Consider the following 72,089-nt stretch of genomic DNA (forward strand, 5'->3'; position numbering starts at 1 on the left):
CCAAACAGCAGCAACACGACCTGCACGAACTTCACGATGGACTCGCAGGTTGTCGGGGTTGGGGTCTTTCTTAGCGTTTTTATTTTGGTGGCAATTGTGGGGAACATCTTTGTAATCCTCTCTGTGGTGTGCAATAAACATTTGCAGACTGTGACCAACTTTTTCATCGTCAACTTAGCCATGGCAGATTTGTTACTGAGCATTATTGTGCTGCCCTTTTCTGCGTCTTTGGAGGTCCTGGGATGCTGGGTGTTTGGACGGGTGTTTTGTAACATCTGGGCAGCTGTGGATGTGCTGTGCTGCACTGCATCCATCCTCAGCTTGTGCATCATTTCCATCGACCGGTACATAGGTGTGAAATACTGCCTTAAGTACCCCAGCATTATGACAGAGAGGAGGGCAGGAGTCATTTTAGTTATAGTGTGGTTATCCTCCATGGTCATCTCTGTTGGACCGCTGCTGGGATGGAAGGAACCGCCGCCTTTGGACGAGAGCATCTGCAGAATCACAGAGGAGCCGGGCTACGCTCTCTTCTCCTCACTCTTTTCTTTCTACCTCCCGCTCTTGGTCATTCTGATCATGTATTTCAGGGTCTATGTGGTGGCCCGCAGGACTACAAAGAGCCTGGAAGCAGGCGTCAAACGAGAGAGAAGTAAGTCGATGGAAGTGGTGCTCAGGATACACTGTCGCAGCGTGCTGGAAGATGCGCGTCCTGCCAGCGCAAAGAGCAGCAAAACCCACCCGTTCCGAAGTTCTCTGTCAGTGCGTTTGATGAAGTTCTCCAGGGAGAAAAAGGCTGCTAAAACCCTTGCGATTGTTGTTGGAATGTTCATCGTGTGCTGGCTTCCCTTTTTCTTCTTTCTGCCTCTGGGTATGTCTCAATACTTAATACTTTATGTCACATTTATGTAGACCATAAGATGCGCTGCAGTGCGCCTTGTGGATGGCCTGGTGTCCCTTCAGTCTAAACTGATATTAAATTGTTTAACATCTTAAATATGGATTCCCATGCAAACGTATTAGACGGTGATAATGTGCAATTTAAGGGCTAAAGTCTCGAAAGAGACATTTCGTCAAAGTATTCTATTTTTGTTCTATAAATATCTCTTTTTGATTCGAGTTTTACTCTGACTCATGGAATCAAATATAACCTGAATAATCAATGCGCTTGCGTCACTGAGAATTGATGAGAACTCATTTGGCCTGTAGCTCACTGGTGAAAATGGTTGTAGTGGCTATGAGACAAACAGACGTGGGTTTGTTTAATCAATGGACACATTTTGATGGCAAAACTGCAATCTGTCAAAATACTTGTTATATTTATATTCAGATAATAACATACTAGTTTATAGATTAAAACAACTGCCAACTCAGCAGCCACTACAACAGCTACACTGGAAAAATAAGGCAATGCATATGAAATATTATATTCCAAAACACTGTGTATGTCAAAAAGCAAGAAGTAGTGTATTTACAAAAAATAAGATATTTTTCTGCAAAGATGTTAACCTCAAAAAACAACTATTTTGTCACAAAGGGTTGTATCATGACTTACTGTTGTAGTGAAATCATGTCTCAGAATAGTGATAGAGGTGATAGAATAGAACAGCCCAAACAGATTAATTATTATTCTTAGTTCTAATTCTAAGTAATGAATAGTCTAATAATCACAGCCATCACCGCTTCCACAGTGTCTCATGCATCAGCCTCCAGCAGACAACCTGTTGCAGTACAAAAGTGATTTGAAGTGTTACATCATGGTATAAAATAATGATAAGTGCACTGTATTTGCTTGTTTTAGGTGAGCAAATAGACTCGCTTTTTCATTGCATTCATCGTCTGTACATTTTTAGAAGTGAGGAGATACTGTTAAATGAAACAGCGCATTATCCATTTACTCTGCACTAGAGCATGGAGTGATAAAAAATGATTGAGATAGATAGGAGACGAATGTCACTGTAAATGTTGAGCTTATTGCAGAGCAGAATGATTGGACATAATATCCTGTATGATGAGATATGCAAGATGATATCAGACACCGTGAAGGAGAGAGTCATTCTTTAATCAGTACAGATAACAGGACCGCAAAGACTCTTCTGTGGGGAGGGCTCTTGTGACTCATTATGGCTTTACATAGATTAAACATAATGATGAATAAATGCACACCGTGCAGACACACACACACACACACACACACACACACACACACACACACACACACACACACACTAATGTGGGGTTCATGAATTTTTATTTTGCATATGATTCATAAAATGGAGTGCAAAAGTTATTAAGAACAAAAGGCCAATATTTTATCAGGAGTAGCACTCCCAGTACTCTCATTGTTGTTGCCTCTCCAAACTTTAAGAACAGAATATTAGAATAAACCCACCAGGTAGATAAAGCATGCATAATATGAAATGGATGACAGGATGGCAGTGTCCATTCAAACGAGTGGGAGAAGGGCAAATCATAGCATATGATAATTAAAAAGCTATGAAATAATGTTGGGTAACAAATAAATAAAGTGACACCACATGCATTTAGAGTAACCAGGAAAAACACAACAGCTGAGAGTGCTTTCCAATTTGAGTATTGTTAGGGTCAAGGACAGTCCAGCAACAACAGGGATGCACATTCACAGTTGAAGCTCTGTTTGCGTATTGATTAATTCAAAACAATTTGGATTTTGCCCTTTGTATTGATTGCAAAGTTATAAAGAGACCAAATCCTGTCCTAAAATTTTCTAAATAAGCTGTACCTTTAACACTAGTGCCGCATGGTTTGATACACACGCCTCCAGCATAACTCTCAGTAAATTGTGCCAAGTTCCTACTCCCCAGTGTTATTGTATAGACATGGAGGAAGCCTGTGTGATAACAATGCCTGCTAAGACATCAGCACACTCAGAAAGAGGCAGGAAGGTAGCAGTCCCTGACCATTGATTTCTGACCATTGTTTGACCAGCCCAGTGTGACCCACTGCACCTATTCTTCCCCACAGTTCTCTGGCCTAATTACCACAATAATTAACTGACATTAAAGAGTTGGTGTTTTTCCAGCTTTCTTCTCACTCAAGTCACAACAACATGTCCAAAAAAATCAGGAGGTGGAAAGGAAAGGGTGAGGCAGAGATGGCTCCAGTCCACACGCTCCAGGCCATGCCCTCTTTAAAAAAAACAACACAGTAAATGTTCCTTCTTTTCTTGATATATTTGTGAATCACAAAGAAATGGTGCCCCTTGGATAATTTCAAAAGAGAGTATTTAACTAAGGCTTTTGTGCCCGGAGATTATCACCCAGAATCAGGATTCAGTGTTAAAATCTCATTATCCATTATCAAGGGAATGCATTCACAAGTAAGCCCAACTTGGGTGTCTAAAGAGAAGTTTACTAACTCAAAAATGAGGGCAACAGAGAACATGAGGCAGCTGAAATCTATAGGATCTGATTGAAAATAATTATAACAGACAAGAATGAGTCCCAAAAACACTGTTGTTAATACAAATTAAAACACACCACCAAGCAATGGAATAGTAAGACATTCTCCAGAGTTGAATGATTATTAAAAAAATATATATATATATATTACACTTAATATGAATCTACATCTTAAGCATTTGATTACAACCCCAGGAGGCAATCTGAAACCTTTGCAGAGTTTTAAGTTGATTATAACAAACAACATCTGCTGATAAAGTTTTAATACATTTAATTTGGGACTATTTCAATAGATTCCTGTAACTTTGAGCACGGCAAATTTGTTTTTGGTGCTTTTTCCCATGTTACTGTGACTGCAGCCATCTCAGTAGTGGTATTCAAAAGAGAGGGGAAAGAAGAGCTTTGCCAAAGGAAATAATTAGCTTAGGAAAATACGCCTGATGTTATCATTAGAAGTTTCTTTCGAATTCTTGGTAGAGTGTAGGCCATAAAGTAGTATGATGAAGGCTGTCAGACCATTTCAGAGACTGTTATTTTTTATTACTACTTGTCAGATGAGTTTGAGCTTGGGGTAGTGTTCTCATAGGTTTTTTTTGTTTTGTTTTTATGCATTAAGCAAAAGTAGAAAAAACAATTCTTTGTAATTTGTGTAGAAAAATACCACAGTGTTCAGTTGGAAGCAGCTGATATAAAATAAGTACTTACGGACATTTTAATGGACACATGAATGTGATGGGCTTGTTAAGCCTCATAAAACTGTGTTTGAGTCTGATTAGGTGTCATCAGTGTTTTATGGGGCAAGGCGGTAGACTGTAGCTGTGGAAAAGCCCATCTGTCAACCAGATCCTACAGCTTTAAGTACCTACTTAGAAAGCATCTGCCCTGCTGAAGTGTCCTTCTTCAAATCTCTACAAGCTTCAGGCATGCCGTTCTGTAGCTGACCCTGCATTTTGACCTCCCTGGGGCAAGTAAGCAAAAAGAGAATGTCCCTGCAGGGATCACATTATTGTTGTTTCAGAGTCACTCGGGAGGGGTTTGGCTGCTCCGTCGCAATGACCTTTTGACCAGCATGCAGTGCTCACAGGATTCCTAGGGCCGCTTGTCTGTAGTTGTGGGCCACTGTCTAAGAGTAATTCTCAGATCAGTGTATGGGTCGATGTTGATGCAGTGTGCACAGACACCATTAATGAGAGATCTTTTGCTAAAAGCCAGGCTTGTGTTTTAGCACGTTTTATTCCAATCAAACCCCTCCTATGTAAGGCTTTCAGGCTCATTAGTGTAGCCAGATTGATCCAAAACTCTAGTGAGAGTGTCCTAATGCCACTGACCAATACTAGTGCATCAGACTCGCAGCTACTGTTGCCAGCAACCAACAGAAAAAAAGCCTTTCAGATTTGCTGTTTGTATGCAGATTTTAATTAAATCTGTCTCCCAGCATGGTGGTGGATATAGCTGCCATAACTCCATGGAACAAGAGAGCCTGGATAAATCAAAAAGCGCAATCATACATAGAGTGTAAGAGCAGCTTTTCCCCAGGGAATAGCTCAACGATGTCCTAATTGGTTTGTTTTACAGTTTTTGTTGCTGACATAATTCCAGTCGTTCCAAATGGTGACATTAAGATATGGTAAGGAATAATCAAGTTTCTGACCTGAGTGTTTTAAAGCAACACTGAAATTGCAAGGGCAACTTTTCAGCAATGCAGAAAGTGTTTCCAAAACTGTAGAATTTGAGAATAGCTACCTTTTCACTCTGATACCTACACTAGCATAACAGAATGGCATAAACAAAGGAAATACTGAAAATTTAGTCAGTGTTATTTCTGTCATGGTTGACTGCTCTGCCATGACAGATGGGGTTGTGGTGACCTGAGATGATATGTGTTCTGCAACCTATTCAATTTGATTTATTAAAAAAAAAAAAAAAAGATACTCTCCTTCATCATGTAACATGAGGCTTTCCTCCTCAAAGAAATGTCCAATATCCCATTACACGCAGTTAAGGAATTGCAGGACTGCTTTCCAAGACAAATTGAAGCCACTCTGATAGGAAAAGGGGGCCATGCTCCATATTAGGCATTTGATATGCATAAATTGCTTGTTATTTTGACCTCCCCCTGTATGTTGCCATTAGTTTCAAGGCTGTTCCATTTGCCACATCAAATAACGTTACAGATTTTATGACTGCAGTTCAGGCACCAGCAGTCTGGCCTCTTTGTTTGTGAGCTGCCTCATGTTGCTTTCAAAACTCACAAATAAAAAGTGGTTATTGTCAAATCTCTTTTACAGTTGAAACACACTGCAAGTTCAATTTAATATGACCCAGTTTTAATTGTGAATTGGTTGGTTAAAACTTGGAGTGCTTCTCCATGTGGTGTGGTTTGTTATTGACATATGTGCAGTAAATGAACCAGCAGTATGTATCAATATGCATAAGTGTGCACCATGCTAAATTATTACATTGGGAATTTATGTTACTGTATGGTAACACCACATTAAGTTTGTTTATTCATATTCATATAGCTATATAATATTCAAAGTTGTAAAGGTAATAATACTTGTACTGTTACTGCTATCATTGGTAGTAGTTGTTGTATGCCCTTTGTATTCTAGTTTTGCTAGAATTGCAATAACCATAGCTGGGTATGACAATACTATAACCTTTGGTCGAGCAAAACAGCGACAGATGTTTATGCTTGCATTAATCAAACTGTAGCACCTTCCTTTGTAGCCTTAAGGTTTTTTTTTTTTTTTTTAAATTTCATAATATAATATTTTTTACAGCCTTAAGTCAAGGATGAGATTTTAAAAAAAGCAAATCATCAAGTGCTGACCTTCACATGGAGCATCAGACGTCAGAGAAATAATTCCCCTAAGCCCTGAAACTGTTAACTGACAAGAAACCTGTCTGCTCACACAAAAGATCATTTTGTCAGAGAGACTGGACAAGTCTCTGGGCTGCGTGACTGGCTTTTACATGTAAACTGCTACATATTCAAATCTGTAATTTGGTGTTGCACACACTGTATGTATTGGACTGGGTCATGTGAACCTGTCAATAGCCTTATAACTTTGTACTGTCTAATGTGGTCTAACCAGTTCTTCAGAAAAGGCTTAAAATGGCAAACATCAATACAGGAAAGAAATAAAAATGTAATCTAAAAAATGCAGAGAAGAGCACAGAAGTAAAAATATTGGGTGTTATCATTATATTATGGTAGTGTGTCAGAGTGGTGAATTGGTCTACTTGATAATGTGTATTAAATGAATAGGTTCCCACATACCAGAGCTCATCATCAGTCAGTCACCTGATCAGTCACATTAAGGGGATGTCACTTCAACTGATTCACAGATACAGAAACTATGGCACCTCCTTTGATTTAGAGAAAGCAGGTGGAGGATGTGATAAATATTCTTAGGCATACTGCAAAAAAAAAAAAAAAAAAAAAAAAAAATGCTCGGTTAATCATAGGGAAAGGCCTGTTTCATGATAGTCAGAAATTTTCATGTCAGAGTTATTGTTTTTGAGTACTTTGCACCAGCGTCCTTTTAACATTCCTTTTTAAGTGCCCCAGTTGTTGCTAGTGTGCGTTAAGGTGGAATCAAAGCATTAATTTTAAAGTCATGCACAAGCCAGTCTATATACTTAGACAGTTGTACTGTCCTAGTAACACAACTCCCATTGTATAACAGAATTGTCTGAAAGGACTTTTGGGTCCAATTCAGACACTTACTTAATCACTGTGCAGTGTTTGTGTCAACGTGCAGTACTGTGCTGAGTACAACCCTGCAGGGACAAGGACAAATGTAAAGCAACAGGGAAAGGCAACTTATCATGAACAGTCAAACAATATGTCATGCTGACATGGCCATAACCTACACCCCCATCCCACCCTGCAAAGTTTTAATGCAAGTAGTAATGCCACTGGAACATACCATGTGGAATACAAAGCAACGACAAACTCATATTCTGATATAAAACCTGTTTTTAATGTTAACATAATCATCCTGTGAGTTTTACATGCAAGATTGCAGAGTAGGCTTTATCACCTTAAATTAATTTTGTTTTTGTACAGTAAATGGTCCAGTTCATTTTCGCAGTGCTCCATCATCCTATACAATACTTAAATGACATTTAAAGGTTGTCCATGACAGGGTTTTCCGCCACATCAAGGTTTTGAATAAATTTGTGCATGAAGCAAAGACTCACCCCAAGTCCTCAGGGTACATAAACTGTTTCAAGTCTGAATAGGAGGAACTCTTAAGTGGATTGAGGTCGGCATGTTGATGTGGGCCTCAATCCATTTAAAACTCGTGAAACTTTACACAGACTGCATTTGGTTAGATTTGATTTGATTTGATTTTGAGAGGTTGGTTAATTTATGGTGTGAACACTTTTTTCAAAGAGGGTCAATAAAGTATTGATTGATCTAATTCTCTTATGAATAGGATAGGCCTCCCATACATTTCCCTTAAGACTTGCACAGTATGTGTGGGATAATGTATGCTTCTTGCTGCTGCACAATATACTGTAGTTTATGCTGCAGAGGGAGAGATTTGCAATACGCAACAAACTGTTATGTGGTTTGGAGTTTTATTTTATAGCATCCCTCATGTCTAGGCATGAATAATGAGAACAAGAAAGCGCTGCATTGTTTGAAGTTGTGGTCTTGCCAAAGTAAGACGAAATGTCGAAGAACTTTGTCATCATGATGAGTCTGGGTTTCCTGTACGGCCAGAAATAGCAGTAATGGTGTCATCAGGCACTGGGCAGGGGTCTTCTGTAAAAGGTATTTTCCTTTCTAGCCTCTAAACATCCTGCCTGGGGGGACTGGTATCATATAATCACATAGCAATTTCAGATCCAAAGGAGCTTGCTTTCATCTGAGAGATGTGATTACACACAATTACTTTGCCACAAACCAAGACATGACCACTGCCACTGCCATGCTGGGGCTAACTGTGAGCCTGAGGATTACTAGCACAGGTTTTATTTAGTGAGTTATTTTTTTAATTTAAACACAGTGAATAAAGTATCACTGCAGTAGGAGAGTTTATGCTGACCCACTCTAAATTAAAATTCTAGGTGCACTGCTATCAGCACCTCAAAAGTCCAGGAGTTTATTCTCTTTCTTCCTCTCATAAGATGTATCTTCCAGCACGGAAAATAATACCATGCTTTGTGTAGTCAGCAGCCAGGTTAACGTGACATGTATAAATCAGTGGATCTTGGCAAGTGGTCTGTTGAGCAGTGGTGTGCTTTGGAGTGAGGTCAGATGTGCCTTGACAGTTTGATCAAATGTAAATGGTTAAAATACCTGACACATGCCTCTGGTTGGAGCATATTAATGCCTGGTCTGTTAATCAAAGTGCATGCAATGTAAGCACTTCCCTCTGTCACTTTTTAAAAACACACCTACTGCTGTGCTGATATATTTCTTCATGATACATCTCTACCATTGAATTTCCATTTCAAGTGCAAAGGGTTGATAGTTGTGAATACTCTGTGTACATTAAAGCACTATTTGTACCATATAAATAAAACTGACAGCAGAAAAGCAGAGGCTTTAAAGACACCATTCTCCTCTTCCTACAGCTTTAATAAACAAGGAGTCCACCACTTCAAAAATGACTCTTTGCAAAACTAAAAAAGTTCCCTCCTAAAAAAAAATTAATTTCATGCGGTTTTGCTCAGTCACAACTACACTTTATTTAAAGTGTTTGTCGTTCTTGGTTTAGTCAAAGGAAACTCTGGGAAGTTATATCAGAGTTTGGATTCTTAGTGGGACATTGAAGCGATTATAATTATATTCAGGTTTAAAGCTTACTCACATATCTCACGTATGGCTCTATCTCCTTCTAGGATCCTTCTTCCCAGCACTGAAGCCATCTGAGAGTGTGTTCAAGGTGGTATTTTGGCTCGGCTACTTTAATAGCTGCATCAACCCCATGATATACCCTTGTTCCAGCAAGGAGTTCCAGAGAGCTTTCACTCGTCTCCTTAGATGCAAGTGCCACCAACGGCAGAGGGTCTTGCGCCGCTTCTATGACCAGAGATGGAGGACAGCTGTCAAGGGTATGACAAGGGACCACAGGGGGGACTACAGGCCCGGCTTTTCCATGCACGAAACCTGTGGGAACTCTTTGTTATACAAAGGGAAAGGGCGCTCACTTAGCTTCAAGGGATGGAGCTTGTTTCCACCACTGCAAAAGTCCTCCTTCCAACTCAAAGAGAAGGTGAACAATCTGTCAAACAAAATCAAGGGAGGGACAGGGAAGGCCACCACACCTGCAGTGGGCCGGACTGACATTGATACAGTTTCTATGGGGATTTACAATGACTGTGAGCAGAGCAGTTATCAGTTCTTTGACTTGACAGAATGCTATGGCCTGAAAGAGACTGACATTTAGATGGCAACTGGTGAATATATGAATTTGTTTTTTGTTTTTTGTTTTTTCGTTTATGTGGCCATGATGGGCCAACATAGAGGCAAGACTGTGACCGGGCATAATTTTGTGTTAAAAAAAAAAAAAAGATTTTAGAATGACAGCAGTTTTGATCAAAGCTGTGGTCTGGAAATGAGGGCTTTGATCCAAGCACAAACTTGTCTAAGAGGTTATCTCAATCCCTTCCGACCGTCATGTTTATTTAGATGAAACTTGTTTTGGAACGCTTAGGGCCATTTTTCGGACCTAGAAGTACTTCTTGGACTCTGTTTTAAAGCTGTCAATTGGAAGCACTGTGCATGGGAAAGTCTTTGGCCCACCGTTGACAGGTATATACAGTACACAAACATTTGGCAAGATAATACCAGCCGTCTGTGCCATTATTACTTTTTGAGCTCACTGCTTTCTTTTAGCATTATCATTCAATCTCTGTCAGGTAAACATTCAGCCAAATGACACTTTCTGATCATAATGAACAGATGGGAAATGTTTTGTTTGATATTCATTTGGTTTTGAACAAAAATCATATAACTGTAACACATTTAAATGATGTGTTAAATGTTTTGAAAATGTAGTAGAGGGAATTTAGAGTGGGTTATAAAGTGCAACTGGTGCTGTCACCAGATTGTGTGAATTATGATGAAATGGAATTGTTGGACTGAATGTTAAAACTGCTCTGCAATTTGTTGTGGTTGGACTAGGCATTGTGGAAATGATGATACAGTGCGGTATTTATTATAACTGTCCAATTTATAAGAGGAGGACAAAAAAGATGGGTTTTCCCTTGACAGGATCATTTACAAGGAAAAGAACTATTAACATGCTTGGTCTACCTGCCTGTAATTTACATTGCCAACTGAGTGCTCATGCCTAAATGAATATGCTTTGTTTGTTTGTATTTGCTGATGTTATGATGTTTGTCAGATGTAAAGCAAAATTAAAAGGACAGAAAACATACCTCTATGTTGATTCCTGACACCAAACATAGTACCTGCCATATCCAGTAGATGTCACTGTTGATTTTGGCTGTTTGATTTCTTGTTATTCCTGAATATTAACTAAGGGTAACCTTGTGGGGTGTTTTAAAAAGTAAAGTAAGTCTCGGTGCTCATGCTGAACATAGATCAATTTCTATATGAGGCAACCATGGTGAATGGGTGTGAAAATTACAACAGTACCGACTATATATCTATATATATATATATATATATACATATATATATATATATATATATATCTATATATATATATATATATATATATATATATATATACTTGTGAAGTGCTGATATTTGGGGAATTCAAAGAAAACATTTTGCACGCAGACCTTCTCTTTCTCTCCCTCTGTCTCTCTCTCTCTCTGTCCCACACATACACACAGTGGTAAGAACAGAAGTGTTGATGGAGTGAGAGAGGGAGGGAGGGAGGGAGGAAGGAAGAGAGAGAGAGAGGAAGAAGTGAGTGAGAGAGTTAACCTCACTCTATAGACATTCACAGCCTCCAGTTTCCAGTACAACACAAATGGCAAGAAATAAGATGAAGACTGGATCGCTAAATAAAATAACGAGCAATGTACCAAACCAGTAAGCTGTCTGCTACCTCCCATCACCTGCCTACTCAAATTCAAAATGCTACTCCTCATTGGATAATGGCACGCAAAATCCATTTTAATCCAAGCTAACTGGGCTGTAAAGCACCTCAAATACATCCTGTAATGAGTCTGATCTCACAATACATTTCGTACTTAAATCTCTTCTTGCCCTAAAGCCAATCAGCCAAACCAATCCACCATCCACATTTTTTTCTTTTTTTTTTCTTTGTGTGTGTGTGTGTGTGTGTGTGTGTCGATGTACACTATAGATCAGAGGCTCACCTAACAGACAGCACAGGGTGGCTGATGGTACCTGTCTCTCAGTTCTCATGAGGCAAATGGTAGCAGATTATTAGCAAACATTTTCAGCCCTCTGCCAGGAAGACAAATTCTAATCTACTCTCACTTGGCACAAGATGAGTGCAATCACTGCCCTCCAGTTTTCCTCTCCTCTGCCACAGAGGAACAGCTGTACAAAATTGAGATGAAAGGCACTTCTAACCCCTACCTGGCCTCACCTTAAGGCAGAGAAAGCAGAGTTTGTGCCACCTGGTCAAACATGCTTTATAAAAACTCTGAATCTGAGTTTTGGATCTAAACCTGATAACCAGTGCCTGAGGTATGAAATGCTTCAGTGCTGAAGCTAATTGCTGCCTCCCATGCAAGATGTGCTCATGAAAAGGAATAACTGTGTATCCAAACAATAAGCCACACATAACTAAAGAGGTAAAGGACTGAGAAAACAAGAAAAAAAAAGCAGCTCTCAGATGTCCAGATGACCATATGAAGCTGAAAGCATTACAGAAGGAAATCAATTAGCTGCTAAAGGAAACTAGGAGGAGACAAAAGACATTACAGAACAAAATTTTACCAAATAGAACACAGAAAAGTTGTGAGACTCAAGGCTGTGTTTGCACAACAGTTGAAAGTGACCCAATTCTGATTTTTTTAAATGTTTTTTTTTCTGCCTTGCCTGTTCACATTCATCTTCATATGTGACCTGTATCAGTCATCAGAGTGAACAGTTCTGCACCATGAGCCCACAACAGAAAATGTCATTGGCACAACAGTCCATCAGCAACATTAATGAAATAGTGATCCACACACTGTTTTTAAATTGTTTTCTGTATTAATACTGTGGTGGCAGTCCATCAGCTGTTTGGGCTGAGGGTTGGAAGGCAAAAAAGGGCTTTGACTGAAGCCTCTTGCTATATATCTGTTAAATTTGTTACCTCCTGTCTCTGTGTTGTTGCTGTGATCCTCCATATTTGTTTTGTCCACCACTGCTGACAATAAATGAATAATGACACTGATGTGAGCGTGCTCAGTGGGAGAAAAAAAATAATTTTGATCTGAGCATTCATGTAGCCATCACATCAGCAGGAATTAGATATGTGTTTGATTTAGGACAACATATGAAAGTGGCCCAATCATAATTGAAAATGTCAGACTGACTGTTGCTTTTTTGCTGTTCACAGATTTGTGTAACATTTGAGGAAAAAGTCAGATATATGTCACACATCACTACAGATGACTCCCAGGAAGCCAATGATCTGAATGATTTTTATCATAGGTTTGAAACCTAGGACTTCTCTCTGAAGTACACTCCATCTCAACCTGGTGCCGTCCCTTGGCACCAGGCTAGCGATACTGGCACACAAGGTCCAATCTCTCTTCCATCAGGTATGCACTACAAATATCTTGTGCAGAAAAAGTGACCCCGGCAAAGTGCTCTATTCTCCAGCAATAAAGTGTCATCACACCCGTAAACAAAAAGCTCTGTCCTGTTGAAAACAATGATTTCAGACAGATAGCTTTAACTTCAGTTGTGATGATGTATATGGAGTCTACACTTGAATCAGCTGCCAACCATCTGTTAGACCCTTCCCAGTTTGTTTACAGACAGGAACTGCAGCCTTCCCAGACCAAAACAAATCCGGATGTATTTGAGGTGCTTTACAGCTTACACAAAAATGTGTAAGCTCACCAGTCCTTTTAACACTTTTTTTTTTTTTTTTTTAACTTTTTGTACACACATTTCTGCCATCTCCAGCCTATTGCATGAAGACAGTGATAGATCATCCTATCATTCTCAGATTTTTTTTTTTTTTTTGTGCAGTGGTGTTTCATATATCATCTGGTTTTAAATGTGAAGAAACCTGAAGAAATTATATTTGTCCCCCTATTAGTAGGTAACCACAGCCTGGTTATAATCAATAGTTAGTCATTACTCAGGTCTGTTCTTAGTAATACTTTGGAGTTCACACTGACAGCACCTTTATCTGGCACACCCATGTCGGTAGTACTTCAGATGACAGCAAAGGCTCTATTTCCTCAGATGTCCTATAGTCTATGGAGGCAGCCAAAAAAAAAAAAAAAGATGTACACACCTTGCGGTCCTGGTCCTTAATAAAATATGGAATACAGGCATGGTATGGGAATCTCTCTGTGCAAGTGAAATCAAAGCTGGCCAGAACTGCCATGAATGTTATGGGGAAGAATGACCATCAGTCCATTCAGTCTGTCTATGAGCTGTCCGTGTTCATAGACAGACTCGAGGCTCGTTTGGTTGGTTTTAATAAATATAGTATATTGCAGTATGTTGTTATGGTAAATACATTTTTTTAGATTTATGAATATCTGGGTGATGTTATGTCCAATGCGTATTCCTACCTGCAGCGCTGAACCCATGGCAAATTTGCCCCACTGCCATCTTTTCAAATAAACCCTCAACTGTCTCTAATTCTCCTTTCTATTTTTTTTTTTTTAATTTCATTATTATTTTTGCATGTAGTCCACATCCCCTCAAGTAAAAAATCTGTTTTTACTCAGCAACTTGTTTGGCTGCATTTTTCCTGTAACTGTGTGTGTGTTTATGTGAGACACAATACGGACTGTGGCAATAATTTCCCCCTTGGGGACAGTAAAATAACTAAATTAAGTATCTCTGTAACTAACGCAAGGCCGACCCAATCTCAGCTCAGAGTCCAATTAACTTTAGCTAATTGGATTGGACAAACAGCTAACTACATATAAAATGTTGCTATTTTTTACAGCCTTCTCAGCCTGGCTATTTACTTAAGAAAAAAAAGAAAGAAAACACTTTATAGAGTAAAGGTAGATGCCAGATTTAGGAAAAGACACCAGATTGAAGAAAAGGTATAGCCTCTTAAGGTGTACAACTGCTTAAAATATTGAAAGAACATTTTATTCTCTTGTGATCTTCTAACTTGGTTATCAGAATTAACACAAAGAACCAGATTTTGCTTTGGCTGTGTTGCATTGCCAACACTGCTTGTCATTGTTAGAAAACCCTTCATTCAGATTTTATCACAGTGGTGGCAAAAGAAATAACAAGCATAAAATACATGCTGGATAGCATTCAATGGACCTGTTGTCAGAAACACTTGAAGACTTTTTGTTTATGGCCCCAGGTGCCCCATCACATACCCTTGTGCCTGAATTCTTCATTAAACTGTACAACGTCATCTGAAGAACCGCCTGAAAAAATAGCTGTGTTGTGTCACTGAGTGCATCTTTAAATTTACCAACTGCAGAAAACAACATTCTCTCAATATTGTTTCAAATGTTATATGTTGAAATTGGTGCAGGAACAAATGGGGCACATTCACATTCAAGGAGCCCCAGTCTAGTGTATATTTCCCTATGGATTCACAGCTTTATGTCAAAGGCCATAGTTATTGTATTGTCTTTTGAATGTGACTTTTGTGATGTGCCAGAACTCATCTGTATCTGCATATGTGTGCCCAGACTTGGCACTTCAATGTGACCGGCCTGATCAGATAGTAATCGAATATATTCCCCTGTGGATATATTCCACTATATGTATTTATAAATTGTCCAGATAATGCCCACATGCTGTGCACACCTCCAAAAGATCTGATCTCAGAGCACACTTGACATTTAATGCGTCCTGGCATGATCGGATGACAAAAGACGCATTGAAAAGACAAGTTTAACCACGGCCTTAGTCTGGACGTCCTTGCTACATCCTTGTGAAAGCTGTGAAATCTAAATCTAATTGTAAATCTCATCATCCATGACAAGACCAGAGAATGTGGGTAGGAAACACACTAGAGACTTGCTCTTGCTTCTTTCAATAAGTTCATTCAGCACCAAAAAACCCAAAACAAAACAAAACCAAAAAAAAAAAAAAAAAAAAAAAACAGAATACGAATTTCACATAGCTTTCCAGAGGAATCCAATCCTCATCATTTGCAAGTTCAAATGTGCAAATAACCATAACAATGCATGGGGTTCAGAAGTGTTGTTTATTTATACCAGATACTCCACTGTTTCCATTACGGCTGCTGAGATTTTGAGCTTGGAAAACAGCCGAGCTGGTCCAACCACTTTGATTTGTTCAGGGGTAAATCCCATTCCTCCCCACTCCCCAACACACACACACACACACTGCCAGGCTGATGCAGGCTTGGGGCAGTGAGTCGGCAATTAGAAAGCTAAAAAAACAAAACAAAACACACATTTCAGGCTGATGAAAGCCCACAGTTGGTCACTCAGTCTACATTAACATTGTCATAGCAAACTAACTGCATGTATGGAACTAATGACCAGATTTTACATTTGCCGTAAGCAATATATGCTGTGTGTAGCTAAGTTACTAAGTCACTTGACCATGACCCAAACAAACAAAGACTGAGTAATGCAGTGACACAAACAGTTTTATAGCTGAGTCTACCATTTCACCGCATTTCCAAACTGAAGCTCAGTGACAAACTAATCCAAATAATCCAACATGAGCCTTATGAGAGTTAAACCCTCCATTTCTGTCATAAAATAGTTTTTTCTTCACTTTCAGTTTTCAATCAGCAGCTTACAGTGAACACTGGCTCGGTAGAACATACACTATACTGCGTGTGTGTGTGTGTGAATAATTTGTGTGGTTACACAGTTTGTGCTGGTGATACCACCTACTGGTCAAAATCACATACTTCACCTTTCTCAAATAGGTGGAGTCAGTCAGTCATTCAGTCAGTAACAGCAAAAGATCTCAGGCTCTGTTTTAACAGTGCAAGTGCATTTAGGGTGTGTCCAAGTCCATTTTTATTATTTTAAAGGCAGAAAAAAAGGTTGTTGCTCCAGACACATGGTACATGGTTCATGGTTCTGTTAGTTAATCATGGGTGTATTTTTGGGTGTAAAATGCAATACACCAATCAGAATGCCTTCTCCAATTCCCTTTAAAAGCCAAATGTGCTTGCACCTTGGTGGCTTGCTATTATAAAGGTGCATTTTCAAGGTAAAAAGGAATGCTTCCCTAGAGAAGAGACAGATCTGCTTGTGCATGAAGTGAAAGTGCATGAGCAAGCCATCATGGGCAACAACAGGATTTTATCAACGCTCCTTGAGGTGAAGCTGGCATCTCTGCATTCGTAACAGAGTGGACACGTGTTGCGCACCTGACCATGTAGGCACGCCTTACTATCTTGATAATGCCCCCTGAAAATAACAGTAAAAACTGGACCACTGACCTCAGACTGTTTTTTCACACAGTCACACAATTACTTTCAACTGCCTCAAGTTAGCAGTGTGCCAACAATGTGCCTGAATGCACATGATTTGAAGACCAATACGCCCATGGACGCACAGATGTTTGCAAATGCATTTGATATTTATGCAACGTGGTTGATGGACAGGAAAATGACATCTATGCTGGTTGGAAACTAGCAAAGACACTTTGTACCAGGTGTAGGGTAAGGCCCCCGAGACTGGAATCCATATTTGTGCTGGGAACCTCACAGGTTGACTGTGTGTGTAACCCTCCATACATGCAGCTATTCCACCAGACCACTGAAATGAATTAGAAAGGCAAAGTGTCTGAAGTGAAAGATAGAGAAATTGGAATGCTTTTGTGTAAATTTAAAATCTTTTATTATTACTTCACCTTTAATGTCTGTGTGTCTAAATCTAATTTAATGTTAATACAAAACATTTTCAATAACAGTAAACAGTAGTAAGGGGCAGTCAACACAGCAATAATCAAAGGCATACTTTGTGTTTGTGTTACATTAGTTTTCTATGGGTTACTCATTTTCACACACCATTCTAAGTTTAGGCTACTTTTGGGGTTTCAGAATCAAACACAGTGAATGTTTTTGTATTTTATTAATACAAAATAGCAAGTGCTTTTCAAATATGACATGGTAAAATTAGAAATTAAATTTTACATTGCTCTCTTTGCAATCTTTTTCTCTCTCTGAGTCTCTGAATCACAATATCCTGGGATCCAATCTCATTTTTTGTTATTCTTAGTGTGGCTGGACTGGTATGTGCCTCTCCTGAGTCTAGTCTGTTCTGTCTCAGACAACAGACTTTTCAGAGCCACCATTTAATCAAAACATAACCACATTTCATATTCCTATTTTTGCCCCACAAGTGGGCCAGATGCAGGAAGTGATGTACAAACAAATATCTTCTTATTTTTGTTTGTATCCACAATATGTTGTGATTTTGTTAGTATCCACTGATTTCTGAGATTCACCAATGTCATCTTATTTTTGCTTTTCTCTTAAAAAAGAAAAAAAGTGTCTGAGAGTATTCTTACCAAGTTAAGAAAAAGCTTTCTCACGGTCACAGTCCACAAATCAGTTTCCCAACACATGGAAACATACATTTGAAAACTGAAGAACTTAAAAATCTGCATAATATGAATATCAATGCATAATCACTATTTCAATATAATCCATATTTGAATTCAGACATTTGAGAGTTTTCTGAAATAAGAGCAAAAAAAAAAACCTTTAGGATATGACAGGTATTAATATAGTCATATGCATAATTGAATTTTAGAGTTTATTCAGTAGACCTGCATCTCTGGTCTGCCTTTTAATACTGAACCGTTTTCATTTTATTTCAGTAACTGTACATCCCTCTGCTGAGATAACTTTCAAAGTACAGTAACTCTGTTTTTGTTTTTTTTGCCTACTGTTAAGAATGTTTGGTGTGACTGTTGACTTCCCTTATTTTTCTCTTAACAAAACCACAGTTAATAATGAGGGAAGGATTTTGTGGGGATACACAGAAATGAAAATTTGCCTGTGGTCATCTCTTGTTTTTGGTGTGATCAACACAAGGGATTCCATGCAAAAAAGAAAAGGAAAAAAAAATCATTATCACACCAGAAACAATCAAATGAAGAACATGTAAAAACAGAATCTAAAGTACAGAAAAATATTCTAAAAATTGAAATGGTAATTTTATAGATTACTCAGTTCTGACTGTTTCTGTTTGTTAAGTCTTTTGAATACTGAAATTTGAATTGTACTCCTGTGAAACTCAGCCTTAATTCTGAACACTCAAAAAAAAAAAAGCAAAAAAAAAAAAAAAAAACAATTGCTTGGGTATTTATGATAATGGATTAAAATATGATGGACAACAGATATGATCATCATTCTTATTTGTTTGTTTGTTTGTGTGTTTGTTTACCTACACTGACAGTTTTACATTTATTTATTTGTTTATTATTTTTTGCAGTTCTCTCCCAAAGGTCTCTACTCTTAAATAAATGTCTATGATATAACCAATATGATTCTTTGTACATGTTGTCAAATACCTTTATTACAAAGATACATTTCTACTGACTACTCTTCCCATTTCCACAGGAGGCATACAACTAGAAATGTGGTTGCCACATAATAAGAGTTATTTTATTGTGGCTCTGGACGTTCATTACCCTCTTTCCTAGAGTGCGATAGGTCCATCCCAGGGGAAGACCCAGGCAAACATATCTGACAGCCCATGATCATAAGGAATGCCCTACGGAAGGAACGGTTGAAGAAGCCGTACAGGAAAGGGTTTAGAGATGAGTTGATATACCCTAGCCACAGAAACACATCCCATACTACCACTGCAGTGCTGTATTCAATGAACGGGTCAACAATGTTGACTGTAAAGAAGGGCATCCAGAAGATCAGGAAAACTCCCATGATGATGCCCAAGGTTTTTGCTGCCTTTTTCTCTCTCCGCATTGTATTCCGGTGTCTCTGCTTCTTGCTAGAGTCCTTGCTCACCCCAGCCGCCATCTGACTTTCCATGGCGCTGATCTGCCTGGCCTGCCGTTTGGCTGCTTTGTAGATCTTCCAGTAGGCCACCAGCATAGTAGCCATGGGCAAGTAAAAGGCCACCAGGGAAGCCATGACAGCATAAATGCGGTTCACGAGGAAAACACATACATCTTCAGGGAGTGGGATGTTCACACCAGCCATGTGGAGGCCGAGCATGATGGGGCCGAAGGAGATGAGCATGGGGACAGCCCAGCACACAACAATCAGGAGCGCCACCCGACTCCGGGACATCTTTACAGAGTAGACTAGTGGGTTGCAGACAGCATAGTAGCGGTCAAAGGCAATGCAGCTAAGATGGAATATGGAGGCGGTGCAGAGCATGACATCTAGGCTGGAGTGGAGCTGGCAGAACAGGACGCCATAGTACCAGCAGCCCTCCACAGTCCGAATCATACTGTAGGGCATCACTACAAGGCCCACGAGGCAGTCAGCCACTGCCAGGGACATGACAAAGCAGTTGGTAGGTGACTGCAACTGCTTGAAGTAGGCAATGGACAGGACCACCAGGAAGTTGCCCACCACTGTGCAGATAATGCCTACAGTGAGGAAGGCGTACAGGAACATTCGAGAGGCCTGGCTCCTCAACATAATGCAGGACTGAGGTTCAGTCTGGAGAGAGGTGTTAGCGTCCTCATGCAAGCTGCTGTTATCCATGGTCTGATCACAATCTGTCAAAACACACAGATAAACACCTTTAATGAATGTTTTGGCCCACTTTGCCTTTGGCTGATGTAGAATTTCGAGGCAGTTTACTTGTAATCGTGTGAAATAACATGAAAAAGGTAAACAAACTGCTGATGATTCTGGTCGTTTCAGACCCAGTTACTCCTCCATGGTAATTTCTCATTAGTTTATTTATAAACTTTTTGCTTTTGTTTGATAATATAAATCACTGTTATGAGATCACCCAGAGAGACCACAGGCCTAGTAAGCTGCCACTGGTGCTGCCGTCTTATCTAGGCTGCCATCTCTCTGCTTGGTATGCTGAGCAAAACCAGATGCACTCTTCATCCATGCGGTCCTCACTTGTTTGAGGTGAATGACATATGATTACTTTTTGATTGTGTAGACTGAACTAAGATGAAAAACAACTGAAGTGTCAAATAATGCCTAGGGTGTTGGAGCTTGGAGGCAGACGTTTTGGAAGACTGTCAAGGATAACAGAACAAGCATTTATATAGCCACAATGGGTTCTATCTCCCAGTACACCTTGAGCAAATTCTTCCCCTGAGTCAGCTGTCATTAGATCTGTTGGAGTGGAACTTGAGGTGAAAGACATTCACTATCCTACAAAGATGCAGTATAGAGGATTTGTATCACCCTATATGGTTCTTTAAAATTGTTTGCTGAGAAAATCGGGAGCTCATTAAATCTCACCTATGTGTTTTTTGTCTACTGGGAACAATTACACAACAGTTAAAGTTAGTAACTGTAATTCATGTGGCAACGCTCGCTATATTGCACAGTGGAACCACAGAACATGACTCATATGAAGAGAAGCAGTGCCACTGGTGTAAAACCTGAAGCAGTGGAAACAGTTCCAGCTGACTTAGAATGGGTTTTTAATGAACACCAAGGGGACTATGCAGTTGTGATGGGAAGTGCTGCTGAGTGAAAACGTCACTGTGTGCCTGCCATGGATGCAAGTTCTTGTGAACCATAGCAGCTTATCATCATGGCTGTCATAATCAATGTTGTCAAGAAAAAAATCAAGAGGGGAAATTCATTTGAACTCATTCCTGGATAACCGTGAAACCTACCATGCCCACTGAGTCTTCAGACCAGTGCTTTTCTCAAGGTGATCATCAAGGGTTTTGGCATTTTAATCATTTCGATTATCTGTGAAAGCAGTTGTCCAGTTTCATGATAGGAGGTGTCCTGGGAAAACATTACCTTGGTCTAATGACAGTTGACCTAATTCTATCAGACATACTTTTCAGCATTAACACTGCCATCTACAAGCGAGGACACAATGTGAACCCTACTTGTATTGGCGCAGCAATGAGATGAAATCTTATCAAAATTCTGGATTTGACAATAAGAATGACCAGAGGCAATAACTCAGGGCATTATAATGACAGCAACAGATCAATTTGGACTGGCACATGCCCTATGTTTACATTATAGAGAAGCTCTGTTTCATTTGGTAAATTTAAGTATGAAAAATCAAAACATCAGACTTCTCTGAGAAGAGGAAAAAAATACCAGAAAACATCACCAACTATGGTTATCTCAGAAGTGTGTGAGTATGATACATTTAGAATTCAACAACCATAAATGGATCCTCTTCAGACGAATGCATCTCTACTGAGGAGTTTCTGTTAGCCTGCTCTTCTCAGGACATGGTGGCCTTGGTAGGCAGTGGAGGATAAACAGTCAAATGTCATGATCTGATCAGAAATGCCAGTGCATCATCGTTACAGAAATATTTGTGTGCACTGTGAATGCGTTCCAACACCACAAACAGGCCAGTGTCTGCCCCCAGGCTCCTGTCCTGACCTGCCTTATTGAACACTGCAGTATAGTGGACACCACAGTCAGTTCCATTAAGAGCTGTGTGCCTGTCTATTTGCCTGCCTGCTTGTTTTTCTGCAAAAACAGTTTTTGCTGCAGAAGTGCAGACATACACCTACTATCAGTATTCCATTATTTAAGGTCGCAATGATCTCTCTTTCCTCACTCTCTTTTACAAGTGCATGTGTCTTTATCTTTATGTTTTGGGTGTAACTTCTTTCCTTTTCCTCAAAAGTCTTCATGTTCAATCGCTTATTTAAACATTTTGGTGATCAGAGGCACATAGCACTCAACAGATTACTGCATAATTCTCATTAAATGTATGACAACTACAGCAACAGCAAAACATTCATCGCTCAGTCCAACAGAGTGCAAAAAAATTTTGGGTCATTTCCTTTATGCTGAATAGCTTGCTATTTAATAACTACTAATTCCAACAAAATCCTTTCCTTTGCATCCTTCTAATCTTTGTGATAATGTTCTGCAACATCTGCAAGACTTGTATGAGTGTCTTCATCTGTTAAATGTGTACAAACCCTTTTCTCTGCCATCATCCAAAATAATCAGCTCATTAGAGTCAATCTGGTTAATCATACTGTCTATAATCGGCAAGTATGCTTTTACTTCCCATTTCAGAAAGGACAGAAGTGTGCTTTGAGCAAATAATGTAGAAATATATTTAGCATTATGAGACATTTACTGCTCTTCTGCTCTGCAATTTTAATAGCATAACAGCTTTTTATCAATGCCTTCTTGTCAAGCTTATAAACTGTGAATTTGTGTAAATTAAACTTAATTCATGTTATTATAGTTGATGCGAGGTGACACGAGTCTTACTGCAAATGTTCACAGACAAGGCCTATTTATTAGACTTGCAAAAGATTATAATAATGCATGGTGGTTACATTTTTGTGGTAATATTAACAGTAAAAAACAGACTCTAAATATGTGAACTTGGCTTGCATATTGATAGGTACAGTAAAATATCAAATGATAATACTCCATTATTTAAAATTTATAATACATGGAAAATGCAAGGAAAGAGTAATTTTTTCATTTCCATGCATGGGCTTGCCACTCTTAAACAGTTCAATTTAATGTATCATCAAAATATTGTGTAGAATCCATATTGCCACATTTGTCCATCTGCTAGTTCACTCAAATTAATTAATTAAAAAAAAAAATAAAATAAGTGCACCTCTGTTCTAAACATAATTCCAAGTTTACTTTTGACTACATAAACAAATGCATTTTACATTCCACTATAAACCATTAAACTGTGTAAACCATGGCACTCACCTGTAAAGAAGAAAGACGATCCTCTGTCCTCATGTCTGTATCATACTGGAGGTCTATGATGACTCACATTTGCTGGATTTTACATAGTGATGAGAGGGATGGGAGAAGTGGAAAGTGGGCTGTAATGAACAAATGCAACAATAATCACAGTAACAAGAAGCGGTCCCTTACTATCCACCTCAGTAAACAGTGAGATGTATTCATGTGTGTGTGTGTGTGTGTGTGTGTGTGTGTGTGTGTGTGTGTGTGTGTATGTGCGTCAGAGTGTGCCATAAGCATGCATGTGTGAATAGACACCAATGGCTTGTAACACAAATACAAATAATTTCATTATCTAACTTTTAGCTGGCAGTGCTTGATGATAGTAAGATTGATATAGGATAGTCTGACTCAAAATATAAGATATCAAGCTGTCATTCCAGTTTCCTGAAGATGAGAAAACAACAAAACAAATGGGTCCATCTTGTATCCATGTCAATGTTTATCCATGTTTATTTCACACTTTGATTTATAATTTTGTTTATTACATGTATTTAAAACCATTATACACAGATATGACAGCAGACACACAAGAGAAAGCGCACTTCTTCGTTCTCTCGCACATCACCTCACCTTACACTGGAAGAAACTGCACTTACCCAATAAAAGTGCAAATACCTTTCAGTAATAGGTAACAAGTTCAATCAAAACAATTGCAGGGTGTTTCCATTTGTAAGCATGTTTATTTAAAAAGATGGACTAATTTTGATTTTGATTTTTATCGGGTAGATTTGATTGTTTTGTGAAGCTCGGGTGTTTGACCAGCTCTACTTGAATCTGTTTTCTTTCATTGTATAAATCACTCTGCATTATTTTCCCACTTTGTAAAGGTGTCTTGTAATTCCATATGGGATGGGCCATTAAAAACAAAAAACAAAAAAACAAAAAACAAAAACATTTATTCATTAACTTTCAAATTGCTGCAACTTATACTTTCTACAGTGCATACAGTGCATCTCTGATCATTCCCTTTCATGTGACTCAGTGTGCATTAGAGCACAGCCAAATGCTGCCTAGCCTGAATACCTTGGGCCTAAGCCAGAGACAGACGCAGCTCAAGTGTGGCGGATGTGTTCTAATTAAACATGGGGGATTTTTAATGAAGGATGCAATAAAAGGCACATTGGCCCTATGACTAGTGTTTTTCCAGACCAGTCATTCATATGTGTAATGCAAGTGTGCTTGTCAGACAGGGTAGATGGGCTGCACATCTGTTCTTTTGTAACAGAGAGAGGAGTGAGCACAGGTTGGTTCCCGGGCTTTGTTGCATTTACTAAGGGGCAAATATGGCGACCCCTCTAACATGATTACACATATCATTATAAGCAGTATTTTTTAATGAAATACATTAGAGTATGCTATCATTCTAAGTGACTAGATTATGTGATTTACATGAAAAATATCATACAGAAGTATTTTGGATTTTCACAAGATTAATTCAAATTAGAGGCTTTTTCAAAACAAGAAAAAAGATGAGCAGCTTCTCCTCAAATGACTGCAACATGATTTGACATGGCTCATGGGAATGGCAGCAGTGGTTCATGGAGTAAATTAGGCTATTTTCTTCCCTCAGGTTGAGTTTGGTCACAAAAACATCAAAAACATGATTGATAACTTTGCTCACAGAGTCATTGCTCTTGGCCTATCACAAAATCTACCTTCTGTTGTCTTTAAATAGCTCTCTGTGAATGACCCATCACTTATGTGAAGAACAGGTGGGTCTATCTGTCAGATCAGATGGATTTACTCTTGGAGTGTTGTTCAAGAGTCCTCTAAACCAGTGGAACACCAGGGAAGGCTTGCCTCAGGCTGTTTTTCAGACCATCTGCACTGCGTTTCATGTTAGTTCTGGCTCAGGACAGGGCAATTGCACCCCAGACAAAACTGTAAACCACCAGCAGTGATAAATGACTTAATTCTGCTGAGAACCAGTCAGGCAGCAGGACAAACAAGGGGTCTCAAATCAGGAAAAATGAATGATTTTTGCTAATTATTTGCTTTCCCCTGAAGACCTTGCTTAATAAAATGAAGGGACATCTGTCAACTCTAACGGGTGTTTTTTTTTTTTTTTTTTTTTTTATCTTGGCAGCAGCTGTAATTATAATCTTCAATGTCTGATATGTATTTTAGACTTAATTATTCCTGATCAGTGATTCAGTCTAATTCAATACCAACAAGAAATTAATTTCCAACAACAATCAGAGGGACATAATTTGCAAACAATTGTGTTTTATTGTGTTATTATCTCTGTTCATATGCCTGAGAGAGAAAAAAACATGTAAAATAATTACAAAGAAATAATAGATTAAAAAGCAGTAATAGTCATAGTATTGATTGTTATTTTCTTGAGGTTAGGAAATTTATGGTGGAAAAAGTACACTTTTTGGTATGTTTTTCCCTTATGCACACCAAAGTACTACTTAACTCAGGTAACTATTCTACATAAACCACACAAGACGATTATCCTTTGACCAGCTCCTGACTCCCGGGTCACATATACCTTCAATCTCTGCCAGGCGGCAGCCTAGAGGAGATCATGATTCAAAAGTTAATGTACATTTCGCTGGCATTTCCACTTTGAAATTGCCATTTTACATCACTGTTTTTTGGAATTGTTCCTGTCTAGATTTGTGCGCAAAGGTAAGACAATTGTGGCTTGTATTCATTCAAACAACATTACAGCACTGTGGTCATTTTAAAACATTCATATTGTCTCCACTTCATACTCTCATGCATACACGCTGGAGATGCAGCCTGTCCTGCAGTTCCTGGTGGCCACCCACATGCCCCCAGACACGCACGAGTGCACTCCTCTAGTGAGTGTCTTAGTGCTAGCTCCTCGGGGGATCATTCTGACAATAAAAGTTCTGCCAATCAAAATCCAAGTGAGTTTCAGGTTACAAAACAATCCAACACAGAGAAATAAATAACCCTTTAACTTGTAAATTAAGTTGGCTCTCTGATGGAGTACTTATATTGCAAGACATCAGGCATCATGCAAGAGGCATAAAAATGTCTGTTAGTCGCTTATTAGTTGCTTTGTCATAAATATGTTGCTTGATAAAAAAAAATAAAATACAAAGTGTATATAAAACTTTATAAACAGAATCAATAATAATAATAAAATAACTTGCAATGATTTTTTTTTTTTTTTTTTTTGTCATAGAGGCACCAACACACATTATTACATTTATTACAGTTCAAACAAAACAATTTTACTGTGTCTCTTCCAGAAGCCAAAATGTCCTCACAAGTCCTTTTCCCTGCAGAAAAACATAGAGATGACAGAGGGACATTCTCATCTATAACAAGCCATACAAACCCAAAATATTCTCACAGTCCACCTGAGCCTGTAAACTAAGCTAACCTGTTTAAGTAATAATAATACTGTGTGTGGGATATGTCCTTGTCTATCCTCCTGAGACAAACCAACTTAGAAAAGGAATAAGCTTTGCATTTAGCTTGGATCGATTTGTTTTACCAAGCTTATGTGACTGGACAGACAGCTTCTATTTACTTGGCAAGCGACAAAGCTACTTGGTAATATATGTGCATATGTCTTAAAATTAATCTGAGAAGTCTTCTGTGGAATGTGCAAATTATATTTTTTATTATTAGACCACATAGTAATGCAGTAATTTCATTTTGCCGCTGCAGCCAAATAACTATCATCTTTGTTGACAGTCTCATTCCGCAGATGCCATTTTTTTTTCTGCCATTATCAGCACAGTGGGTAAAAGCCAGATATTCAGTTGGAGGGGCCTGGGATAAGGGACCTAACTGTACCTTCATGTGGATGTCTCCTCTCAGTTGACACTGGAATGTTTTGAAAGAGTCCAGAAGTTCCTTGGTGGAGCTGCTTATATGGATCTTTAGAGCTGGAAACAAATAGGAAAATATATGCTGGAAACAAATAGGAAAATAATTGCTGCAGGGGACATACCAACATATAAACATACAGTACAACTAAATACCCAACTACTCATTTGCCTAAATGTGCCTGCACATACAGACACCTACCTACTGTACAGTTCCTAGCCGCGCCACTCCTTATGTATTGACTTACTCAGCTATAGAGTTGCAAAGTGGGTGGTGGCTATATTAGGCAGCTAGGGGTCCAGAGGTAAAAAAAAAAAAAAAAAAAAAAATCACATTAATTTTCCCAAATGCGATGTTACATGATGGCATTTTCTATGATGTTTTCTTTTTATGCTATTTTCTATGATGTTTTCTTATGCTGTGTTTTCTGTGATGTTTTTATGCTGTGTTTTTTTTCTGTCGTTGCTGTATTCTGTATTTATTTTTACTGTAAGGCGACCTTGAGTGCCATGAAAGGCGCCATAACAAATAAAATGTATTATTATATATTATTTGAGCATTTCAAGCACTTGGTTGGGCATGAAACTCTCCCAGTGGAGATAAGGTAACAAGCCATCCAACCACTGAGCTTAAAATTAAATTAAAACGCCTGGTGAAGTTTAGCTATGCAGTTTTGAGCCAACTTTGAACTTTTTCACTCATTTTAGCAACTATGGTGTAGTATTTTGATCCTGATTGCACTGATCTGGAATACTATATAATATAAGCCTGGATACATCTGAAAATATTTTGTGGTTTTAGCCGGCGTCTTCCTCTTAGTAACAGTTCATAAGGCTCATGGGCACTGTAGTACTTAGTGTCACTTGTACTGCATATTTACCCAGGAGATACAGTGATTATGCATTGAGTGACACTGCGATTCCAAAAGGGGGAAAAACAACGGGGGAAATACTTCTGGAACCTGTGGCTCCACCCACTTTGCAACTTTACCTACCAGCTACCTAACCTACCTACTATATCTGTTTGGCTCACTGGCTTCACTTCCTAATTAAGCTCAGTGCTAATGAGCAATGTTGTTATTAAATACTACGGTATCTATAATTAACGCATCAAGGGATAATGACACGTCTTTTGGTTATTCACCTACAAAATGTTCATAGAAGTGTTTTGCGAATGAAAAATATGATAAAGGCTGCATACGTGATCCATGCGACTCCATCCTTGATGCAGTATTGACTGTATCTCCAAACAAACAATAGCGGGGCATTTTCAGACCAACAACACCTGCTACACAAGGTCCTGAAACACACACCAAGCACAGAATGACACTTTGCTTACAGCCAGCCATGCTGATGCTACTTTTCAATCATTAGGCTAACATTGCAAGTGTACTGTTGCAGCATGAAGTTCGTGTTATGTTATCTGGAGAGCAGCCTATTTTATTTAGTTTAAAGACATAAATGAATCTAAACCAGAGATTGGGATGGGAGGTGGGCCTCCCCTGGGCAGCATCAAACAGTTTCAGGGGCTCAAGGGGTGAGGGTGAAAAAGATGTTCATGAAGGATTTAAATTAAAATTATTTAGTTATCAAAATATATCTAAAGATTCACTAAAAAGATCGTTTTGGGGAATTTTTCTGTTTTTCGTACTTACCCTGAGTCAGACAAACAAATATGCCTTTGAAGTCATGTCATTGTGGTGAACAGCAATGCTGCGCCAGCTTTTCAATTGTTGAAAGTCTTTAAGCCCATGGACATGCAGCTGTTGAGCTAAACTAAGTGGTGCAGGGCTTTTTTTTGTTGCCTTTTCTGAGGTCTGGGAGGTCCACCGTCTCAGATTTTGAGAACCCCTGATCTCAGCCAAGCCAACCATCCAAGTGGAGCAACAGCTCCAGTTCAGTGGAGATGTCCTCTGAGCTCGGTTGCCATCACTGTCAATTTAAACTGTCCAACACACTAGCTCATGCTCATTACATTCTTTCTCATTCCCTGCTGCTGCTGCAATATGCATCTCACCTCAGTATGCGCACGTTGGCTGCTTCTTATGGTTTATCTTATCTTTTCTTATCAAAGCTGAAAAATAAAATCTGTGTTTCCATAGCCTCTCAACAAATTCAAATTCATTATGTACGCTGTCTGACTGAAATAAAAATATAACAAATCTGACAAATGATGTAATATGTGCATGAATATTACCTGAGTGTAATCCAATGCGAATTTTGAGTTGCTGGTGTGGAACATGTGGGCACTGATATTGCCTCAGGCCCTCTAGTATCGCTAAAGACATCCGAGCAATCTCTTTAGCATGATCATCTCCATTTCTGATTGGTAAACCAGATACTACCATGTAGGCATCTCCAATGGTCTCTACCTGAGAGACAAGAACAGATATACAATCAAAACTTAGAAGGTAAAATGTTTCTTATTTAAAAAAAAAGAAAAAAAAAAGAAGAAAAAGCACAATACACAGTTATAATGCATACCCTCCAGTCAAATAAAAATAACTATTCACCCAAACAGTGGTATAAATATATTTAATATAATATATACTAAAATTTTTAAACAGAAAGTTGTTAGTTTACCTTGTAAACATCATAGTTGTCAATGACATTGTCAAAATATGTATACAGGTCATTCAGTAGTTTTACCACCTGAGGGAAAGAAACTTATTTCAGAATAAGCTGTTTTGAATAAAACTTTGGCACAGATGCAGCTGTAAAAGATGCATTTGTGCACTTGTACGCACTTGCATGCATACACACAAAATTTTGAAAAAAAAGGAAAAAGATTTACTGGAGTTGTTGTATTTACAAATTGAAAGTTTGGATCAGTCGTGGTGCTAGAGAAAAGGTCATTAGGTTGCCACAATCAGTAGGGGGGTCATGAATATACCTGGCGAATTCAAGGAGATTCCGATAAAAAGTATTAGAGTTATCACACTGACAGCCAGGATCTGGACCAGTGAACATGATAACTCAAATACGTTTCATGTGAGTCTTTTCAAAGTTGCTGTGCACACTCATGACCCCTAGAGGAGCAAAACCTATTAATTTTTGGGACTCCATACCCTTCCTTCTATTGCCACTATCAGCCCAAACTTTAAATTTGTGAGCAATAACTCAAATAGTTTTTATCGGAATCTTTTCAAATTCGCTGTGTAGGGAACTAATAACAAGATGCCACTGAAGAGTCAGGCTGTTTTGGGGATATAACCTGCTGATGTTCACTGACAAAACTAGATTTCAAATGTGAAATGTGAATTCATGGAGATAATAAGAGTGAACGGTGAAGTTTATGGAAAGTTTCATAGGCCATAAGTGCAGAAACAAAGGTGGACTGTGAATGTTCAACAGCTTTTTGAATAAATATTTGAATTGTGGAGTGTTGTTCCTGTTGTTAGTCTTCAGCCCTGTGGCTTTTGTTGTGTTGCTGCTGCTTTCTATTTTTTACTGACAGCCAACAGACACCAGTGATCCAGTACATGATCCGCCTGTTTGTATTTCAGTGAGCTGAACTCACTGACAGTGAATTATTTATAGTTTGAGCACCAGAGACTTTAAAATGACACAGAAATAAGAATCTAATTTGATCATTTATCCATTTGGACGCAATTCAATGCAGACCTAAACAGTCTCACCCAAAGCTACTAATAAAGTGTGGGTCAGCTCTGGAGCAACACAAAGCCACTCAAAGCTTTTAACTAACTGATGCCCTGGGTTGAACCCAGCCTGGGATTGCAGCATGCCATCCGTCTTTCTCTCAGCTATAAATCAGCAGTATCAGTGGGGTTAGAAATAAAATTCAGGTGTACCTTAGATTTTCCCTTAATGCATGAATAATAAGTTCTGCATGGAAAAGCAAACTGCAGCCTAAGCCCCTCTCTCAAAATGAGGACAAAAAATCCCCAGATCTCTCAATAACATGAATGAAGATCTCAATATGAGAAAATGTCACATGGTACTGTATCATGAAAAAATGTTTCCCTCTAAAATGAATGCATTATGGCTCTGTATTTGTACACTCAACTGATCTTGATGTAAATTATGAGTCCTTCCTGAAAATAGTTACCTTGCACAGCAATACCCTGATATTGTTTCCACTGTTCACGTCATTAAACAGAGTCTGGGCACTGTTGGGTTCAAACCATTTAGAATAGGTACAACAGCAACAGGCATTTACAAAAATACAAAGTAGGTGATTAATCCAACCATCTGTTTAAATCTGGCTAACCCTAATCAAACAGCAGCAACGTTGATGGTAAAAGCAAGAAAGCGTACAGTAACTTTAAGAATATCCCCGGCTAGTTAAATTCTTAAAGAGTAGCCATTGCTACTTCTGTTTTTGAATTTGATGCATTTTAGCTTCTTGCTGTCATCAACACCTAAACCATGCCCATAGTTCCTCAAAGGAAACTTGTTGGTTTGACCCTTTGGTGGTTTCCATTGATGCTCACAATTCAAGATCAGATCAGACCAAAAAACAAAAAAATCTGATCTTGAGACTGGTCTCAAGCTGTAACTTGCAGAATAAAAGGAGTGTCTTGGGTTATATCCACTATGTGTTAAACAAATGCCATGATAGACAGAACCTTGTTTTACAGTACATTTTTTCATCCACGTAAGCCATGCACAATAATGGCATGTTTTGCCACCCAGTATTACCATTAACATCCAAATGCTGTTTCAAGCCATTGCCTGATGTGCTTAAGGAGCTAAAACTTCAACCATCCATGAAGAGACAAACACTTTACTGATCCATTGTTGCATTTGATACCACATCTAGAGGTTTTTTAATCATAGAATCATAGAGTATTTCAACTTTTGCTTTGCTTTCTTTGAAGGACTTGAGACTTTGTTTTTTGATATTGGTATTAAGACCTTTTTAACTTTCTACATTTCCAAAAATGTTATATGCCTGAAAGACCAGGAATCAGTTGGTCACCTGCATAGGTGTGATTCTGGCTGAGATGGCTGTGAATCCCTCTATGTCACTGAAATAAATGGTGACACAGTTGTAGGTTTCTGCTTGCACCGTATTCCCAGCAATGAGCTGCGTAGCCACAGATCTAAAAATACAAGAAAAATGTGACTAAACAAATTCCCATATGGAAAAATGCAAAGAGCAATCAGGCAATTTTAAAAGTGAAACATTCTTCCAGATATACAGTAGCTATGTCTTGTTATTGTGTCACCTCCCAAATATGAGTGTATCATGTTATTGTAGGTCCTTTGTTGTGGGAGAACCACTGACAAGTAATGAAAAAAAAGATATAATAATGAAGTCACCAGATTGGACAGAATAAGAGATAGAGACCAAGTTCATGTTCTAGGCAGACAAAAACAGGAAAAGACAGCAAGATGGAGTTCAATAAATGTAAGAAAAAAGCTGTTTCTTTCTTTGTGTGGCCAAGAAACAGAAAAACATGAGAGGGTTATCTAGTGTCATGGAGTGAGATGGAAAAAAACGCAAGTTTATTTGTATCACCGTGGCAACATCTGGGTGAGTAGGCCCTCGACACGCCTCTTCTCCTCCAGGCACTGGGCAGTGCGTTCGTTCACCACCTCCTCCAGGTTGGTAGCATACTGCTCCAGACGAGACAAAAGGTTGTCCAGGATGTTGTCGCTTCCACTATTAATTAACACACACACACACACACACACACACACACACACACACACGTATGAACACAAAAATACACACACGCATGCATGTCTGCAGACATACCAGGTAAAGCCACCACATCGCCACCACCTCCTCCTTCTACCTCAGCTCAAGATTAACGCCCTAAGTAACACAAACTGATAGAGGCTGTCTCCAAGGGATATATGCAGTGGCCTTCTTTTATCTGCCTGCCTCTCTCTCTCTCCCTCCCTCTCTCCCTCTCTCTCTTTCTTTCTCTCTCTCTCTCTCTCTATTCCCCTCCCTCTTTCTTATTTCAAACTGTCATGTCTGTTTTTGCTTGTGTAGCCCAATTAAGAACTAATATTCCTAACTTGCATGAAGAGCCCCCCTCCTGTGTCTGCTGTTGTATTTAATTACACACTCAATAGGACCACTCATGGCTCCTAAGGCCTAATATGACCTTCATTACAGCAAACATAATCACACTTTATGAGTTAGCCAGGTACTTATTCCTGCATGGAAGCTTTGATATCATTCGTATTACTATAGCAAATCTGTGTACACGCTTCCAACAACAACAACAACAACAAAAAACATAATAATAAATATATAAATAAAGTCTAATCTTTTTGGAAGTAATATACAGGGTTTCTTGCTGCTGTCCATATCAGACAAAATTGGCTTATGGAATTTTTCTTTATCAAGCATGGCAAGAAAACAAAAAAATAATTATAACAGAAAATAAAACTTTCTGAGGTGTGATTCCTCGTCACTCACCCAGTAGGGAAGAGCCTCTTGATAGTGAGGCGGAGGGAGGAGAAGTCAGGTCTGTCAGCGGGTCTCTCACTCCAGCAAGACGTCATGAGAGTCTCCACACTCTCTGGACATTGGCTCGTGTCTGTGTGGGGCCGTAGAGGACTGCTGCCGCCTCTTTTCACCCTCTCTACTATCTCTGTGAAAGGTGGGAGAAGGGCATACTTAAATGCTTGAGAGTGTGAATGTGTTTCTTCATTTGCATGTTTGCACGTGTTAGGTGTAGTGTTTACAGGAGTGGTGGGTGACAAAGATGTAAAAAACATCTCTAGATCTGATGTGTATGCAAGGCCAGTCCTTTAAATATATATAAAAAAAATGGTTCTGAAGGCACACATGCATATGTACACTCTGCTGTCACCATTCTTGCATGAGAGTTCACATATTCCCATCCAGGGCCGGACTGGGAGACTTTTTCAGGCCAGGAATCAGTCATGCAACATTTGATGGTCAGAGGCTATCTTTTCTGACTAAAGCAAACATCTCTCCTGTCTGAGAGAAAAAAAAAAGTATAACAATTATATTTTCAAGTTTGCAGATGACACTACTGTGGTTGGTCTGATTCAAGACAATAATGAGGATGCTTCTTCAGAGATTATTAGTTGTTTTAAGTTTTTCAGGATACAGTTTTCAAATTCTCTAACTTGGCCTGACAGCACCACCTGCAATCTAAAGAAGACTCAGCAAAGACTTTCCTAGGTGTCTTAAAAATTTGGTGTGTCTACATTATTAATTTATTGGTGCACTATTGAAAGTGGTCTCACAGGTGGCCTAACTGCATGCTTAAGCAATCTATCTGTTCAAGACTTTGCAAGATTGTCAAACTGGCCTCCAGAATAATAGGTTGTGATCTCCCACAGCTCTCTGAGATTTACACCAACTGCTGTAGAAAGAGGGAACAGTATATTATTAAAGATGACTCATCATCTGGTCATCATCTTTTCAGCTTATTACCATCTGGTCATCAGTACCATAGTCTCTGAGAATGCACCACAGGCAAGTAAGGCTTATAGCCAGCCAGTGGGGTCATAGCTACACCTCCTGTTAAAGTTGGTTGCATAAGTGTGGCTTATGCATCTATCTATCTATCTATCTATCTATCTATCTATCTATCTATCTATCTATCTATCTATCTATCTATAGACAGATAGATGTATATACGGGTATAGATGCATATGCATTTACTGTATAAGTTTAGAGGCAGGCTTCATGTATGTAGGCATGTATATAGGTATATTTATATGGGTAGGCTTTTGTCCTATGTGCTTGTGTTGTCTGATTGCCTTATGTTGTCCCATGTTGTTCATGGAGAGTGGCTAGAGCATAGGCTTTTCATTACATATAAGTACACTAGCTGTGTTTTTATGCTTTTGGCCAGAAACTTGAACCCAAACCACCATGTTACTGGTTAGTGTGGCCAATAGTACTGTCTAGATCAGCCCTAACTGTTTCTCATGTTGTCATTTACCTGTACACTGATGAAACATCCAGAATCAAGCTGTACTACACAGCTCAGACAACTACTGTCAACCTGCTGAGAAAAATTGTAAAGTGATTGGTCAGTCTGTCTTCTCTGCTCACCTCCACTTTGACTGTGCTTAACTATAGAGTGGGGGTGTTCTTTAGTCAAGCAGTAGTTAATCTGCATGCCCAAGCTGCATAAAGTGTCCTTCAAGACAGAATTACTAAATTCATACTGCTGGCTCTCACTGATCACATAACTTGCTACCCCACCTATTTCAATACTGCTAAATGTTATTCTGATTCTGGCAGGTTCTAAATACTCAAAGATGTGTATGATATCCCCAGCCCAGCAAAATAATTGTCTTAATATGTTATGATACTCTTTGATTTTCTATTCTCTCATATAACCTCTATAAATAGAGCATGAACAGATTTGGAATGTACAATTAACAAATTTTGCATGTGAGAAGTTTGCCATCCATCTGGATTATTGGATTATTTATTTATTTTGTTTATATATTTATTTATTAATATTAAGGTCTCTGGAGGCTTTGAAGAATCAGAGAGTGGTGAATGTCTGTGGAGTGATAAAATCCATGTTCACTACACACAAACACATCAACAATGCCACAAAGGAGCAAACACAAGGTACACACACACACACACACACACACACACACACACAGAGAGAGAGAGAGAGAGAGAGAGAGAGAGAGAGAGAGAGAGAGAGAGAGAGAGAGAGAGAGAGAGACCCACCTTGTGCTGTGAGCTTGCAGCTGGGGATATAGAAAGGGCCACAGCGGTAGACTACCTCTTGAACAATGATACCAAAGCTGTAAACATCACCTCTCTGGGTGCCAGAGGGGGGCATGTTGTTCCTCAACAGCTCCGGGGCCCGCCACAGCAGGGCTGTGAGGAGATGCAGAAAGAAGGGAGAAAGAGGACTATATACCAAGCTGTGTGTGTCAAAAGAGGCTTTCATTTTCTTAGTGTTCATTACGACACATTCTCATTTCCAGGTCATCAAATCCCGCAGTTTGGTCATGCCCCTTTCGCATCTGATGCTGATGCCAAAGGCAGCCTTTGGCGTCAGGATGAGACACATCAGGCTTTCTTGCTTTTATAACATGTCAGTATCACATGGTTAGATTTAGGCAAAAAAAAAAAAAAAAAAAAAAAAAAAAAAAAACATTTGGTTGAGGTTAGGGAAAGGTTAGGTTTAGGCATAAAAATAACTTGGTTAATGTTAGGGAAAGGTTAGGTTTAGGCAACAAAACAGAAACTGGACACAGTCTTGATCACACACAAAAGGTCTCACTCAAACTCAGTTCTCATGCATAAAAGTCCTTTGGCTTACATGCCCACCATCCATCCCAACCACGTCCCTTCATGGACTTTTCTGCTCTTAATGCTTTCATATCATGTTGCTATCCCCTGCATCTCATACTGACACCAAAGGGTGGCTTTGTCTTTTAATGGGTGTCTTTGGCATTGGTATCAGATGCAAAGGGGTGTGACCAAACTGTGGTAATTGACACACTCAGAATAAGAATGGGCTGTTCATTACAGCAACATGGTGATTTTCTGTATTACAGTAACACTGTAACCCTCTGTATTACACCAACACTATGACCTTAAGTATGACAGTGCCATAATTTTGTATGAAGAGATGATGAAGAGATGATCAGTGATAATAATCCTTCTCACCCTCTTCTATCCTCCTCTGCTCATCTTACTTGTTTATTTCTCTACCTCCCTCCATCCATCCCTATCCCTGTCCACTCACTGGTCCACTGCTCTGAGGAGGGGTCCAGGGTCTCGATGTTGGGTGGTGTTCGTCTGAGGTGGCTCACACCATAGTCAGTCACCTTCAACACAAAACGACTGTCTACGACACAGTTTGAGGAGGAAAGGTGACCATGAGAATGCAGAGGACTTCGATGAAGGTAGTCCATACCCTGGGGATGAGGGACAGGACCATCAACACTTTATTTAGCATCAAACTATTAAAGAGTTCTCGTTACTGAAAAATGTCCATTGGTGTAGCAATAGAATTTGACTTGATTTCAGGTTTTAAAGATGTAAAAAACATCATCTCATATGCTATACAATACTTCAAAAAGGTTATACAGGCAATCTACAAAGGCAAGGCCATAGAGCTGTATTTTTTTTTTTTTTTTCAGGTTAGACACAATCTAATGTATATAATTTGGAAACAAGAAAGTGCATGAAAAATGTGAAGAGCACTTATACCTTTACAATGTCCAACATCAGGGAATATTTGAAGGTCCAGTCAAGCTTGATTGAGCTGTTATTTAAAATATCCTGGAGTTAGAGAGACAGGTAGTGAAAGGTGAACTCGTGCACTTTGGGAAGTTCAGAGGCAGTTCTCTCCCTTTCTCTCTTGAATTGTGAGCTCTCATTAATTGGAGGTGATCTTTGTGTGCCCTTCTACATCAGCTATCCGTATTTCTAATCAGGTTGGGATTGTCCCACTGCCATTATGCTCTATTCACACTCACAATTACTAAGTCAGGTCATTTTTTTAGAGAAATTCTCCAATTTCCTCTCAGACCTGAGAGGAATAACAATCCTCTTCGTAGGGCTTACTTGTTGCCTATTGACATGTTTGGCTTTACTCAATTTTTACATGATAAGACCTGTTCTTTACACTACTTGAACAATACTCTATTGATAGGACCACCTTTTTCTCAGAGCTGTCAGAGTTGTTGCTTATTAGATATATACCTATTCAACATGGTTGCAGTTTACTCAGGAACACACATTTTCAACATTCTTTGGTAATTGTATTGACCTTACTGGAGATGAGACCATCAGTTCATTCAACATTGAGGGTTCTGATCCTCCTTTAGAGGGCAGGAGTTCATAACCATACTCTCACAGTTTGAGACTGTAAGGGTCTCCCTAAATAACAACTCTCTCCCTCCCAGGCTTGTCAAGGAACCCCTTCTAATATTAGGACCCCCTTTTTTATCAGCGTCATTTATAACTGCCTCTTCTCTTGAATTGTGCCCTCAGCCTTTAATTCCGCTGTGATTATACCTCGGTTCAAAAGACCTCACGTTAATCCTGGTGTAGCTAAAGTTTTTTAATGTAAGCTGTACCATGTGGTGCTTTTTGACCTACACCCTTCCCCTATCCCACTAGTTAAAAGAGCAGTCATGTGGGAGTAGAAGATAGGTATCACATGGGGGGAGGAGGGTGGCAGAGTTGATAGGGCGACAACATAAATGTAGTACGGGAACTACTTTGGAAAAAGTTCTATACTAATAAATAAATCAGCGCTCTGCTGCCCCAAGCCAGCTGCCGCCCTAGGCAACTGACTATATTGCCTATGCTACTCATCGCCACCGCTTTTACCATGCTGGTCACTCCAGAGCAGTCTTCACTCTGGGGCTCTGCACTTTCTCTGAGCTCAGGGCAGACTGTCACAACTGATATAGCACAAAGCAAGTCAGTCTGAGTAATAATTTGCAGGTTTGCCTTATTCCAAGGTAAGAAAGTGCTGTGAGCGCTGGAACTGATTGTCATTTGCTGAATTTAATTTCAGGCGAGTATAAACTTTATGCCCTCAATCCATTCTTACAGGTAGCTTTTGTGTGATGTATTATGTATGTCATGTGTGTACCTGCACCGAATGAAAGTTAGTGAGGAGGGGTGAACCGGATAAAAACAGTAATGGAACAGCATCATTTCTACTTCATTACAAAAGAGGAAACTGGGAAACGGATGGTTGCAGGACTTTTGCAGATGTGGAAAACATGATGCATTTCTTTAAATGGTATTTGCACAACCTGCTGGAGACTCTCTCCAGCCCATGTCAATGGCTTTGGCAATAAAACCTGGTGTTATCACTATTTGCAAGTAAAATTTGCATGATATTGAAAATTTGGTGGATAGTCATTTTTTCTATAGTCAGTAACTTTAACTGATGACTAATCGTAAACCTGTGATTACTGGAAGTAATTTTCTGTGAAAATTACTTGAAGATGAAATATGAGTAGACTCAGTTTCACTTAAAGCCACAGTAAGTAAGTCTCAAGAAAAAAAAAAAAAAAAAAAGACAATTAATGCATGTAACACCCTACTCCTCTCCCTCCCCTACCCAACTAGTATGTATGGTGGGGCTTGTTTTTGTGCACATATGTGTTTGTGTTTGTCAGGTTACCTGCAGGCTCCCTTTAGGGCAGTACTCAGTAATCAGAAAGAGCTGTGGGGTCTCCAGGCATGCACCAATGAAGGTGCAGATGTTTGGATGGCTCATGTCTGTGCACTAAGACAGTCATGTAAAGGTTTGTAAATCAGCTAAGTCGGTGATCATATTGTCAACAACCACAAAAATTAAAGCAAAAAAATCGATTTTCAGACATAATCACTTTTTTTTCTTCAAAAGACCCTTTTATGTAACACCTTTTAATGCAAAGCATGCATGTAAACACAAGTGTGACCAAACATACAGGTACACATTTTTGCACAGACAGACAGACAGACACACACACATTACACATCATTAAACATCACACCAGTGCAGCAGTATGCATAGCGCACACAATGACACTTTCCATATCTTTTGACTAGTTCCTCTTACCTGTTTCAGTTCACGTAGTAGCTCTGCATTCAGACACACACTCTTCACCTTTAGGAAACGCACCCAGCAAATGTTTTCCTGAGGTATCAAAGAAAAAAAGACGTCTAAAAAACATTAAGCATTAACCTTGACTAACAACAAATTAAAGCACAGACTTGCACCTAATCAACATGATATTTCAAACAGAAAAACTGTATAAACAAACACTTGTACTGGTGATTTGAGCACCAAAAGTGCTGCAGCTCAGACTCATTTTTTTTCTTTACATTCTAAGCAGGAAATCAATTAAGACATGATGCATTGTCAAAAATACTTAAATTTTATTTTACTTGATAGATGCCTGTTCTGTGCAGAGCTGGTTTGTCTTTCATGCTGGCAAAGATGGACTCCATCGAGTGTGTGTGAAAGGCCTTGGAGTTTGGATAAGAAACCTAGAATATTATGTTCATTTATGTTAATTAATGAGTAAGGTTGAATATAAAAATGGAGAATAGCAGGAGTGGACACAAAAATGCATGCTTATAGATACAGTCTTCCTGACCTTGCCAGCAGGATAGGAGGCGATTAGTGTGACTTCACTGGGGTCAACCTTCCACAACATCAGCCTTTCATGGAGACTTTCACGCAGAATGTACTTCCTGTTATACAAGACGCTCTTTTAATTTCATATCCAACTTTTGTAAAGCTGACTGACCCTTAATCCCCTGTTTATCATAGCTGTCATGTCTCCCTTCTCGATATCTCTCTCTACATTGTGTCATTTCTATTGTCTGTGTAGGAAACACAGTGGGGTGTGATGGCACACATTAGCTGTTAAAGCCCTTCATGGATCAATAATGAAAATGAGAAATCCATTGGGTGCTTATTTAAATCACTGGCTTTTGGGTGTTTGAAATAAAATCATACTGAAATGCTTGATATAATAAGAAAGAGATGGTTTATCAAAACATTATTCTCAGTTTTAGTTATATTTGCTTTGCAAACAGTTTTTATAGGGGTGAGGGGAGAACTTCTCCAGGTGAGTGGGGGCAGGGTGAGGGGGTGTTAGTTTTGCCTAGGGCAGCAAATGACCCAGAACCGCCACTGCATGAGACAGAGATGGCTGTCCCTACCCTGAGTCTCAGCTTCCCCAGGATTCCTCCAAGCCATTCCATATCCATTCCAACATTACTTCACCCTGCAACACCTGACTGACCCCCACTTTTATGTCCCTTTTGCTCTGAACCTCTTGCTCACTCAATAAACTATTCACATTACATCTCATGTGGTGTGGTCTTTGTCAATGAAAACTGTACTGAATGAATGTGCCAACATGTGTGTGTGCATGCATGTGTGCATACGTGTTTGTGTGTGTGTGTGTGTGTGTTTGTGTGTGTGTGCAGAGTACCTGTAGAGCAAACAAACAGCAACTGTCCCTGCAGATAAAACACCAGCAATCATTCCCATGACAATCAGAAGTCTTCGCTCTGCAGGAACACACATCACATGACATTTAAGATATCTGGTGGCACCTTACAAAAACCATAATTGCTAAATATGGAAATAATTGTTAAGTAATGATTGAGTGAGAAATAGCTGATTAGTTGATTTCCTATATTATCAGTTTTAGATTAGTTAAATACATTTTTATTAATAGTAAATGATAATAGTAAATATTGTCAATTATTCAACAATACTTTGACTTGTTTGGTTTGACATAAATCAATTGTTTATCGGTTACATCATCTAATGTTAGGAGGAGGAGTGAGGAGCTCTGTGCAAAATGATCTGAATTCCTCTGCCCTCAAGGAGTGTGAATTACAGGCAAACAGATGAAGTTTGTCTGTGTTATTCGGTAGGAAACAGGTCCCAACAAAGCTCTACAGCCCCGAGGGCTGTGGATTATACAAGGTATCTGTGTCATTGTTTTTGGAAAGGGCTGCTGTGGTTGAGTTTTTCACAGGTAAATGATTGACGGTTTGAGCTGGTTTGGAGCACTGAGAGGCAGAGGTGACTGCAGCAGACTGGAAATCTCCCCTGATCACACAGAAACTACTTGGATGAATGGATTGCACTATTTTTTTGTTTGTTTGTCTGTTGTGCTTTTATATATTGGGTGAACTTTTCCTCTAAATCGATACGCTTCTTGTTTAGGCACCAGTGCACCCATTATGTAGCACTTTTGCTAACAAAGTTAGAAAGTGCTGAATACCAAGATTAAATTACATAAAATACAAAACAGACAAAAATATACGAAACAGTAAAAGCCAACCAAGATGGAGAATATAACCAACAGGATTGAAAGCAGTGATGGACTCAGCCTGTCTAATATTTTCAGACAAGCTGTTCCATAACTTGGGGGACTGCAAAAGCTCTGCCTCCTTTGTTTTAGTGTAATCTTTGTAGTCTTTTTCAAAGACAACAGAGCTTTCCCAGTAGATTTCAGGGAATACAAATTGTTTGCCTAACTCAGGGAAGCGGGTCAGGATGTTGAACCAGGAAACAATCAAATCTTTGAGCAACTCTTTCCGAGTCTGCTGGACCAGCACTGAACCTCAATCCAACGTGCACACATACGCAAACACACACACACACACACATACATGTGCGCTCCATAACTCACAACATAATACAATGCGATGATGTTACGACGAGCTAGTGCATACAACTGAAAGCTCTAGGCTGGTTGCATACAGAATAAAAAAAAGTGTTCTGGAAAACATGGCTGCAAGTTTGTAGTTTAGCAAATGTGTGTGTGATCTGTTGGAGGCTTTTACTTAATAACAAAAATGTTTCTGCATGTAATCGCAAAAAGTGTATTTTAAAATATATTGTAATAAAGACCTGGAGAGTGGGGACCTGAGGTTTTACTCAGTTTCGGCCTGTATGTGTGTTTGGATCAGGTTACTTAAGTTTGATTATTTAGACACCATGACTTGAATCTGCACTGCTGTTCATGCCACCTCACAGCACAACTGAGACATATTAGACACAACATGAGAGATGAAATAAGACAGCAGTGCAATGAACAATGCCAGGGTAACATGATTATCTTTAATTGCTCCGCTATTGTATTAACTATTTTAATATATTTTACTTATGTCATAACCTGAAAGAATAAAAATGATGACACATAAAGTCATTACGTTACTAGATCAAAATAGACTTTCACCTATGTTTGTTTTTTAACTCAATATACTTTACAACTTAGTAAGGGCCAGTTAGTTAAAAGTGTTTGAATACTTTATTAGTTATTTAAAAGTTTCTTAGCAGTCATAACACCATATATAATTGATTAATTCATGTCTTCACATCCTCTATTAGTGTAGCAAACACTACACTACACTGCATTGTTCATGCGTGAATGTAACTAATGTAATCAGTTTCTTGATAGTTAGCAATTCAATGCAAATTATTATGTATATTATAAACTAATGATTACCCATGTGTTATTAGCTATGGTTAATATCCTTTTACAAAAATCGCTTATTTTAGTCACCTCAGCCTCTTTGATCTGACTGGTCTTAATAAAAGTTACAAAAGTTTATATAACTTTCAATAACTTCAAATAAGCTGAGATTACCTTGAAAATACACAGTGTGAGTCTCTAGTTTAATTTCATGCACGCTGGGTAGATGTTATATTTTTTTTTATGAATGTTTCACTGAAGGAAAGAATCATCTTTTGCTTTTATGCATTTTCTTCACGTGATCTCCCATTAACTTTAATTAAATATCCAAACAACTGAATGCCTGTAATTGCTACAGGGCCATCTGTATTGAGTCATGACTGCTACAGAAAGCTGGGCACCAAGGTAAGGGCAGCATTCCCATAGCATGTGTTATTACATATAGACTAAGATTACTATAAAGGACAGAAATATAACACAGCAGGAAACAGGAATAAAAGTAGATTAAAGAAATTAAAGTTTTCAATAATTTCAGATCAGTTTTATGAGATCTACCTGAAAGCTATGGGGGACCTCAATAAACTACACTTCACACTTCAGCAAAATTGGTTCTGCTTGGCCAAACAGATACAGATAAATAATTTAGAGTATGCTTTCATGGATAGTACCCTCTCTCACTTGTCCACCTCTTTTCCTCTCTCCTCTCTCTATATTGTCACCCTTCTTCTCATCATATCCCTGTGTTGCTTCCAGTTGTTCTCCCTGGCTATTCTTTTTTTAATCAAAGCTAAATCAGGCTCATGGCCAAGGGTGATGGTCTGTGCAGCATTCACTAACAGAGCACGCAGAGGTGCAAATATAGCATATCAGGGCAGCAGAAAAAAAAGAGCACACACACACACACACACACACACACACAGAAAGAGAGAGAGAGAGAGAGAGAGAGAGAGCGAGCTCTGGATGATTCAAGGAGTAATGCAGCCCCCTTCTGGTATTTCATCCCTATTGCATGTACATTGTGAAAATATGTCATTCAGCTGAGTACAAATACCAAATGTGTAATTTAGGATCTGTGTATGAGCATTGAGATTTATTTAATTTATTTAATAGGGACCCTGCACAATTAAAAACATGAATTTCTACAAATCCTCTGCACTGTATGGAGATATAGATATGTGAAGATATGGAAGGTGCAATATTCACACATATCAAAAACTGAGCCTATACAGTGCTTCTCTGTAATAAATCTCAGTAATCAGTCATGAATAGGAAAGCTGGAAGGACGGTGATTGTTACATTATCTGAACTCTCTGTGTTCTTGCTTTTTATTAGCCACTTTTGTTGTAACTCTGTTATTTGTGGTCTTAATTATTTTATGTTATTATGTTATTTTATGCACTTCTGTTTTTCCTTTTGTATACTGCACTACTCTTTGTGTGCTGGTGTCATAGCTAGGACTCTCTTGAAAAAGATATTCTGAATCTCAAAAAACTTCCTGGTTAAATAAAGGTTAAATATAATGATAAATAAATGAAACTGTGCACTTTCCAATAATTAGCCATAAATAGATGTTCACACACACTAAACTCAAAAAAGTATATTGATACTTTAAGCACACATTGATCATATTAGTCATAATATGTGTGTCATTTAACATTATTATACATACATGATTTGGCGACATTATGGTATATATCTGGTCACTCTGATTCTCTGTATGTTTTATGTTGTACATGACTGTTGGCATAGCCGTGATTCATTACACTGTAATATCATTTAGTGAATACACTTTCTATTTATATCAGATCCTATGAAATAGTAACAATAAAATTTTTTTTTAAAAAAAGTCAGCTGATAAGAAAAATGGTATAGTCATTCACATATATCCAGCAATGTTATCCTTACACAAAGCTGCCGAAGTTCCTTTTGAATTCATATCTTTGTCACAGTGTTATGTCACCCTCAGCTCAGGTAAATCCATTTGCATATGCACATGTGGAAAGCAAGTGTCAAAGTACATGCATTCTTCTTTCCATTCCAGTTTCTTTGGGGAAAGTTGTGTAACCTATGAATACGTTTTGTGTACAGGCATGAAGAGTATGCATTCTGTGCATTCTGAGGGTTTTGTCTGGCCCCAGAAATTCTCAGTACTCCAGGAACACCCACTATTTCAAAAGCTTCCTAAACTACTGGTTTACACCTCTGACAATACCACAACCAAAATAAACAGTCTACCTGCGCAGAACTCGCCGTTGTAACCACATTCAGGTGTGTCCTTAGGTGGGCTCTGTCTTCCCCCAGGCCAGATGATTTGGATTCCCATCACTGGCTCATACTCCTTTTTGGTCCCAAAGTAGTTGGCAATAACCTATTCAAGAAGGTTTTCATGAATGTGCTTTAAATGTTCAGTAAGGTTGCATTAATTATAAGAGTAACAGACACTGACACATAGAATTACATTCAGAAAAATGTCAATGTGGTTTCAAAGGTTCTGAGGAATGAAATAAGAAGCACTGAAAGTGATTTCCAATAGCCAGAATAAAATGTTGCCATTTTATGTTTCTGCAAACCAATCAAAATGTTGGACTATGAACAGTTTCCCTGAAAGCCAGTGTGGTGGAGCCTGCACCAACATAAAAAAAACAGTTAATGTTTGTGCATATGTGAACACTAGCTTACTTGCTGTGTTAGCCACCAAAACTATTTGGTTAGGGCTAGGAAAAGGTCATGGTTAATGTTAGGAAAAAGTATGTCGTCATGATTAAATTTAGGAAAAAGGTCATGGTTAACATGAGGAAAATGTTAACCATCATGGTTAAGGTTAGGAAAATGTTTGTCATCATGGTTAAGATTTGGAAAAAGGTCATGGTTAAGGCTAGGAAAATGCTTGTCATCATGGTTAAGGTTTGGAAAAGATCATGGTTAAGGTTAGGAAAATGTTTGTCATCATGGTTAAGGTTTGGAAAAGGTCACGGTTAAGGTGAGGAAAATGTTCGTCATCATAATTAAGGTTTGGAAAAGGTCATGGTTAAGGTTAGGAAACAGTAGCTAAGATTCGCTAATAATAGCTAGCAAATGTTAACAAATCCTGCACTTGCTTGACATGGCATGACCTGAACTCCAGTGTGCAGAAGCAAAGTTTGTTGATTGTGCTATCCACCACCCCAACTACTTTCTGACATTGTGCTTTTTGCTCACATCATGACACCTGAAAACAAGTTGGTTTGCAGAAACATAAAATGTCAACACTTCCTTCCTGGCATCTGGGCTGCTGTATTAGATTTTTAAACAATCAAAATAAAGAGGAAGAGAAACCTTAAACCCTTCTTTAGAACACACATTACTTCTAATTTCTCTGAAACATTGTTGGCTCAGTGATTCACTTAATGTCGAAGTCAAGAGTAATAAAAACAGTTCGTGAGATCACCTTATTGTCACAAGACTTCACCATTGCTAACACTCAGAGGCCACTTTATTAGGTCCACCCGTACAATGAATCCCATGCAACAGCTCTGACATAAATTCTACCTTTTAACAAAGTTTATAATGTTCAGTTTTTGTTTTGTTGTTTAATATTGAGGTTGTAGTTTGCAGAGGTCTTGTACTGGATTACATTATATTAAGGGGTGTTTCTAATTTTTTGCCCACTGTAATCACTATACACGAGGGGGGCTGAATAGTAGAAACACCTCTAAGTAAAATGCAGTCCAGTACAACAGCACCACTAACTATGAGCTCAATGCCAAACACATAACTGAGTTAATACCTCTACTACTGTGACAAAAAGAAAACCTGAACATCCTAGGCATCATAAAAGTAAACTTTATGGCAGAACAGTTGTATTGGATTATATTAGGTTATGCAGGTGTACTTAATAAAGTGGCTAGTGTCTGATAATATAATTGTCAAAACTTTTTTAGTGTGTTCCAAGAGAACATTATTTAGGAGAAATAGTATTTATCATTAATTCAGTTAGAACAAGGTGATGGATTGTTTGTTCATGCCATTGTTATCAAGTGAGTCACTGAGTAATCTATGCATTTCTCACATAACCAGAATGCTTCAGTGCAGAATCTGGTCTAAATGAGGTTTTAATAATAATAATAATAATAATAATAATAATAATAATAATTATTATTATTATTATTATTATTATTATTATTATTATAGAAGTGCACATATCTCTGCTTTGATTATCCATTTGTTTTATATAATGTAATATGAGGTGGTTGCGTTGTCCTACCTGTCCTTTAGCATCCTCACTCCCTGTCATATTTTCTACTGATAATATAATAATAATAATTATCATTATTATTTGCATGGAGTTCACATACTTTTTCCCCCATGAGAGAGACTGAGAGCGATGCAAATTTAAATAAGAGCAATAAAGGATAAAATATTGATTAGGTTACTTTGAATTCTCCTTCTTCCCCCTGGATGTGCTTCATCATGTAGGCAGACTCTCTGTCTCCATTAGCGTCCATTGTTACTTCACCCTGTATACCTTGAAACAAGACATAGAGGCTGTCACCTTGCATTTTCATTTGTTTTCATCATGATTTGCGTGCGTAGTTTATGAAGCAAGTCTGAGCTATCAAGCTATATTTTTCACATTCACTGATAAAAGCTGAATGTGATAGCCTAAAGTGGCTAACCTGTAATTGTTCTGTTCCACATTTTGCGGGTGATGTTGAAGCCGTCGTAAGGGTCTCCGTTCTTAGCTAAAGTTTCATTCAGGGCCTGTGCATACAGCCATACTGAATCATGAGCAATGGCTGCAAATATTGACACCTGAGATAAGACAGTTACAGGGGCTGAGTCTTATTTTCCAGCATGCAATTTGGAACTTGTATTATGAGAGAGGTATCTTTTTTTTTCAAGCCCACCTTTTCATCACTTGAGTATTTATAACCAAAGTCATCTTTTGAGCGACGAATGACCTCAGCGGAGAAGTTCCAATACCTCTGATCATCAGGCTCGTACAGAGACAAGAGGAATAAGGCCCGGTAGGCTCCCTTAGCCACAGAATCGTCCTCATCTCCTGAAAATTCACTCAAATAGGGGACAAATGTGTAATGTATTGTATAGTGATTTTATGTAAAGCAATTTCATTCATTCTTTTGGACAGTTTCAATTATATGTGTGTGTGTGTGTGTGTGTGTGTGTACACACACACACACACACACACACACATACATATATATAGTTGAAACTTTCCAAAAAACAAACAAATACAACCATTGTCTAGGAATGCTAACCTCTTTTCCAGTCAAATATGCCAAACACCTCTGGTAGTTGGTAAGGCTCAATGCAGAAGAAGACATACTCCCCATTTATTAGCCCTTTTCTGTAGGCTTGGATCATGAAGCTCCTGACAGCCTCTCCTGGAACTGAGATGAATATGACTGCAGAGCGTGAGAAACAGCATCCATGTGTGAAAATTTGCTCAATAAAATCAGTTCAAACTGATATTTTTTTGTTTGTTTGTTTGTTTTTTGATAATGAATTTGCTAATCACAATTTGTTGCCATGCTCCTACACCTGGTAATGTTAGACTTAATTCTGTATAGGCTGACTAAGAGTAAGGCTACTTACTGCGTGAGACCTTAGCCACTTCCATCAGTACATGGGAAGTTTCATCTTGGTGAGGATGAGTTTGAAACTCTACAAATTTTGCCACTGTGATATTAGAAATCTGAGCTTGGTACCTATAAATATAGAAAATATTCACCAAACCATAAATGAGAATTCATTCCAGTTTGGATTATCCAACATTTGAAAAATTGTACAATGAAATACAGTAACACTCGAGACACCAGGCAAAGCATACCAATATAGGTCCTGTTGAAAATTATTTGAATGTTGATGTTAAAACTCATCAGAGGCGATCATCTGTAGGCCCTGCACAAATCAACAATTCTTCTCTTTTTCACTTGTATCAAGGTCATATGACTAGTTTAGACATCTTATACTGACTGACAGGGACTGTCCATTTATTTATTTATTTATTTATTTAAGTGTGCTTTTTTGTTTGTTTGTAGGGTTTTTAGAGTACAAACGTATTATCTAAATAAATACCATCACATTGAATATGATATGTATTCTTTTATTCTGTGTTACCTAATTCCCTCAGCAGGTATTGTCCAGGCTGGAATCGGGCTGTATATGATGCCAATACGCTTCCAGCCAAACTTCTCACAGATCTTCACAAAGAAGGATCCCATTTTGGTGAAGGGACCAAACACTCGAGTAAGAGTTTGATATCCCTGCTCTCACAGGAAAAATAAAGTAACCACGCAGGTATGATCGAGAATGATAGATACAAAATTACACAAAGCAGATCAGTTGTTGTGGAAAATAAAAATTATTTCACCGTTTTGTTTAGGAACTGCTGGTCTGCACATGTGGGACTGATGACAGGTATTTTCCAGAAGACCGCAAGCTTGGCAACAATGGCACATACCTAAGGTGTGTATAAGGAGCTATTGTGGGTAAATCAATTCATAAGACCTATAAATAGAATGTTACATGTTGAATTCATGCCATTTTAGACAGTCAAGTATAGATAAGTCCTCACATTGGAGCAACCGGGGCCAATGAAAGCACTGTATTTCTTTTTTTGCAGCCTCTCCACTATCTTTCCTGGACCATGTACATCAGAGCACTCATCATCCACATACTCATACTCCAGGCTGTGACCTGAATAAAGACAAGCATGACATTTAAAATTGTAACAGATCAAAATGAGAGATGAGATTAAAAAAGAAAAAAAAAAGGTTTCTGAATAACCTTTGACAGGGCATATGGTGGTCAGTCACTACATGTAATATAACTGCAGGAGCCTTGTAGCAATAATTTGAAGTGGTACAGTGAATAGCTTCGCTTGGTATTGCTGTCTGAAATGGATAACTGCATGAGACACTTACCTATCAACAAGTCAGGGCTCTGGTTCACAGTGTCCATGGCAATGAGAGCGCTTGCCCCAATCCTGCCCACACTAAAGGGCACAGAGTTGTTAGGCAGAGATAGTAGGAAGGTGAACTTTGCACCCTCAACTTCACTCACACAGGACAGGAGAACATGCAGCATGACAGCCTCGCAGGGGAATGCCATTAGCTCTGGCAGACACAGGAACAGGATAATTAATCGCAATGAATATTTCATAAGGTAGTACAAGTCAGGGAGTTAATGTTTTGACCATTTATGCATTGGCTGGGAGCATGGAAATTTACATTCTTTACTGAATGTTTTAATAAGATGGAAGAAAGAACATTTATGGAAACTTTGACTATTGCAAAATCTTTAGTGTGCATGTCAGAAAGATATCAAAAGAGAATCAGATGATATTACATAGTGTTTTAATAAATACAGCAGCGATAGCAATTGCAGTGTCTTTGAATTAATTCTGGTAGGGAAGTAATTTACTTACCACTCAGCATGTGAAATATTTCCAAGCTCTGTATTATATAAAAAAGAAATCCATAGAGAGGCTAGGAGAGCGTGTTTGCTGAGGAAATGCACTGCTCAAGCACAACAAGCACCGGCTTTGGAAGGAACCAGCTCTGAGTCTTCAAACATGAATCAAGTGATTTCCTTATAAATCACGTTCACATTGGTGAGGCTCTGGGAAGACAAAACCGCCTAGCGCTTGTTGATCTTAACGACTGCTTCTGTAAACAGTTGATATGGGCTTTAATGGGAACTCTCTAGTGGGACTTAACGGTGAAAAATAAAATCTCAGAGAAGATTGTTTATATCTGGATGTAAACAATGTCCTACATCCTGCTATTTCACATGGAGACATCAGGGGATGTCGTGATGTCTGTCTGGACCATTGATAAGATTTCTTATTATTATAGTCAAGGTTTGAATAACCCTTGAATGAATAAATATACTCTTGAATGAACAAATATTCAAGTTTTAAAATTTAATCATCTTCAGATCAGTTTTATCTTAAGGATTTTCAAACAGCAGAATAGCACTAGTTTTGCTCAGCCCCTAATGAGAATCCTTACTCCCAAAAATTGGCTTTCTTATCTAGAATTAAATATAAATGACCATAATTGTGTTCCTTGTCTTGGATGCTGAGGCTGGGTCATGGGAATGGGAGGATCTTGGTCACCAACCACATGGATAAACTACAGGATATATTTATAGGCGATGCATAACTGTCTTGTACAAGTGAGACAGATGACCTGGAAAAAAGGACTGCTGAAAAAAAAACAGCTCATGTGTATTTTAAGCTCCTTGATAAGAAGTGTTTCCTTGTGATAGTTTGGGAGGCCATTATCACAAAATCGGCATGATATTTGTGTGATGATGTGGCTCTTGTTTTCTGCTTTTATATCCTTTGCTATAACAGCATGAATAACTTAAATTTCTGAACTCATGATGTCACAGGATGGACAGAGCTATATTCATCCTGGGCAGTATTATATTTTCAAGGTCCTGAGGTTGAAATTACAAATCACCAGGGCAGTGGATCAGAAATTCACTTACTAGACTGTTCACCAGTGTATTTAATACTGAAGACCTGTCATTCAGAATATTTTTTTCATGTTCAATAGAGAGTGAGCTCTTGCACAGGAGGTATATATTCTACACTAAAAGGTTATGTGTACGCAAGTAGGAGACAAAAATGATTGGGTTTATGAAACGATGCCTTCACACACTGCCACAATTTCTTCTTTAAAAGTCCAAACAATTTTGGCACACAAGTGCAAGAGCCTCATGCTTTGCCCCCGTAACTCCTACAGTCACCTGCAGAAGAATTAATGAACTGGTCTTTATGGGTATTGACATGCATGGAAATGTCATTGTCATTCCATCGTCTCTGTGAGAAAATGCCAACAAAACAAATGAGTGAAAATTCCTCATCAGTCTGTGCCCTCAGCAACGCCCTCAGCCCTCGATAATGGGAAATGTTAATTAGTGGCACTGGGTGAGAAAAAGAGGATACAACCAACGTGACTTATAGACAGATGAGACTGCTGCAAATGACCCAGGTACATGTGCCTTTTGATTTTGGAAAGAGTGTAGATAGAAGAGTGACCATGTATTTAAAATCTCACCTTTATTTGGTTTGAGTGAAAAAAAAAAAAATACATTACAGACATAAGAAGAAACTTGACAAGTTTTTTGTCTTTATTTTTTGACGGGGAGTATTAGACAGTGTGTGACCGATGTTGAAGTGGTGGCTAAGGAGAAAGTGTGTGTGCTTGGCTACCGCTAGTTTCTAATGCACACACAACAAAACAAGCCATAAAAAATATTTGGTAACACTTTATAATAACTATCCTTTATAAACAGTTAATAGATCATTCACAAATTATCTGTTAAGAAATTAATAATCACTTATTAACAGTTAGTTAACTATTTACTAACTCTTTGGTAATTATTAAGAAACTCTATAATTATTAGTTAACAGATCATGAACAAGTTATTAATAAATGACTTGTTAACTATTTGTTAATAATTAGAAACTTTCTAAGAGTAAAAACTGTGAATGCCTTAAAAATAGTCAATAGATCCAGAACAAGCTATTGGTAAACAACTTGTTAACCATTTGTTAATAATTGATAAACAACTTATTAAGAGTAAACATACTATGCAGCGTACGTCTTATAACTAGATAATAGATTATGAACAAGCTATTAGTAAATGACTTGTTAACTATGTGTTAATAATTGGTAACAACTCAATAAAAGTGAACCAGATATGCTGCCACCTGCCTTATACCTAGTTAATAGGTCATGAACAAGCTGTTAGTTAACTACTCAAAAGCATGTTTAACTGAGTAACAAATTATTATTTTAAGATCAGTAAATACATTTGTTAATACCATGTTTGAGTTATAGATGTTATTGGGACGTTATTCTAAAGTTGCAACTATTCCTCATTTATTAACATTTATGAAGGTTATTTTGTGTTAATGAATTGTTAATTAATTATCAACAACTACTTTATAAATTATCAGTTAATGTATTTGTTAATACCATGTTTATGAGTTACAGGCATTATTTGGACGTTATTCTAAAGTTGCAACTATTCCTCATTTACCAACATGTACTAACATGTACTAACAATGTGTTGACCTTGTTACACCCATTTACTGTTATAGATGCTGTATTTTACCAAAGAAGCACCACAGATGAAATTGTGAGCACTGTGTTTAATATTTATAAACATTAAAACAAGAATCAAGGAGAAACCACTGGTTCTGAAATGTTCAACATTTGCTCATCCTCAACACTGGTCCTGAAATCCTCAACATTTTAGTCTGGGGATGGTAACCCCAAATAAATAAATAAATATAATATTGTGCTCTATAAATGGTGAACAAAAATGTCTCAAACCAAGCAACTTGCTATTCTCTCCAATCAAGAGGACATGATACTGTAAAAACAAAGCAACAGCTTAAGAACTTAAGGTTTGGACATGTTGTCTTTACTTATTCCAAGGCTCTAAATCATTAAAGTTTTAAATAACTCTACATTCTGAGGGCCATCATTGATACTGAGTGGTTGGTCAGTAATGTCGATCTCCCAGTCCCTCTGCTTTGCAGTCAACAGAAAGAACAATTCTCTCCCCTATTTAGACAGGAGAGGGAACAGGATAGTAGAAAATGCCTAATCTGTTGACTGCAGCGCAGAGGGCCCATGTTACCGACAAACCACTCTATAATCAGTGATGGCTGCCAAAATGGAGACCTATTTAACTTGCATAAAAAAAGAAAAAGAAACAAATATTTAAAACCATTTAGAGCACCTTTAATGAGTTGAATATGTGCTCCAGTGATATCACACACAAGGATTCTGTGTCCCCTGATGACATCATTCGTGGATATATTTAAACTCATTAACTTCTAACAGTCAAACTAAAGTCACAAACAACAAAACAAAAGTTGAGAACCACTGCTCTCGGGCACCATCCCATCTCTAAATGACCAACCTGGCCCTGGGGAAGTTACCCCTAAGCTCTCTTACACAGAGGAATCAGTTTCCCTTTTTTCTTCTGATTTTCAACATCCCTCAAAAGGTCTGGATCATTGATCAAAACTTCCAAACATTGTTTTGCAAAGTCTTGCAGTTGTTGCTGTGGTGTGTAAGCACCCAGCAGCTCTCTGTACCACATACAGCTCACACATTGGGGCACTGGCAACGACGGTGTCTGGGTCGACACCGACCATTCTGTATGCTGCACTCAGCTTTCTTCCCTTCTTGTATGCCTTAAGGACTTTCTGGTACCTCTTGATGGCCTCTTTGGGATGACGTGCTGAAACGAAGAAATCTGATTCAATAAAACAAATATACAAGCAGTATACAGACACAGGCGCACACACACACACACACACACACACACAAGACATGCAAACTGGGTGAAAAAGGTGAGAGGACTGTGTGGGTGGGGTAGGCACAGAGCAAAAAGGGCGGATCCAGATATGCCCCCCAATCCCCTTACTACCCAGGACTATCTCTGGATTGTGAACAGTGCTACATTGGGACTATTGATGATTTATTAGCTCAGCTAGCACAAAAGAAACTCTGATTATACCATACGAAGCGTTTGAGAGTTTGAACATACGTTTTTAGAGTGCTTCAGTGTTAATAGTCCGGATCTCCACTAGCTGCTAGTGTTAGCTGCTGGCTTGTATTTTGTATTAAACAAACACATGCACAAGACTCCCAAGATAAATAAACAAATAATCTCAGCGGATGTACACGTATCAAACAAGAACCTATATTGGGGTCAAAACAGTGAATTTCGATGAAAGGCAACAGCCTAACTGCCCTCCTCTCGTTACATTTACCTCTCTGTCTGCTATATTGGCACTTTCTCTTCCCTTTCATCTTCTTCTTTTCCTTCTTGTTCTTCTTGTGGTGGTAGTCCCTCTTGTCTTTCTTATGGTGGTGGCCCCTCTTTTTCTTCTCGCTTCTTTTCTTGGATTTTCTTTCATTGTCTGAATCGGTTGATGAGGATGAAGAGCTTGATGACGATGACTCAGAAAATGAAGAGGACAAAGAGGAGTCGGAGGAGCATGATGCATCATCAGAGGACGAGTCAATTGTCCCTCCAGCATCTGTATCAAAAACACAATATAAATAGTTAAGTGACAATCATAAAACTAAGTGAAAACCCATGCAACACTGTCAGGTGTGCAAATATCTTTTCACACAGGTATGTGTTACTTACTTAGACCAATTTCTTGGAACAAACAAAAAAAGTTCCAATCATAAAAGCTAAATAGCTTAGGAAATATACAAAGAATAATCAGGACTGCATATTATCTACACATTTTTTCTACAAGTAAAAATTTAGTTGTTTACTGTATGTATCATTTTATTTTTTTGTACATTATAGCAATTAAACTGAAACGGTATATTTTATTCATTCATGTGAAAAATGTCAGAATCGGAACTGAAGAAACTAAAAGTAATTAAGCTTAGCAATTGTCTTTGCATTCCTGCCGCATTACTGTCTTGTGCATTGCCCACTCTAGCTAAGAGCATTTACACCTTTGACCAGCAAAAGCCTGGTCTCAGGCGGCAAATAAATGGCTCACTGTATCACTGTTATTTTAAGAGTGTAAGTGCGCACAACATAGACGCAAATGTGTTCTGAAGCAGTTGGTACCAGCAACAGGAGAACCCATTACCCAGTGGAACGGAATTCCACTTCCCAATTCCAGTTGGTGGATTAAAAGGAGGTGCAGTGATTGTAGACCCCATAGTATTAAGTAAAAGCCATAGTTCTGTGATAAAAGCATTGACCCGCAGAATTGACAACACTATTTTGGCTGTTTTCCACCACTACCATGAAGAGTGGCCTATTATGTGAAGTTGACTGACTTGAGAAAATATATTTGCCTAAGTCTCTTGATTTCTACAATTGCCCAGCTCATTAATAGTACATGTAACAGACATATATATCTAAGCGAGCACGCATGCACGTGCACACACATAAGCCTTTGAATTGCAGTTACAAGGGTAATGCTAGCTGCTAAAATTAACGCTAGTAGGCTAGCAGGGGGAAAAAAAGAAAGGGAAAATAAACAAAAAACAAAAAGCTTGGCTTAGGCGCACGGCTTTGAAGGGTGCGCCTCTGCCTACCTTACAAAGAGTGTGCTCGCGCAAAAGACGCGATATGTGCACAGCATGTTAGGCTAATATTTCCAGCTAGCTAACGTTAGCTTGTAAACTAACACGAGTATGCCTGCCCAAGTGAAAATATCTGCATGTCTCACTAAAATCATACCATACCTACCGTCATGATTGTCATCCATTGCTGCAGCTGCAGTGTTCGCCATCCTAACATTTGTTGCTGCAGTTTTCTTCCTCTTTGTCCCTGTCGCGGCCATTGGAGCAACACTTTTCCTGACCGCGTATTCAGGCGGGTGAGTGAGTAGGCGAACGGAAACAAGCGCCTTGAACTTGGTGCGCGACGCTGAGCAGGTGACCTATAAAGCCCGCCCTCTTTTCTTGATCGTCCAATCACAACTGCTCCATGAAATCCCATTACTTGGCGGGATATTTAGAATAAATAACATAAAGTAGAGGAGAAAAGGTTAATCAAACCTGTCGGCATCCAGTCACAGATCCTATAAAAATGCCTGGTTTAGCCAGTGAGCTAAGAGGGCTTGTTGAATGCAGTACTACATCTAAAAGAAGACACAAAGAAATGATCAAGTGGCTTCAAAAGAAAAAGCTTCTAAAAAGAAAAATGAAATGCAAAGAATGCAAGCTCAAGATGGAAATGAAGGAATCGGCTTGTATTGACAACTATGCATGGTAAGTTCATTTCTATTGTTTGTAATGAGAACATACTTTGGCTCAGAATTCAAATGAAACCACAATAAAACTCTCCCCATTTTGGCTCAAAATGAAAATACAGTAAATTGAATTAGCAAGAGCACCCATGTGTTTCTGATAATTAATATCTTGTTTATAAATATAGCATTACTTGGTAGGCCTAGCTAACTTTCTACCTCTATGAGCAACTTGTCCCTGTCAATCTTATTTTTATTTTATTTATTTATTTATTTATTTTCAGGGTTTGCCAGCATCGCAGCCACAGAGGGAGAAAACTGAAGAGGTCAGTTAGACACAAGTCCATCTTCAGCAAGTCAAAAGTCTCCCTCTTCAACTGGATGCGCTTTGTGTACAGGTAAGTTGACATTGGGCCTAAACGCTTAGATTTTAAATGAATTCAGCTTATTCTGGATAGGGTTAATCTATCAAGAAAAATACACACATAACTGTGTATAGCTGTGTCCAACAATTTGTGCAGACTATGTAGGTGTACAAAAGCTTTAGATAATAGTTTAAGGAGCATTTCCTGACTTGAGTGATAATAATAATTATCATTATAATAATAATGATGATGATTATTATTATAGATGTGCCTTAAAACTGCCCCCCCACCCCCACCCACCCACCCACACACACACACACACACAAACACAGCCAACCAATCAAAAATAAATTTTATATGATAACTACATCAAAACATGCTGCTTTCTGACATACTGCAATCAATGGCAGCTATTGGCTCTCCTTTCTATAGGCTCTGGCAAGTAAGATAATTGAATTTTACAAATAGCCTACAGTTTTATTAGACTCCAATTCATTGGTAGAGGTCTTTATAAACTCTCCTAAAGTATTTTCAATCAGTAGATCTATAGTATACTAGTAACACCCCCAAACCAAAACTGAAACTGTGCTAATAAGTAATTTCCTTGTTCTGTCAGATTTGCACAAGGCCTGCGTCTACGCCAAGTGGACATGATTGCGGACGACATTTCTGGTAGCTCAGCAACCTTATCCAAGATGGCTCAAAAGCTGCGAGATGTTTGTATTAATGCAATGGATGAATACATGCTAAGAAGAGGCCAGTGCATCGGGGGACGGAGGCAGTTTGTGGCTATTGATGAGAGCCACTTTAGACATAAAAGAAAGGTAAGCACTGTTGGCCAGATCTCAATGCAAATTACAGTTTAAATGACCATTCATTTTAATTGTTCAAAGTATAACTCCACATAGTTTGTCTAGAAAATTATGGATTATGAGATTCATGTGACAGTTCATGCATTTTTTAATCTGCCCTCTACAAATTAATAAATCATAGAAATAAATTAAATATGTTGTATCTATCAACAGTATGGACGTGGACGAATGGCTGGTGGCTGGAAGAGGAGGAAGTGGGTGTTTGGGATGCTGGGTGTGAGCCATAGTAGGAGAAAGCCTGTACTGTGCTTGGTGGAGAGGAGAACCAGGAGAGAGCTCATCCCACTCATAGCTCACCATGTCAGGGTGGGATCTGTGATAATCAGCGATGAGTGGCGGGCTTATCGTCATGCCCTGTGGTTTCTCCTTGATTCTTGTTTTAATGTTTATAAATATTAAACACAGTGCTCACAATTTCATCTGTGGTGCTTCTTTGGTAAAATACAGCATCTATAACAGTAAATGGGTGTAACAAGGTCAACACATTGTTAGTACATGTTAGTACATGTTGGTAAATGAGGAATAGTTGCAACTTTAGAATAACGTCCAAATAATGCCTGTAACTCATAAACATGGTATTAACAAATACATTAACTGATAATTTATAAAGTAGTTGTTGATAATTAATTAACAATTCATTAACACAAAATAACCTTCATAAATGTTAATAAATGAGGAATAGTTGCAACTTTAGAATAACGTCCCAATAACATCTATAACTCAAACATGGTATTAACAAATGTATTTACTAATCTTAAAATAATAATTTGTTACTCAGTTAAACATGCTTTTGAGTAGTTAACTAACAGCTTGTTCATGACCTATTAACTAGGTATAAGGCAGGTGGCAGCATATCTGGTTCACTTTTATTGAGTTGTTACCAATTATTAACACATAGTTAACAAGTCATTTACTAATAGCTTGTTCATAATCTATTATCTAGTTATAAGACGTACGCTGCATAGTATGTTTACTCTTAATAAGTTGTTTATCAATTATTAACAAATAGTTAACAAGTTGTTTACCAATAGCTTGTTCTGGATCTATTGACTATGTTTAAGGCATTCACAGTTTTTACTCTTAGTAAGTTTCTAATTATTAACAAATAGTTAACAAGTCATTTATTAATAACTTGTTCATGATCTGTTAACTAATAATAAGAGAGTTTCTTAATAATTACCAAAGAGTTAGTAAATAGTTAACTAACTGTTAATAAGTGATTATTAATTTCTTAACAGATAATTTGTGAATGATCTATTAACTGTTTATAAAGGATAGTTATTATAAAGTGTTACCAAAATATTATTTTTAACCTTGTGATTTTCAGTCCAGATCTTGAATTTTAATGATTGAAACATGCAACTTACAAGGTCAATATTAAAACATTTTACCATTTTGAATAAACTGAAACCTGACCAGCTGCTCTATGTGTATAAATATAACATTTAATCACATAATTACTATAACAGCCTATCTTCCAGTAGTTAGTCCATATATCAGCAGATTTTGCTTTGGTATAGGTATCAAATCATGTGCACTATAAATATGAAGTGATTTCACATTTCTGTGCCCACACAACGAATGAAGGTGTTTTATAGTAATTTTAAGAAATTACTCCAACAGTCTCTCCACTCAGACATCCAACAATTCTTTCAATAAATCTCAAGCTGTGTTCCCTAAACATTTAGTGATTTCTCAGCAGCATACATTTTCAGTGATTAGGTCAGGAATCCAGTGTAATACTCTACATGTCCATGAGAGATATGAAAACATTTTACTGTGCTGTTTTGGAACAAAACAAACAAACATGAATTTTTCCAATTTAAATGCATTCCAGCAGATAGAAAACACACAGTCTAATGTATGTCCACTTTCTTTATCATCAAATAGCCCAAAGTATCATTCAGCGACTGTTCTTCTGAATAAGATGCTTGTATTTGCAAACATTTATTTAATTTTGTTTACATCAGACAAAATTTCAGAACACATGTACATTCAGAGATTTTTAGTGGTTATTCAAACACTAAGGAGCAATACACATATATGATATAACATTGTATCATACTAACATATTTACAAAATAATTCCAAGTTGATTGTATAGGAAGACATGGATCATGGATCAAGGTTTGGTTTGTCAGTGCACAAAAGTCTTCTCCAGCACTAGAAATCTTGGAGCTGATCAGTTAATAATGAATCAGACTTTAAAACATTATTGAGAGGCTTCTTTCCCCAATTCATAGCATTGAGACAAAACTGTTCATGTTCACTCGATAACAATATTAATTCAATGTCCATAGTGCTGTCTGAGATCACAGTGAGTTTTGACTGTTTTTAACGGACTCCCCACCCCAGCCCCGCCAAAAAAAAGGTTATAATTGTGAGACTGCAACATCAAACTTAATTTACCCTTTTTAATTAAATTTCTCATTAACTAACATGACACTAAAGACCAAGTGATACTGACATCAAGTGATAGTGACATCAAGTGTGGAAAATCCTGTTTGTTTCAATGTGTGTGTGTGTGTGTGTTAGAGTTGTAAAACTGTCATTATTATATTTTCTTCAGGGATGTAGCCTGTCAGCTCTCTTCCACACTTAGCACTCCATCATGTTAAATCATCCATCATGTTCGTCCAATCGGTGCCAACTTTGGTGCCAGCTATAAGCCAGACAGCATCTGTGCCACAGCCAGTAGTGTAAGTGGCAAAACGACCAATGAGAAGAGTGTAGGCTGAGGAGAGGTGCCTGATGTTGCTGTCTCTGAAATATCAGAAAAGCAAGGGTTTTAGAAAAAGGAATTCACTGGATTCCAAACAATTTCCGACTTGTAATAAAGTAGCCTCAACAATAAGACAACCAACAAGTGAGTCTCTCAACTTCCTTTTAGAAAGAAACAAATGCCTTCTCTCCATAAAAATCTTTATACTCTATAACATGAGAGGACACTGTAATATCAAATATAAAAACATGAATACATTTTTATTTTAATGTCTCAAAGAACTTACGTGCACTTATGCTGCCTGGTATAATGTTCAAGGAGGAAGAGTTGCTGTTAATTGCATTTTCAAGAGCTGATGCTGCACTGTTTGGTGCTGGAACCGAGTTCTTATTTTGAAACACAAGGGTCATATCAACGACCACGGATCCATTGCTATAATGACAGAAAGAGAAAACAGAACTCAGAAACGACAATCCACAACCAAAAGCAAAAATTAACTAGTAATGGAAATTCAGTCTTACTTGAAGCTGTTGACAATGGAGCGAAGGAAAGTTGATGGAAAGCTCTCCTGAAAAACCTTGTTAGTCTGAAAGACATTTTGGTTGTCAGATACAAATAATGCTGGCTGAACTGTTAAAAGGACCAGTACAATAGACTAAGCTGAATGCCGAAGTTTAGTTTTCAATATACATATCAAACGGATTTTTTTTTATTTCAATCAATCAATCAGTCATCATAGCGTGTATTAGCAAAATTTGCTACACATTTGAAGGTTTCAGTGGCTTTTGTAATTTAATGTATAAGGTGCTTTTCTATCTGTCAGTGCACATGAAGTGTTTATCTAATTTCCCCTCGCGAACAGTAAAGTACTTCTTATTCTGATTCTGGTTCTGATTAAGTTAGTAAGCAAATGATCTCTTAAGTTTCAAAAGTGAAGTTTCAAAAGTGTGTTTATTGCACAAAGCATAAAATAGAATATGGAAATCTTACCTCAAAGACCACTGATGCAGCCTTGGCCTTATATGTCGCTGAAGATGAGTTGGAGAGATCTGATGTGAATGTTTCATCCAGACTATACTGAAGACCCAGGGTCCCCTCACTAGAGGAAGGAGGATTTGTTGATGCAGTGGTGGTTTCTATGGTTGAAGATACTGTAGCAGCAGTGGAAGCAGTCGTAACGTTGGAAGATGCTGTAACACTGGAAGCAGCTGTAGCACTGGTAGTGGTGAGAGCAGATGTGGGTGCAGCAGTTGTTGAAGCAACTCCTGTGAAAACAACGTATAAACTAGGTAAGCAATTGGAAAGGCACTCGGAAAAGTAATAAACTCAGCTCCCTCTATCAATATTGCAAGAAAAAAAAAAACTCTTATTGCGATAATGGCTGATGCATTCACAGGACGGGAAATGTTGGAATTCTTCACATGGGGGGAAGTGAGTATTTACAGCTGAATTGCCGAGTAGTGTTTTTGTCTTGACTAGTGGAGAAACTGACGGCTGCTGAAGTTGCATTAGTTGGGGAAGCTTTATTGACTTCAAGAGAATCTGTGTTACCTGGTGGTGAAGTTGCATTGACAGGCTGTGAGGTAGTGTTGACTGTTGGTGTGCTTGCATTAGCTGGTAGGAGGAAATGTGTTTTGTGGTGAGTGAGCATTCTATTCCAAACAAAGCTATGTTTACTAGTGGTAAAAAAAAAAAAAAAAAAAAAAAAAAAAAGTGAATTAGTGTTGACGGTTGTTGAATCTTCATTACCTGGTGGTGAAGCTGCACTGACAGGCTGTGAGGTTGTGTTGACTACTGGTGTGTTAGTAGGATGGAAATAGCATTAGTGGTGAGTTAACATTTTTCAAAACAAAGTGTTGGTTGGTGATGCATTTGCTCTAAAAGTGAAGTTGTGTTGATTGTTGATGTTCCATTACCTGTTGATGAAGTTGCATTCACTGGTGGTGAAGTTGCATTGACAGGCTGTGAGGTTGTGTTGACTGTTGGTGTACTTGCATTAACTACATTAGTAGGTGGAAATGTGTTTTTTTGTGGTGAATTAGCATTTTTCAAAACAAACTGAACTATCTGCTGAATAAGAATTATCCAAAGTGAGATTTTACTAATTGGTGGAAAATATGCATTGCCAGATGGTAAAGTTATGTTGACTGTACTGACTAAAAGTGAAGTTATGTTGATTTTACATTACCGGGTGGTGAAGTTTCAGCAGCAGTGAGAGCAGTAGTGGGAACAGTTGTGGGTGGGGTGGTTGCTGCAGTAACCCCTGAAAAAGAAAATATAATCTGATGTAGGAGCACTGGGAGGAGTGTTGAATTCAGCTTTCTGTATCTGAAAATATTGAAACAAGCCAAAGAAAATAACTTACTTGTTGCATCAATGGTTGATACATTCACAGGAAGGGAGAGGTTGGAGCTGTTCACAGCCTCAGTTAAGGTATTAGCCACAGCTCTAGTGTCTGGCACTGAGCTGGTATTGCTAAATATCAGTTCAGCATCTACCACAACTGAACCCCGGCTGTGAGAAAAACAATGATGAAAATAATAAAAAATAAATAAACGTGACAATGACAAATGTATTAGACAATATTAAGCAAATGCACAAATGTTCTCATAGCAAAATCTACATTTGGTAAAAGATCTGCAGTTTCCAGCATAGTATACCATGAATAACATAAGGAACAGTCAGCAAATGATAATGACTTAATGCCATTGATAATGGCATGAGGCATTGTAACATGACTTGTTTTCATGTAACATAAACATGAATACTGGGCCAAAAACTTGGTTCTTCTAAAGAAAAATCACACAACTAGATGAATTTAAACCTGAAGGTGCTGCCTGCAGTTCACTTGAAAGCAGTCAGTAATAAAAGCCATTGTGTCCCAAAAAAAACAGCCTTAGACTGCAACATGCATAGAGATCAATAAAACATGAATCATTTCATTTCTCAAATATCTCAGATCAATAAATACCTGAATTTGTTTACCACAGATCGATTGAAACCAGCTCCATATTTTGATTTGTAGACACTGTTGAGCTGTAAAAATGAAATAAAAAAAACATGTGGACACTGTTCTGCATGTTTCACCATCTAAGTAAAATAGCCACCACATTCACAAACCTGTATATCTGTTGGCATCTGTAAATCTATGATGAAGATGCTGTATTCCCTGTATTATTGTAGATAATCATGGTTGTTGGTACTTTTGCCTGTGACCTATTTCTCTTAACTGTGCATATTTTATTTTCTACTATGCATACAACCAATTCTTATAGGGATCAAAGTTTCATATACTTTGACAATCTTATTCAGAAAAAACGGATAAGGATAAGCAGAATGTTGATGTCATATTTAAAAAAATGATTAATATATAAATCTGCAATTTGTTTTCTTCCACTTCAGCATCCTATTTGAGCCGAGGGGCAGAAATATGAATGGACATACCTCTGAGGTTACTATTGCTGACAAATTGTGGAACTCTGGTGAGGATTTGTTTGTGAGTTCTGCTGAAAAGGTCTGCTGCATTGCAAATTCCAACTTGATACTTGGCTCCGTTTCAGGGACAACAGCATCTGTTGTGCTCGTTGCCAGACCACCAGGGGCTGTTGTGGGTATTGGAGGTGATGAGGTTCCATCCTCTGGTGGAGAGGTTGCATTACCTGCTGGAGGCAAGTTTACTTTCTGTATTTCAGTATTTCAGAGTGGATTTCAGAGGGTAGAATATCAACTTCAAAAGTAGATGTGAGAGTTGTTCGGTAGAAAATATGGGAGGTTCAGTAGTGTGTGTTTAAAATACCACAAGACAAAAGTTTGCATTTTGTGCCAAATGGCCCCTGATACATTTGTACAGTTAACTTGCCGAATCAGAATCAGAAATACTTTTTAATAATAATAATTCTGAATTTGTGTTGGCTCATGGTGAAGTCATGGTGAAACTGACTATTGTTGAAGTTGCATCAGCTGGTGGCGAAGTATTGAGTTCAGAGTCTGCATTATGTGGTGGTGAAGTTTCATTAACAGGTTGTGAGGTTTTGTAGTAAATTAACATTGTCTTCAAAAGACACTGAATTGTTTGTGGAATAAGAATCAGGTCTCATTAACTGGTGGTAAATCAGGAGTATCATGTGCTTAAGTTATTTTGACTGGTGATGAAGTTAAATTGACTGTTGCTGAAGTTACATGAGCTGGTGTTGAAACTGTATAGACTTCTGCAATGCAGAATCTGTATTACCTGGTGATGACGTCACGTTCACTGGTGATGAAGTCGGATTTGCTGATGGTGAAGTTGCATTTACTGGTGATGACGTCACATTCACTGGTTGTGAAGTCGCATTCAACGGTGATGAAGTCGCATTCACCGGTAGTGAAGTCCCATTCACCGGTGGTGAAGTCTCATTCACCGGAGATGAAGTCATATTTACTGGTGATGAAGTTGCATTCACTGGTGATGAAGTTGAATTCACTGGTTGTGAAGTCGCATTCACCGGGGATAAAGTCACATTCACCGGAGATGAAGTCATATTTACTGGTGATGAAGTTGCATTCACTGCTGATGAAGTTGCATTCACTGGTTGTGAAGTCGCATTCACCGGGGATAAAGTCACATTTACTGGTGATAAAGTCACATTTACTGGTGATGAAGTCGCATTCACCGGTGGTGAAGTCGCATTCGCTGGGGATGAAGTCATATTTACTGGTGATGAAGTTGCATTCACTGGTGATGAAGTTGCATTCACTGCTGATGAAGTTGCATTCAATGGTTGTGAAGTCATATTCACTGGGGATGAAGTCACATTCACTGGGGATGAAGTCGCATTTACTTGTGATGAAGTTGCATTCACTGGTGATGAAGTCGCATTCACTGGTGATGAAGTCGCATTCACCGGTGGTGAAGTCATATTTACTGGTGATGAAGTTGCATTCACTGGTGATGAAGTTGCATTCACTGGTTGTGAAGTCGTATTCACTGAGGATGAAGTCACATTTACTGGTGATGAAGTCGCATTCACTGGTGATGAAGTTGCATTCACTGGTTGTGAAGTCACATTCACCGGGGATGAAGTCATATTTACTGGTGTTGAAGTCACATTTACTGGTGATGAAGTCGCATTCACTGGTGATGAAGTTGCATTCACCGGTTGTAAAGTCGTGTTCACTGGGGATGAAGTCACATTTACTGGTGACGAAGTCGCATTCACTGGTGATGAAGTTGCATTCACTGGTTGTGAAGTCATATTCACTGGTGGTGAAGTCGCATTCACCGGGGATGAAGTCATATTTACTGGTGTTGAAGTCACATTTACTGGTGATGAAGTCGCATTCATTGGTGATGAAGTTGCATTCACTGGTTGTGAAGTCGTATTCACTGGGGATGAAGTCACATTTACTGGTGATGAAGTCGCATTCACTGGTGATGAAGTTGCATTCACTGGTGATGAAGTTGCATTCACTGGTTGTGAAATCATATTCACTGGTGGTGAAGTTGCATTCGCTGGTGGTGAAGTTATATTCACTGATTGTGAAGTCACATTCACTGGTGATGAAATCACATTCACTGGTGATGAAGTTGCATTTACAGGTTATGAGGTAGTGTTGACTGTTGGTGTACTTGCATTATCTACTAGGAGAATATGTGTTTTGTGGTGAATTACAATTTCCTTCAAAAGACACTGCTTCAAAGTGAGGTGGTAAATCAGGAGTAACAAGTTATGTTGACTGGTGGTGAAGTTTAATTGACTGTTGCTGAAGTGGCATGAGCTGATGTTTAATTTGTAATCACTTCAAGAGAATCTGCATTACCTGGTGGTGAAGTTAAATCCACTGATGGTAAAGTTGCATTGACAGGTTGTGCCATGGTGTTGACTGCTGGTGAACTTGCATTATCTAGTAGTAGTAGTAAAAGTGTTTTGCGGTGAAATATGAAGTTGTGTTGTCTGTTGCTGACTAAAAATGTTTTGTTTGCACTGAGCAAACTTTGAACTAGTATCCTGCATAGATTAGCTCCCACAGCAAATAGCAGCTGTAGATGAAATATTTGCTTGCAATTTTATCATGAATAGATTAGCCACTGCAATTGCAAACGAACACTTTGCTCAACCATAACAATGGTGGAGCAATTATACCAGGTTGAAAATATAGTAATTATACTTAAAGGTCATGGCTTTTTCAGCTCACAAAGTAAGTGCAGCTGACAGAGGGAAGGGAGTAATGTAGTGCAACTTTTATTTCTGCTCGGCTTCCGTGGTTTCACAATATACCCAATAACCTTCAAAAGCGGAAATGTTTAGCAAATGGACACAGAGAAAATGTCTATTTTTTTTTTTTTTTTTTTTATTCCTAAAGCTTCTGTAGCTAACTTTTTCTTTTGGACTCTGAGGTCGCATACTGATACCAGGTGTAAATGCAGTTCTTGTTAAACCAAACTCTAGTTTAAGTGACTGTTGTGTAGGTGACTCTAAAAAGTCCTTTACACATGCTTTAACTGATAAAACTTTGAGCTAGACTTAAAAACTGAAACATATGTGTTACCTGTGTTAGTGCTGATATTTACAGTTGACGGTGTTGTAGCTGACATTGTTTCCACTTGTCCTGAAGAAGAAAATGTTACAATGCTCAAGTGTAAATGATAAGATTAAACTGTTACTTACTTTTGTAAGTCCTGAACTGTAAATAAGCCTGAGGTCTGTCTTGCCCTTCCTGCCCTCTCACTTACTTTCTCTATCTCCCCCTCACTCTCTCACTCCCTCTAACACACTTCAACAAATACCTGCTAATAGGAGAAGGAATATGAGAGCTTCCATCCTCTTGGCCTCTGGTTCCTGTGAAAGCATGTATTAAGCAATCATTATACATTAATTTAAAACTAATTTTAACATGAACAGAAAAATGTTAACACTCATGCTATCTCGATATCATGCTTAGGCACCTCAAGCTAAAATGTTAATTTTGGATAGCAGTTCAAAAGTAATATCAGAAGATGAGTGCATTTAGACTTAGCACTTTGATGAGCTGGTAGCTCAGGCCTACTCTGTCGAAAGTACAATAATTCAATAACATCTGCTTTTAATCTCATGGGGAAATAATCATATTAAGTTTTAAATGCCATAGCGAGAATAATTCTTAGTGCCGGCTGCAAGATGACATTATGGGATTCTCAGGCTAAAGTTATCATATTAGATTTTTTTTTTTTTTTTTTTTTTTTTTTTTTTTTTGACATTTTATTTAAACAAGATGTGGAAAGGTAAATCAAATCTTCTAATAATCTTATCAGATATTAAATAAGTAACTGAGTACCTTATTAACCATAACTTTATTAACCAAACTAAATTATATTTATCTCAGAATTTAATTGCAGTTTCAAAAAGTAGTGCATGGCCTCACAATAAATGTATATGAAATTAAACATTAAGAACATTGTGAAATCCATTTATCAGTAACACTATATGACAGATAGGCCTATATTCAGTAAATGATAGAATATCCATTTTAGACAATTCTATACTGTTTAGAATGAGAAAAAAAAAAATCAAGAGCTTTCAACTTAATTTGCACTTATGCACATTCGATGAGGTGTATTTGTTCCCTGCCTTGACATATTCTAATTGGAACTGTGCCATAGCTGATTATCTTACAACATATCTCAGAATTGCCTGTATCGTGATACCATTGTTATTGTGAGTACAATATTGTGATAGTATGATATCGCCAGTTACCCAGTGATTCCAACCCCTGATACAGACATGTTAGCACAGGCTGAATATTGTTTCTTACCCCAGCGTAATCCCAAATCCAGTCACCAGCAACAGCTTCTAGCGCAGATCAACAGCGTTCAGTGCAACTTGCAAGCCACCCAGCATGCCCCTGTCCCTCTTCTGCCAAAGATGTGAAGTGGAGATTTATCAGTGTGCTGCCTTTGTGTGGATGTCAACAGATGCAATTTTGGATTTTTTCCACCTGCGGACAGCTAACTAGCAGGACTTGTTCTTCTGATGCTGTGCATCATTTTCACGTCAGAATGATGAACCAATGCTCACACGCAGACACAGAAATATGGATGCACCCATTCAGTTTGACAAGGAGGATAAAAGGTGTTGATTTTTAGATGGAGATAAGAATAATACTGTAGCCTGAACAATAAAAGTATCCTTACTATTTCAAGTATGCATTACTTTTCACAACAAAGTCTTACTTATGGCCAATATGTCAAATTCAGTGACATCACTATCCCTTCCAAAAAGTTGTGGTGCTGTTAGTCCTTAACTTAAAATGCCACAAGCTGATAAGTTCATGTGATAAATGAAAGGGAGGTGCATTTAATGTGATTATTAATGATGGCTTGTAGGTGTGTAGTAATGAGAGTATGCAAGATATTGAATAGACCAATAAAATAATTTTTGTTAGACACAGCAAAGTTTAAAATGTATCAAATATATTACTCTAATAAATAATCAATGCCTATCATCCATCCGGTTTCAGCCAACAAACTGGTGTAGTATAACAACTGTAGATATTTTGATCAATTGATTTTTTTAGGAGACTTTTTTGGTGATTGCTAATAACAAACACAATTTCAGAGGATGTTTTAACACTTTTTAAAGCTACAGTATCTGACTAATCCTACGTGGGATAGGTGTTGAAACATATGGCAGCAAACAATGCAAAAGGAAAGCATGACTGACCCCCCAAAAATTTCTTTTACGTAGTCTAACTGCAATGACGCTTTGTTTTGCTTTAGTTAGCCCTCTCAAGAGGCACACACACATACACACACACACACACACACACACACACACACACACACACACACACACACACACACACCTATTTGTATAGAATATGGTTCAAGGACAGCTCATATGACTATATCTCTTTTAAATTTTGATCTGATTCCACATAGAATTGAAACGTTCCACGTTCAGCTCAGCATCTCTGTTTGATGTTCATTTAACTGTTTACATTAGTTTCAGCACACAGATCACTGCTATAAAGTGCTAAACTTGTACTTGAAAAAATGAGGATTTGGCCTGAAGGAGCCACAGCAGTGTTACAGGACTGATTTGAAGCCCCAGTGTGAGCATCTTATGGGTTCATGACATCATATATGCCACCCAGAAGCCATGGCTGCCAGCTGAGGTCCATGCACTGCTGGAAACCCAAGATGCTGCAGAATGGGAATGGAAAATTGAACAACTCAGAAAATCCACAGCCACTTCTTGGACACTAGGGATGAGCAAAGCATGTGGCAGTGTGTTCAGACCGATAGTGGACTGTGGTTCCAATTTAAAACCATACTCAATCCCAGAAGGCAGGTGATTTACAGTTCAAACCCAACATATCATACCAATAAGAGATCAACCCACACACCAGTGACAGTAATGAGATCACCCTATACAACAATGACAGGGACACCTGTACCAGATGATGATATACAGAATTCCTCAAATAGTACCCATCTCTCCCCTCTCTCTATTCCTTCATCTCTGCATGGTGTTTATGTGTTTTGGGGGTTTCAGTGCATACCTAACAGCATGCAAGAGAAGCATCATCGGGTAAGAACAGTCAGTCCTTCTACACAATGCAGTGGTTATGCTGTGTGTACACAAAGGTCAAAATACCTCGACAACAATAGCAGTACTAAAGGGTAATCCAACTGATGAGTTTCTGATTACCTACAGACTTACAAACACAAGATCCAGTTTATAGCATCTATTGTTTAGTGCTTTTTGGCTCATTCTGTCTTTGTCAGCCTGAGTTATTTCAGAAATTCTAGACTATACAAAAGATGAAACAACTCCCTCTCTTTGAGCCCAGAGATGTCAACCAAGAGGTCAAAAAGCTGAGACAATAATCTCAGAAACTGGAAACTACTACAGGTTCCGCAGCATTCTTTGTCTTGTCCTCTGAATTTTTTTTAGTAATTTTCAGAAAAGCCAAGTCTGCTACAAGCTCAAAGTTCTGCAGTATTAATAGTAAAAATAAACATTGTCATGGGCCTCAGAAGTGGATACTTCCACAACGAGTCTTTATCCAGTTCCACCTTGACAGCTGATTTGTTTTATATAGAAAAAAAAGTAAACTGTTTTCAGTAACTACAAATGTTGCTTTTTGTTCACCATTATGTTGTATATGAAGTATCCAATGGGTGTTAGTAGTGGAAAGCACTAGAAATGAATTGAGCTAAAATGCAGTTCTCACCCTTCATTTATCATTGACCTTACAGCTCTGTCCAGGCCAACTTAGCAAAATCACATCTTACTTCAAATTTAGCATTGAAATATGAGTGCTATTTTGCTTTCAGCACATTGGGAGCCAGTTACAGTGAGGCATAGTATTCCCTTGGATTACTGACATCTAGTGGTTAATGGTTAAAATGCATTCATGCCTCCTACTGCTTTGCTTACGTCCCAGTAATGATTTTCATGTTTTTATGCTTAACCACATATATCAACTGCTTATTCAATGAATAAGAAATGTGTGGACAGAAATAGAGAAAGGAATGTGTTTATTCAGACAATCCCTATTTAATCTACCAAAGTATGTCCATGAAAAAATACATGTAAACAAGCAAAAATTCATATTTAAACATATATCATACCCATAAACTCCAATGCACTAACTGCTATGTTTAAAAAAAGAAAAAGCACATGTTTGTACATGTGTTTATCTCTAGTCAGAGAAATGGGCATTTCTAAACATCAGTCTATGGTTATGATGAGTTCTTAGCTCTAGCGAGGGGGAAAGCCTCTATGTGGTGCCCCCCTGCCCCTGAATCCTCCTCTGTCTCCACGGAAATTTGGTCTATTCCTCTCGCGGCCCCTGTCTCCGCCTCTTCCTGCATTTGGCCCACCACGTCCCCCCCTGGGTGCTCCGCCACCACGGTCAGACTTAAGCTTGGCAGGAGGAGATTTGGGCCGCAGCCTCTCTATTTCCTCGGTGCAGCCAGACAGGTGGGAGTTGGGGATGGCAAAATGGGATGCATAGGCCTCTGGGTTGAAGTTACTGTTTGTCAGAGTGGGGCCCACCGTCAGCCAGCCTGGTAAGAGATAGAAAAAAAGTCAGAGTAAGGCTGCTGAGAAAGATCAGGGGGGTAGGGAAAGAGAAGACAACTGAAATAAACGTGAACAATACAAAACCCACTAACACAGTGGTTGTGAACCTTTTTGGAGTCAAAGACCCCCAGATAGATACACATCAGGCCATGAACCCACATTTCAAAAG

The 72,089-nt window shown here is 38.4% G+C and overlaps 5 protein-coding genes across 5 annotated transcripts in view; 1 reads left to right on the top strand and 4 right to left on the bottom strand.

Moving 5' to 3' along the window:
• Positions 1 to 9,960, top strand: part of adra1d (adrenoceptor alpha 1D) — a 10,401-nt gene extending 441 nt beyond the window's left edge. Inside the window, exons 1-2 of the mRNA XM_030065211.1 lie at positions 1 to 871; positions 9,303 to 9,960. The exon at positions 1 to 871 is cut by the window's left edge and continues 441 nt beyond it. Of these exons, the coding sequence (XP_029921071.1) occupies positions 1 to 871; positions 9,303 to 9,850 (1,419 nt within the window). The 3' untranslated portion in view covers positions 9,851 to 9,960. The remainder of the gene's footprint in view (positions 872 to 9,302) is intronic.
• Positions 9,961 to 19,165: 9,205 nt separating this feature from the next.
• Positions 19,166 to 20,236, bottom strand: LOC115362076 (5-hydroxytryptamine receptor 4). The gene has a single exon (XM_074933717.1). It carries the CDS (start codon positions 20,234 to 20,236, stop codon positions 19,166 to 19,168), a length of 1,071 nt encoding a protein of 356 aa, XP_074789818.1.
• A 6,413-nt stretch (positions 20,237 to 26,649) lies between these two features.
• Positions 26,650 to 50,262, bottom strand: LOC115362086 (atrial natriuretic peptide receptor 1). Its single transcript, XM_030055873.1, has 26 exons — positions 50,076 to 50,262; positions 49,727 to 49,848; positions 49,523 to 49,612; positions 49,270 to 49,415; positions 48,745 to 48,857; positions 48,408 to 48,554; positions 48,036 to 48,190; positions 47,805 to 47,940; positions 47,562 to 47,653; positions 45,385 to 45,517; positions 41,149 to 41,227; positions 40,303 to 40,399; positions 40,091 to 40,192; positions 39,762 to 39,839; positions 39,342 to 39,446; positions 37,406 to 37,477; positions 36,939 to 37,110; positions 35,909 to 36,061; positions 33,653 to 33,827; positions 32,738 to 32,881; positions 32,195 to 32,318; positions 29,836 to 29,904; positions 29,450 to 29,624; positions 28,454 to 28,552; positions 27,221 to 27,312; positions 26,650 to 26,697 (listed from the first exon to the last, which is right to left on the bottom strand). Exons 1-26 carry the CDS (start codon positions 50,260 to 50,262, stop codon positions 26,650 to 26,652), a joined length of 3,105 nt encoding a protein of 1,034 aa, XP_029911733.1.
• Positions 50,263 to 53,917: 3,655 nt separating this feature from the next.
• Positions 53,918 to 56,531, bottom strand: LOC115365630 (ADP-ribosylation factor-like protein 6-interacting protein 4). Its single transcript, XM_030060729.1, has 3 exons — positions 56,413 to 56,531; positions 54,959 to 55,228; positions 53,918 to 54,423 (listed from the first exon to the last, which is right to left on the bottom strand). The coding sequence occupies exons 1-3, from the start codon at positions 56,504 to 56,506 to the stop codon at positions 54,194 to 54,196; spliced, it is 594 nt and encodes a 197-aa protein (XP_029916589.1). The 5' UTR covers positions 56,507 to 56,531; the 3' UTR covers positions 53,918 to 54,193.
• A 14,825-nt stretch (positions 56,532 to 71,356) lies between these two features.
• The window catches only part of mettl14 (methyltransferase 14, N6-adenosine-methyltransferase non-catalytic subunit), a 7,644-nt gene continuing 6,911 nt past the window's right edge, over positions 71,357 to 72,089 (bottom strand). Inside the window, exon 11 of the mRNA XM_030053083.1 lies at positions 71,357 to 71,904. Within this exon, the coding sequence (XP_029908943.1) occupies positions 71,597 to 71,904 (308 nt within the window). The 3' untranslated portion in view covers positions 71,357 to 71,596. The remainder of the gene's footprint in view (positions 71,905 to 72,089) is intronic.

The sequence above is a fragment of the Myripristis murdjan genome, chromosome 1, assembly GCF_902150065.1.
Source record: "Myripristis murdjan chromosome 1, fMyrMur1.1, whole genome shotgun sequence".
In the NCBI taxonomy this organism is placed as follows: domain Eukaryota; kingdom Metazoa; phylum Chordata; class Actinopteri; order Holocentriformes; family Holocentridae; genus Myripristis; species Myripristis murdjan.

Excerpts from the sequence above, each read along its gene's own strand:
- LOC115365630 (XM_030060729.1), bottom strand. The coding sequence starts at position 56,506 with ATGGCCGCGACAGGGACAAAGAGGAAGAAAACTGCAGCAACAAATGTT. Across the intron at positions 55,229-56,412 it reads AATGGATGACAATCATGACG|ATGCTGGAGGGACAATTGAC; the intron begins GTAGGTATGGTA and ends TTTTTGATACAG. Across the intron at positions 54,424-54,958 it reads CCAATATAGCAGACAGAGAG|CACGTCATCCCAAAGAGGCC; the intron begins GTAAATGTAACG and ends TCTTCGTTTCAG.
- LOC115362076 (XM_074933717.1), bottom strand. The coding sequence starts at position 20,236 with ATGGATAACAGCAGCTTGCATGAGGACGCTAACACCTCTCTCCAGACT.
- LOC115362086 (XM_030055873.1), bottom strand. The coding sequence starts at position 50,262 with ATGGCATTCCCCTGCGAGGCTGTCATGCTGCATGTTCTCCTGTCCTGT. Across the intron at positions 47,941-48,035 it reads AATACTCAAGTGATGAAAAG|GTGTCAATATTTGCAGCCAT; the intron begins GTGGGCTTGAAA and ends GTCTTATCTCAG. Across the intron at positions 29,625-29,835 it reads ACAACTATGATGTTTACAAG|GTAGAGACCATTGGAGATGC; the intron begins GTAAACTAACAA and ends CTTGTCTCTCAG.